Raw genomic sequence first — 72,089 nt, 5'->3', positions numbered from 1 at the left:
CTTACACATAAGCTTCATTGAACTTGAGGGTACTTGTATCTCTGAGTACCATGAACAGGCTTGGATTGTTAATCTATCTCCTTGACTTCTACTAATTAACAAGTTGGTAGTAAAGTTGCAATGGCTAAATTTTTTAATAGCTCCAGATCTAGATGTAATAGCTCTTTAATTGCTTAATTAATTAAAAACGGTCACATTCATAAGATAATCAAAGTTCATCACAGCCAGACATTAATATTACAGGGAGATTCTGGTGAAAATGTATCTATTTTCATTCTTCTCAGGGCTTTTATTCTGTCAACCAGTACTCGCCAGAACTCAGTTCCAGCACCTCTCAGCTGGATGCCATTACAGTTATAAGAGAACAAGGGAGGCGTTCATGGTGAATTCTGGCACCTCTTTTTCTAGAAAAATAGCACTTATCCTTCTTATCCCGACCCCAACGCACAAACACACACACGCACACACACAGAATCCTAAGCCTAAATAATAATAAAAGTCAAACTCATGCATTCACACCTCACAAAGCCTAATGCTCCACTTGGAAACTCTGTTGATGAAGAAATGTATCACCCAGTGAGAGGCTGGTTCAGCTCTGAGAGCAGAGTGGAGGCATGCCTCTGGTCAACCCCACCACAAACTTACCACTACCCAAGGTAAAATTATGTATTTAAATGTGTAATTTGTTAGGCCTGCCATATGTCTGGAATTTCGCAGACATAGCCGGGATCCGTCCATCAAAATGGTGTCCGGGCAGAATTTTAAAAAATAGACTAAAATGTCTGGGGAAACCAGGGTGAATGGCAGCCCATATCAGAAGTGTTGATTTTTTTTGGCGATTTTCCTTAAAAAAAAAAAAAAGCTTTAAAACTTCATGGGGTTTTTTGGGGGGGAAATTTTTCCAAACAAAGCTCAAGTATGTTGGTTTTTAGCATGGTTTGTTTTTTTAAAAATTAAAAAATGGTTGATCAGCACAGAAACAAAATGGAATGGAGTTATGGTTGAACACATATGAAATTGACACAGGTAGGGCAGGAAATATTACCATTACTATTAATTACATTTATTATATGCTTTATCTTGTCCAAGGCAACTCAAAGTCTCTTTACCAAAGCAAAGAAAAACAAACAAACAAAACCCCCATATATTCATTAAAACTGGGTGGGGACATTTAAAAAACACACACAAAAAAAATCTTCCCATCTCTACTGGAGTTTAGGCAGGAGACTGCCAAGGAATCATCACAGAGTGTGTTTGTTAAGCAAACACTCAAGGTGTTCCACCGTGAGGCTGCAATATGTCCTCTCCTCTTGAAGCAAGGCAGTGGTTGCAGCAGGGAAGGAATCTTCTCAAGACTGGTCACTGACAGCCTAATTACCTTTACTTTGTTACAGGCAGACAATGAGAGCAAATCTTTATGTGACTGACATTTCATATGAAAGGTGGTTCATACAGAGCTTATAAAAATAAATAAAAGTGTGACAGTTGTACAAACTCATTTGGAAGAAATGGTAAATATTAAGCTTGGCTCCCACAAAGCAAATAAAATGGTCGTTCAGGAGATTTATGCTTAAGAGGCCTGCAAATTAGCCTATTAATGTTAAATTGGAGTGAAAATAGAGCTCATACATAGTAATGAAGCTGAAGTCAGGGCCCTCAGAGTTAACTGGGCAGAGCCATCATTTTGTGTTAGCGAAGGCAGAACGCAGGAAGGACTAGGGGACCAGATGCAAAACGACACCATAGGCAGAGAAAGGCTGTGGTTGCTGTTCCCCAGAAACCCAAGCTCTAGCGGAGAACTCATTCCTTCGCCTTCTCGCCTTGCTCAGAGACTCGCTGTAGCTCATCCTTATGTGAGAGACGAAGGATGAACCAGCTAGATGAACCAGCAGTTTCATCTATAAAAATGAGGTAGTGGGTCCATTGAGGGGGAAAGGAGGACTCTGAGAATCCAGGAAAATTGATTCTTTCCCCATCTTTAAAGGTATGTATAGAGATGGATAGAGATATAGGACAATCTTTTCACTAGAGTTTTGGAAACTCATCACATTTCACACACACACACACACACACACACACACACAGTCTACATCACAACTGATCTGCCCTTAAAACATGTGAAAAAAGAGCTGTGTTGTTTGAAAAATGGCATGCTAAACATGGCAAAGGTTTGGCTGCATTGGCATGCTGAGACTAACATTTTGGATTTATAGTGCACTCCCGTGCAGGTGTACTCAGAAATAAGTCCAACAAGACTTATAGTGCAAGCCCCTGCACATCTGCTTAGAAATAAAGCCCCATTTGCTTGTTGTTATTGGCATCCGTCTGTCTTGAGAGACAATGGAGTGTGCCTCTGGGGGCAGGAGGTCACACTGCTGTGTGACCTTTCTGGGGCACAGGCCTGAGCAGTGTGGATTGAGGTCCTTGAGATGGACAAGACACCCATCTCTGCCTCACTGATATGGCCCAAAGGAACACAGAACAATATGTTTGGCACCAGCTTGGTTGCAGAAGTTACTGGAAGGAGGCATACAAGGTATCCTCCAACCATCCTAGGGACTAAGGGTTTGCTCCTTAGCCTATTCTTCTCCCAAAGATATCCCACAAGGCAGCAGAGTTTGAGGATGAGAGTTTTCCTTCTTCTAGATGGGCTACCTTACCAGGTTGACAAGCTGCTATGTGCCCCTCACTTTCCTCTACAGCAGCCTTTCTCAACCTGTGAGTCCCCAGATGTTGTTGAACTACAACTCCCATCACCCCTAGCTAGCAAGGCCAGAGCTCAGGGATGATGGGAGTTGTAGTCTAACAACATCTGGGGACCCACAGGTTGAGAAAGGCTGCTCTACAGCATGGGCAGAAACTGCCTTCTTGATCTTTGGACCCACTACTGGTCTTGTCCGCTCAATCTGCCTGTTATGTAGTGAAGTTCTCACCCTGGGCCAGCAGGGGGGGATACTGTAGATAGTTTTCACTCAGGTCCACATATGCAAATAAGGGAATGAAAGTGACGTTCAGTGATTGGATAGTTACAGAAAGTTGTTACTGTTGCGTTCTAGTGGAGCTCTATATAAGCAGGCTGGCTGAACCCTTCAGTTCAGTTCTGTTCTGGCCTGTGAATAAACAAGAGCTGTTTGAAGAATCGCTGTGTCGTCTGATACGTTCACCCACAACTTAACACTGCCAGACCCTTGTCTTTGCATGCAGGGGAAGTCCTTAGCTCATCAAGGGTTTGAGACCCATTGGCTACCTTCACCTGGTTTAGCCAGCCAGTTGAAACCATTTTGCATGCTGGCAGCTTCTAACAGCCGCAGGTGAGAACTGAGTGCAGGGTGGGGACCAAAGGTGGACAAATTACCCCAGAAGGAGCATGATGTGTTCCCCATACTACATCTCCCCTAACACCCCATACATACAGCAGCAGTTGGCAGGGCGGGGCTGCTTATCTGACCTCTCATCACCTTTGTTGCTCTGGCATACCAGGAAGGAAAGAAGGCAGGGCAAGGTAGCAGTGAGGTCAGCATGGTGCAGTTGCACCTCCGGAGCCAATCAGGCACTTCCACGAGTGTGTTTGCACTGTAGCATCTCTCCGCCACCTCTCTCCTCCCCCCACAACTTGGTTGTTGGGAAGTCAGGTAAGCACCCCTCCCTGCTCAAGCAATTGCTGATCGATTGCAGCCTCACTTCTAAGTAAACGTGCATAGATGTGTAGAATTGTCATGCTGCGATAACACCAAAGGGCTAACACCATGCATCTTGCTATAGCTGGCTGGGTGCTCCAAGAAACTCACAAGCAGTTGATGATGATGATGATGATCAGCTCTTATTGTTTCTCCTCTAGTATTTGTCAACCAGATGGAGGACCAATGTACAGTGGTACCTCGGGTTAAGTACTTAATTCATTCTGGAGGTCCGTTCTTAACCTGAAACTGTTCTTAACCTGAAGCACCACTTTAGCTAATGGGGCCTCCTGCTGCTGCCATGCTGCCGGAGGACGATTTCTGTTCTCATCCTGAAGGAAAGTTCTTAACCTGAGGTACTATCTCTGGGTTAGCAGAGTCTGTAACCTGAAGCGTATGTAACCTGAAGCGTATGTAACCCGAGGTGCCCCTGTATAACTATCAGACTTAACAGGCATTGATAGACCATCTATGATTTTTTGTTTTTTTTTTAAATCATTTACTGCAGTGACTATCACAAAAGCCTGCGGCAAGAAGTCCTGAGAGATCATTGTGGAGATGCAATTTGGTTAGGATTCTACCAATCTGGAAAATTGGATGTTTTTGGCAAAACTGTGCCTTTGTTGGGTCTGGTCCAATGTTCATCCATTCCAGCTTCCTGTTTTCATCAGATGCCTCCAGTGGGGTTGAAAAGCTATATCCCTTTCCTAATGCTGCTCACCGGGAACTTGTATTCACTGGCAAACAGCCTCTGAATGTGAACGTTCCATTTAGCTACCATGCCTAATAGTCACCGATAAACATCCTTCAAGGTTTTACCTCAACTCAGATACCTCAGCTTGACTTTGGTTTATTTGCAGAGAGGAAAAACAGCACACATGCGAGGCTGGTTCCAGCATAATGAGCTGGGCCAAATAAATGGTTTATTAGTGAGTGCTGCGCATGAATGATCAGATCCTGGTATCATATCGCGGTTTAAATCTGAGATTAAGTGGCAATTTCCAGTTTGAATCTAATAGGAACAAGCTTGAACAAGCCATGACAGAAGTGCTGAAGCCTTTTGTGGGAGTGAGGAGTATACTGGCATGATGCTCATTCTCAGCCTAATGAGGCATGTTTTAGTAAGCTGAAATTGTTGCATCTGAACCACCCCACTGTTTATCTCCCTTTCCCCCAAGCCATCCATTTGCTTCATATAGATCCCTATCCTCCCTGTGATGGGAGTTGTGGTTTAAAACATCAAGAGGGCATCAGGTTGGAAAGGCCGTATTAATCAGTCTATAATTGATTTCGCTCTCTTATGCCATGCTGCCTGTGGTTTCTCCCCCCCAGGACCTTTTTGGGCCTTTCAAAAATAATGATGAAGGTCCCATTCAGTCCCCTGTTGTTGTTGCTGCTGCTGCTTTCTTCCCCCTTTTAAAAAGAGACCTCTGCCATTGGTATTTGACAGGGCATCCTGATGAGGGAATGTGCCAATTTCAGTTTCTCCAAGTTTTGCATTTTCCCAGACGTCAATTCCATTCTCCACATTTGCAATCAGTTTGAGATTATTATTGTAAAAGTCATCATGGAAAGTCATTAGCATTTTAGTGCAAATTTCCCCTGGCAGGGGCATTTTTCTATGAATTTCCCCCCACTACACACGTTTTTGCAAAACAATTTCCCCCAAACGTATTGCTTCTTCTATACATTATTTTCACCAAGACGTGCATTTATATGCATTCTTTAGCCTAGTATAGGCATTTTTGTGCACATCACACCGTACTGTGCACAATTTTGAAGGTTGGCTGTGTTTCATTTTGTGTATGTTTTTCAAGAAGTGCAAATTAGGTAGATTCACCTTTCAATGTGAACTGAGTCGAATTTCTTCCCCATCCCTAGGTCCTAATGCCCATCCACATTTGGTACAGCCATTTTTCATTTTCTTCTGTTGCAAAGGAAAATGCAAATAATTAATTCAGCTTTTCTGCAGTTTCCAGCTTTACACATTTTATCATCTATTGGCCCTCCTGCCTTTCTGCATAGATTCTTGTACAACTTTAAAATGTTTACTATGAGTTTTGCATATCCTCAGCCCTTTACATTTCATGTCAAATAAATATTGCAAGCATGTCTTGCACCAGACCCTAGGCAGTGCTTAGGAATAAATGAAGAATCCTATCTCTTTTGTTGATCTCATAACTAACGACTGCAGGGTGCAATGAATTATTGTGTGCAATAAGTTACAGCAGCGATTGCTTTGCTCTACACACGAATCCAGTTTTTTCTCCACACAGGGCCACATTTTAATCACACATTTTCATTATTCTGTCAATATGAATTGTATACCTAATTGTAGCACTAAGGCTTTATTTCTTCCTTGTAAAGCAACTTAGTAAAATATAAATTATTGTTCCAGTTCTATTGATGCAGTGACATGTTTTTTGTGTCCCTGGATTATGTCTGAATGCTGAATTACCATGTCCGTGAACTTTCCAAGCTAGAAAGTAAAACTGCCACTCACTGCCCTGGCATTTCCAAAAATTGATTTTACATTGCTAATTATGGGCGCAACAGGTAATACAGTGCTGAGGTAAACATAACTGCAAACATAACTCTTTGGGGTGGAAGTTTGTTCCCAAATAAAAGTGTGGCTTCTTGTGTGCTCCTGATAATTTAGCCCAGTACAAAACAGCATTAGGTATAGTGATCCTCATGCTAATGAGTCCAGTACAAAACAACATTATGTGTACGTAGCTTTTGCCCTGTCATGAACTGGATTATTTTCTTTGTTGTCATGGCTGGGAGGAATGGGCAAAACCTCTCTTCCCCATGAGTAGCATTCCCAATCTGCTATTTTTCTAGAAAAAGAGGTGCCGGAACTCACCATGAACTCCCTTGTTCTCTTACAATGGCAATGGCACCCACCTTAGAGGTGCTGAAACTGAGTTCCATCAAGTTCCAGCTGAAAAAAAGCCCTGTTCCTAATAAAGCTAAACAAAGAATGCTTACAAGAATCCCTGATACAATTTGTAACAACATGATTCCCAATCCTATGTAGTCAGGCACTAACATTTGCACTTAAAATTTGGGTCCTTAAATACGGCAACATGGAATTTTACTTGCAAAAAGATAGAGATGCTTAAGAAGAGTTTTCTCTGTGTTAGCTTTTGTTTAATGCATCCCATGTTTATGTTTCTACGGCGACTGTATGTCACCTGGACAGGTGCTGATGCTAAGACCGAGTGCACAGATACACTGTGGAGATTTGACTTTGCTTTTTTATATATTTCCCTTCCGTTAATTTAAAATGTGTCCATCCGATTTATGGTTTTTTTGAGTGAGGAAATGGAACCAGAATTGTTTTATCAGTTCAGTCTCAAAGGACCCTGTCAGATAAGTCCACATTAAAATGAATGTGACCAATGGATTGATAAGGGCATTTGGGATGGAGAGCCTAGCTTTTGACTAAGACTCTCAGGGACAGGCTGGATGAGCAGGAGTGGTGGGAGCTGTCAGCCCAAGAGCCCCCCAGGGAGGGCTCTGAAGACGACACCTTAGAGCCTGGAGCCTGCTGGTGCGACACTGAGGAGCAGGCAGCAGAAGGGATGAGCTGGGAGCTGATAGAAACAGGAGACTTGAGTGGTCAAGAGGATCAGGAGAAGACGGGTCTTCTAGGACAGGATTAGAAACTGAGAGTCACAGTGTGCACACAGACAGTACCAGTCCTGCTGACTCTCCTCCCCCTCTGACTCCCCACTCAAGGAGGGTCCTTCCATTGCTGAGCAACGTGCCAGACAGCATAGCTGTCAACTTTTCCCTTTTCTTGCGAGGAATCCTATTCGGAATAAGGGAATTTCCCTTAAAAAAGGGAAAAGTTGACAGCTATGGCCAGACAGGCCCACCCCCTTGATGCAGCTTTTGTCTGCTGGGGGGGGGGGATTCAGAGTAAGAAGGAAATGACATACCTATTACTTAGTTTCAGCAATGCCTTCATTCTGTTAAGACAAACCAGGGACATTGCTGTATTGTGGTTTTTTCTGCTAATAAAAATCTAATTGCATTCTGTGCCTTCTGTGTGTGCCTGCTCTGTGGATGACCTGGCTCCTTGACAGCTCCTTGACAGAGAGGAAGACAGGATGTGAATGAGGAAAGCTGTTCCCTGAGGAACTCCATTGGGGCAGTGGAACACATATGAGGCTCTGGATCAAGTGCCTGATAAATTTCTGTGAGGTAGGTTAGGCTGAGAGGCAGTGAACTGACCCAAAGACACTTAGTGAGCTTCATGGCTGAGTGGGGATTTGAGCTCTGCTCTTCCAGGCACTCTAACCACTACACCACACTTGTTCTCAATTATGTAGGGCATTTGCAGGGAGCTTGGAAGAACATTTGATTATGTGATCCCCTGCTTACAGATTGTTGTGGTACCTGCCAGAAACAGGTTGACTTCAGTAAGGCCAAGAGGCAGGGGGGAAAAAGGAGAAGGAATCCCAAATATTGCATTTTAATTTTGGGGGGTTATTTATGCCAATATCACCCGCTACAAAATTTGATTTAAGGGTGTGAATTTAGGTGGTGATGAATTTTTTAATACTCCCACCCCTCAAATAATAAGCAGAGGCTGAACACTTGTGCCGGGATTATTCACCAGAACAATATTGGAGTCTGAGCAGCTGTTAAGAATAAAATCCCTCCTGTCTTCTGACGTTAGCAGCATACAACTGAATGGACAGAATGGAGATTACGATTTGGCAGCAAACTGGAGAGGGTAGATTGATTCCTAGTTGTTGCTGGGTAAATAATTAAACCACAGTTCCACTGCTTATCTTATTTGTCGGTAGTGTCTGAAGGCCATTTAGAGACATCTGAGGAAAATTAATTAATATACCTCCACCATTGCTTAAATACTGGAAATTTCTAATCCATAAAAGATGAGCAGCTCATTAGAGACCAACCCCAGCTACAGAAAATTTCTCTCTTAAGCCGCAAGTGCCTAGCAGAGCAAGTCATCATTCCCACACGCCCTGTCCTTCCTTTTGTTATCTGTAATAACTTTATAATGCCTGCAAATAGCACACATTGCCAACTTGATCAGAGTTTATGGGCTCAGTTTCCCATTCCCTGAAGATAAGACTTGCATCTTTTGCATACACACAACAATTCTGTGCTGAGGTAACTTGGCAAGTTATGCAAGCAGGGGAACAGAGCTATGCAGAGGACCAACGTTCTGCACAGCTGGCCCAGGGTACTTTGCCGCTTGACGCAAAACAGAAAATGCTGCCCCAGCTCCACCACTGCTACTGCCACCACCACCCCAGTGCCTTTGCCTGAGGAAACTAGGGTTGGCGCAGGGAAGCTGGTTGAGGAGTAAAATGGAAGCCAGATGTCAGAGACTGGCTGGACAATGAGGAGTTGTGGGAGGCGCCAGCTGGGGAATCCCCAAGGGAGATCTCAGGGGAAGAAGGCTCAGAGCCCGGGGATTGGTGGTGGGACACTGAGAGGAGGTCAGAGAGGGAAGCTTGGGAAGAGATGCTAGATACTGAAAGAACAACAGGGTTTAGTGATCAGGAGAAACCTGTGACAGGGAGCAGGTCAGGCTGAAGCAGAAGAGGGCAATCAAGAGACTGCAACAAGTTTGCCTCCTGCCTGGTCTCCAAGAACGCACAAGATAATGAGGAGTGCAGAACAGAGGCCAGAGGTGTGCAGACACAGTTTGAGACTGTTTGGGAAACATCCAGAAGAAGTTACAGAGGTGTGGAAGGCAGGGACCTTCAGTCCTGGCAACTGCTCCATAGGGCCAAGACCATCTGGGAAGTGCTACTGTGTTGTATGCTGTTTCCTTGAATGAAGAGTTAGCTTCATTGACAACCGACTCTGTCTCTTCATGCTGACCTGCATAGGACTCCAGCCTTGACACCAGAGAAGAGCAGACAGTGGTGATGTGTGTACAGCCAAAGAGGAGGGTGACAAGCGCCAGAGGTGGCTCTCTGAGGTGGGCGGATCTGCTGTCCCTGCAAGCTTGAGGCGACGGCTTCAGCAAGCCTCCGGGGTAGGCCAGTCCTGATTCCCTGTTTCCCACTGTAAACGATGCTCCGCTCTGTCTGCTGATATTTCACATATTTTCAGGCTTGCTATATATATTTTTTGTAAACAAATGAATAAATCTTATTTGGAAGAGAATTCTCCACTCCACCCTACATGATCGTGAAAATGAAGAATATGCCACATTCTATATCCCCAGGCCTTGACGTGCGGCCTAGCTGAACAAGCACATGCCAAAGGAAGCCTGATTGATTAAGAAATGAAAAACCTCTCTGCATTCAGAGAATGCCCAAACCACGTGCAGAAATAGAATATATAACACAATGCTGATCATAAAAAACCAGTATCGAAACGTAACAACCAACAAGAATTAAGAACAGTGGAAATAAAGAAGACTCATTTGGGAAAACAAGGGAGACAATAGATGTTTTCAGAACACACAGCAATGTTGGGCTTGCTTCTCTTTCAGGGGAAGAGAATTCCAGAGAACTGGTACCACCAGTTGTTGTCATCTTCCACGACCTGAAATTTTGGATCCTGTGGGTTTCTAAACTTATTTTTAGTTTGCTGTGGCTGAAGAGCATAAGAAGTGCGACTGTGCTCATGTCCTGCCTGTGGTCTTCCCATTGACATCCAGTTGGTCAGTGTGGGAAGAAGATGCTGAACCAGGTGGGCCTTTGGTCTAGTCCAGCAAGGCTCTTCTTGTGTTAAATAAACATCCACCTGCCCATCTGCTATATTCTTCTCCTTGATAGCATTGCTAAATCCACCCACTAGCAAATTAATAAATTGCACCTTGTAAAATATGTGGGGAGTTTTGCTCTCCCAGATCTGAGCCTATATTATGAAGCAGCGTGCCTACTTTGGCTAAAAGATTGGATAAAATTGGAGAACAGAGACCTACTAGATTTAGAAGGTTTCAATAATCGGTATGGGTGGCACGCATATCTCTGGTACGAGAAGGTGAAAGTCCACAGGGCTTTCTTAAACCATATTTTCAGGGGACCAATATATCAGGTCTGGGAAAGAAATAAGAACCTTCTCGAAAGAAAAACACCATGGTGGATTTCACCAGTAGAGGTCTTAACAATAAAAAAAAACAACATGGAAGGGAAGACAGCCACCTACGAAGATTTGGTAAGAAAATCAGAACAAGGGCTTAAACTTAAACCGTATGAGGAAATAAAGGATCAATTCACCGGTTGGCTACAATATCATCAGGTGAATGATATGTTAAAACAAGATAAAAGAAAAATGGGCTTTGAGGACAAGAAATCAAAATTCAATATAGAAATAATAGAAGGCAAAAACAAAACATTGTCTAAATTATATGACATATTACTGGAATGGCATACAAAAGACGAGGAAGTCAAAGAGGCAATGATTAAATGGGCAATTGACTTCGGTTATAACATCGAGTTTGAAAAGTGGTTGAAATTGTGGAATAGAGATATTAAATTTACGGCCTGTACGGGTTTGAGAGAAAATGTTTGGAAAATGCTCTATAGATGGTATCTTACGCCGGCAAAATTGGCTAAAATCTATAGATCAGAAAATAAGACATGCTGGAAATGTGGTGAAGTGGAGGGAGACCTCTACCATATGTGGTGGCAATGCAACAAGGTGAAGGTTTTTTGGGAAGCAATTTATAATGAACTTAAAAAAGTTTTTAAATATACTTTTCCCAAGAGACCTGAGGCCTTTTTGCTGGGAATAATGGGTAAGGAAATAAAAAATGAAGATAAAAAAATATTTCTCTATGCCACCACAGCCGCAAGAATTATGCTGGCACAAAACTGGAAAATAGAAACTATTCCTAACATAAGTGACTGGCAGGTCAAAATGATCAACTATGCCGAGCTAGATAGATTAACAGGCAGAATACGAGACCAAGACGACCAGAAATTTCAAAAAAATTGGAGTAAATTTTGGAATTATATTGGAACGGATATATAGGAGGAACTGGCGGTATTAGAAAAACTTTATCAGCTAATAACTATAAACTTTAATAAACTAATTACGCAATCCGAGATTTATTTGATACTTACCAAAAGGGTGAAGGGAAGTCAAAGGCTAAGGAGAGCCTAATGGTTATATTATTATTTTTTTGTATGATTGTATGTTTCCTTTTTGTATAGTATGAAAATAGGATGAATAATTTATGTTAAAATGTTTATTTTTGTATTTGTTAGTTCTTTTTTCTTTTTCTTTTTTTTTTTTTTGTACAAATTCTGAATAAAAATTTACTTGCCAAAAAAAAAAAAAATATGTGGGGAGTAAGCATCGCCGAACACTGTGGGTCTCACCAAGTAACCATGCATCAAACTGTGCTGCGTGTTAAATAATTGCAGGTCTGTTGTCTCAACTTCCAACCTGGCTCTAATCACTTAGTGCACTAAAAATAAACCAATCACCCTTTTAATACAGTGCAAAAACTGATCTGTGGTGGATACTTTATTGAAAACAAATTAGAACAAGCAGTGTTCTGGTTGGGGATTCTATAGAAAAATCAATGCAGCTGTGGTCTGGATAAATCCATGAATTAATCTCTTCACTCTAGCCTATTTGCAATATTCTTCTTTAAATATTTCATAGGCAACATCTCTCAAAGGGGTTCAGTATCCTTAAGAACGCTTCATACAAAGGAGGTCGTTCCTTGTTTTCTCCACATAGGATTGCATGGAGAAATCACAGTGCAAAGTTGGCCACGGCTATGAAGGCTGGTCACTGCAGGCTTTGCAGTCATCATGGCACTTTTGCTAGCTGGATTATGGACTGTATCCATCCTTGTACGCTCCAGTCCATGATGAGGAATGTCTGTGCAATCCCACTAATAGGGGTAGGATGGGCTGTGGGGAGGAATAAATATCCAACTTGCCTGAGCATTCATCTCCATGCTCTCGAGAAGCCAAAGTGTTCCACACATGTTTATGTGAAGGAAACCAGTTCTGTGGAATGTCATGCAAGGGATAGAAATCTAGGACAGCAGGCATTTTACCTATACAGTCAGGTTAAGTACTTAATTCGTTCTGGAGGTCCGTTCTGGACCTGAAACTGTTCTTAACCTGAAGCACCACTTTAGCTAATGGGGCCTCCTGCTGCTGCCAGAGCACAATTTCTGTTCTCATCCTGAAGCAAAGTTCTTAACCCAAGGTACTATTTCTTGGTTAGCAGAGTCTGTAACCTGAAACGTCTGTAACCTGAAGTGTATGTAACCCAAGGTACCAGTGTAATTTCAAGAGTTGTGGAAAAGCTCAGTTGTTTTGATTCACACATCGGTCTTTCCTTTTGCAGGATTTATGAAGCAGGCAGCCAATGTTACAATGTGGGAGGACTGGCTTTCCTAGCTATGCAACTCCCCCCCCCCCCAGGCCCAACACACCTGCCTCAAGCCGTGGAAGGCTTGCCCCTCTGCCCCACTGCCGCTGCCATCAGCTGAGAAGCAGTGCAGCCAGCAGCACCAGTTTCCGGCAAGATCTCACTGAAATTTTATCAGATCTCGCAGAGTGCACAAGATCTTGTGAGACTGGCTAGATCTCACCAGAAGTCAGCACTACCACACAGTGTGGGCACAGCCACACAATGCAGGGAAGAGAGGTGTGGTGGTGTGTTCCTGTTTCTTTTCAAGCAGCGAAATGGAGTACACCACCCTGCCCCCCCCATAGCTGAATACCACCCACCCAAGAGAAATCCTAGATCGTGTTCACAAATTAATCCAAGAAAACTCATAGTTTCCAAATAACATTTTTTTAAATGTACGTGGATGCTGATCGAGTTGGTTAAAAAAGCCAATGCATAAACACAAAATGGTTTTTATCCAATTCCACTTATGGTTGGACTGCGGCACAACAATAGGAGCAGCTACAAGAAAATGAATGCTAAAGCTACAGGAGCATTTATCAAAAATATATATGCGCTAGGCCTGGATAAAGGGCTTTATGTGCATATAAGATACATCCACACTGATATTTAAAATGTGAAGAATCACATTTCAGCTGAAACACTGAAATAGAATTCTAATTAGCACAGGTAGGCTGCTTTGCAACTTGAATTCCCTATGTTATGATGGTTTCCAAATTTGTATTTTGTTACAGATGATACTGAGGCAGAGTACAGCACTTTCCACCTCTCCCAGAGTGGGAAATCAAACTGGCCATTCCTCATTTGCATATGCTACTTTGTTTAACTGTATGCTAATTTAAAATTGCTCGCTGCCTAGCAATGATGCTCAGCTAAAAATAAGCGGACCCGATGAAGCTGCAAAGAGAGCGTTCCAAGATTAGTAGCAACAACTGCTGCCAAACAGTTTTAAACCTAGCTAAATATTAACCAGTAGACCAAGGGGCATCAACTCTGAGCGGTGCCTTCCATTTTTATTAACTCGGGAGGCCTGCATCTTTGTCACAGAAAAGCAGTTTTGATGCAATTTTAATGCTGTTCCTGTTAACCTGTTTCTTCTCTGCAGCTCCACAGAACTCTGGACTCTGTGAGCAAAATGTCTCCTTTTATCTGCCTATTATTCCATAGTGGGCTCTCACCTACCCCTGCTCCAACTCTGGTCCTTTCCTTTAGCTATTCTTTACTTTTTCTGCCCCATCTGCCATCCACACAGCTCCCTCTTTGTTGACCCCTCTTCTTTTCTCTGCACCAGTGGCATCTCTGACAGCTCTCCATTCATTTTCTTGCTCTGAAGGCTGACCACACGTACCCATTTGTCAATCACCACTTTTTCTTTCTTTGCTCTCTTTTCCTGACCAGTTTCTTTCCTGTGGTCACCACTCATCCTTGCTGTTTGGTGGCAACACACCAAGTTTCCTCTCTCCCGGCACATCACACACTGGATTAGACTAACAATGTGGGCCCTGCGGTGTAGCTGGCTGAAATAGGTTAAGCAGGACGGATGGCATCAAACTCCAGAATCTACCTTTGTCCAAGAAGAGGAGGAGCCACGATGACATGATGATGCAGACATTTGGTCAGGACCACATTTCAAAGGTGGGCTTCAGCTGTTTTCACAAAAAAGGTGGGAAATGTAGCAGGTAGCAGCAGGACATGCAACAAATGGTTGCAAATCCAGGGTTCCAGACAGCTATGCCAATTCCTAGAACATTCCATTTGATTCTCCCTCCCTGAAGGGCTTTCATTTTTTCCTGTCCAGAAGCAAACTACACTGAGTACAGTCAGTTATTATGAAGCTCTTTGTGGGTTCCGCCATGAGGGTTCCTCCTCCTCCTCCCATAAAGACTTTCTGTCCATCAGGAAACTTTGAAGTTTTTCTGTGCCTGCTGATACCTCCTGCTCATGAATGGATGAGGCCATTTTGGCTGGAGAATGAGCACAGATTATAGAAGTTCCGGAAAAATCAGGCTCAGCATTTAGTTCATTTGACTCAAGGTCCCCCTTCCCCCTTTACTTACAGAAGTTCGGTGCAAGTATAAAGTCAGTGGTGTGAAGCTCTTCTTCTTCTTCTTCTTCTTCTTCTTCTTCTTCTTCTTCTTCTTCTTCTTCTTCTGTGATCACTCATAGCTGGGTAAGATTATCTTCCATAAACACGGTTTTAAAAGTGAGTCCATAAGTAACTGTGGAGGACAATTCTGGATCCACACGTCCTTCCACAGTGGGGACATAGGTTTCTGGGCGGGAGTTGATCACGGTGAGGGTTTGCCAAGTGTGCCTTCCTCTTAGTGCATTTCTCCCTTTCGTCCTGAGTTTGAGCATCTTCAACGTCCATGACACCTTTGGTAACGGCTGTTCTCTGATTGGAGCGCTTGCAAGCCAATGTTTCCCAGTTGTCGGTGTTTATGCTACATTTTTTTTTAGATTTGCCTTGAGAGAGTCTTTAAACGTCTTTTGTTGACCACCAGCATTACACTTTCCATTTTTGAGTTCGGAAAAGAGAAGTTGCTTTGTAAGTGAAGTTTGCTGTGTTGTGAAGTAGAAGAGGAAGAAGAGTTTGGATTTGATATCCTGCTTTATCACTACCCGAAGGAGTCTCAAAGTGGCTAACATTCTCCTTTCCCTTCCTCCCCCACAACAAACACTCTGTGAGGTGAGTGGGGCTGAGAGACTTCAAAGAAGTGTGACTAGCCCAAGGTCACCCAGCAGCTGCATGTGGAGCAGCAGGGAATCAAACCCAGTTCACCAGATTACGAGTCCACTACTCTTAACCACTACACCACACTGGCTCACGATCGTTACGTCTGGGTAATAACTGCAGAAAGATAGGTGTCCAGCAAGTCCTGTCATAGTGCAGGGAAGATTGCATTGCTCACCTCCACACCATACAATTAAAGCACATGGCTTCCCCAAAGAATTCTGGGAACTTTAACTCCACAAGGGGTAAACTACATTTCCCAGGATTCTTCGGGGGAAGTCATGACTGATAAAGTGGTATGAATGTTATTTCAGTGTATGGTGCTGATATGGCCACTGTGAGATGCAAAGAGAAAATGATTTTTTAAGAGAGAGAGAGAGAGAGAATGGGTTAAAAGGCAGAATAAGAATAATAACAAATATACTTTTTTCCGGATAATATTGTAATGCGGACCTCCTGGGGGCAGGCTTTGTCAAGCTGGTGCCCTCCAGATGTTTTGGACTACAACATCTGGGCAACAACATAAGAAAGGCTATCTTGGGTTGTTTAAAGAAGAAGAAAAAACCCAGCTCTCAGAACAGTACCCCTGATGCAGTATCAACTCTGTATATTGTCTTTTTCTTCCATAAATCTCAAAGCAATTTGAAGAATGCGCCATTATTTGTGTTTCAGACATGGGATATAATTAGGCAGGGAGATGTGGAGAAAACTGCTCCAACATGCAGATTCAAAGCTTTGCCCAGTGGGATGTGATGCTCCATTCTGTCCTTGCTGAGTTCTTTGTCTGAGACCAGAGCAATTGCGGTGCCAGGATCAATGTCAGCTTTAATTAGATGCTCATTTATCAGTGCTTATAGCAGATAAAAGCACATTTTCTGTTACTGGCTTCGTATATACATTCTTGGAACCTTAGCAACACTCCTGTTGCCACTTGGCAAATGTCTCTTCAAAATTCCACCATAATGAGACCAGGGTTATTCCATCCAGGCCTTTTAAAAAAAACAAAAGCCTTTGCTCTCTTTGCAAAGTATAACCAGCTTAAATATGAAATGACCAAACCCCTAAGTGCATTTATAGCTTTCTGTTAGTGTTTTTGCCCTGTTATAGCAGAGGAGATTGCCAGGCATCCAAAATGCATTTAATGGAAACGGATTGCTGCTAATGCTAAATTTTCATATTTCCACTTATGCTCAAGCTTCCTCCAAATCTTCACCCTCGCATTCATTAGCTGTTGGGTAAGTTTGGGAAAGTTGTTTTATTATGAAGCAAAAGTGAAAATGAAGAGAACCCCCGCTCCTGATTCATCCCTAATAATGAGACTTAAATGTAGCTGTACATCTTTGTTCGGATGCCATTTTCTTTCTCAAAACCTTGTGTTTGCATTTTGGTGTCAAGCTCTTGCTTTCCCTCAAAGATAGCTGGATGCAGTCTTTTTTTTTGAAGCCGTGTGAATTATTCTAGCTCTTCTAGCTCAGAAATCCCTGGCCTAATTTCTCTTCCTCTGCAAGAGGTTCCTGGAGTGTAGGTGGATGCGTCAGCCTTTTGCATTTTCGGCTGCCAGTTATTGATCTTCCACCACTGAAAAGTGGGATGTGTGCAAAAAACCGGACTAGATGCCCTCCGGGTCATTTCTGTGCCTGAAGTTCCATGATCCTGCACTGGGTATGTATGAGAGCTGTGTTAGAGGCTGACTGCTGAATCTTCATGTCAGAAAAAAAGTTAACATAATGAATTTCTGCCTTGCAGGTAGCAGGAACACAGAAATCCTGCTCAAATGCACTCCCATTCTACATTTTCTTTGCCAGCCCATTGAACAGGCATTCCTGTGTACAAGGTGCAGGTTCAGACTTGACAAAATTCACAGCGTTCAACATGCCCCATAAAGATACCTGAAATAGAAACTAGGGAACAGGAAAGTGCATCCTGTTACCCCATAAAACAATTGCAAACCAGATACTCAAATTAGTGATCAAAAAAAGCATATCAGGATTTGGCTCCTCTGGTTCTGTGTGCCAGAAATGCTGCAATCCTGTAAACATGTGCTCAGAAATAGGGATGGTGAGGAAAATTGATTCAGTTCACATTTAAAGGCAAACCTACTTCTAATTCTACACATGAGTTGTCTGTGAAGTAGACTATGGTTAGGGATGTAAGGCATCAATTTCCACTGTGTTTGTCACAAGCAGAGCTGTTTCCATTCTGCTGCAGTTGGCCTTCTGACAAAAACCACATTATTTATCTCTCTGTCAGCTGTGCCAGGATTCTGCACAATTAATTGTGCTATTAAGAATATTGTCCTTACATCACACCACTCTTGCCTCTCCCTCATTGCACTCATTGCAAAGCCCATCCATTTCAGTACAAAAGAAACACAATGCAAAGTTGGTAGGGGGAGAGACTGAAAAGAAAAACTACAGCAAATACTGATCATATCTGCTGGACTGCTTTCTCCTCTGAATATAGGGCAAATAAGAAACCACCAGCAATTCCCATTCACATTGAAATTCTCCAACACTTGCAGCTATGGTTACCTACATACCACCCTACCAAACAGGAAGAAGGATTTTACCTCCCATCAGGTGCACCTGTATGGTAAAATCTGGAATAGCAAAGTGTGGAGGAGAAATGGAGTGTTTTGCCTGCTTATTTCTCTTGAGCGCTTTATTTCTTGCTTTGTCTTCAGCTTCAGAAGTATAATGCAGTCTTCACATTAGGCTGGGTATATGTTTTCTCAAAGCTCTGGAATTGCTTTTAAATTGGTTCAAGAGTATCCATTTCCAATGCTGATATAAGAAACTTGTCTCAAACACAAAGAAGACGGAAAGCAAAGGCATGGAAATCGAAACGTCGTCTTCTTTTTTGCTCAGTTTTCACATTAGGTGAAGAGTAAAGATTTTTAATCTTCACAGAAGAAAAGAGATATTGCTGGTTTATGTCATAAGTAACTCTCAGGAACTGCAAAATGTCAAATATTTAACATAGCGTATTGGCTTGGTACTACATTATCAAGCACCTATTAGAATGTTGTTCATATAGTCTTTCCATTTCATTTCCTTAAGCTATTTCAAACACTAGCATATTGTTGATAGTGCAGAAAATGAAATGTAATCTTCCCTTTTTCTCGCCATCTTTGAAAGTCTGAAGGGTATTAAGGATATAATCAAAATTACATCAGGTGGATTTTCAAACACCATAGCACATGCATACCAGCAACAACCCATGATTGATCAAGGCGATAAATTGATTTCCCCCATTAAATCTGGAGTGACAGAAGATTCAAATCTAGGATAAATTATAATACAATATTTTCACGCCATTATCTAAATGTATACAGTACAAATAGTACAAATCATTCCTTTAATTGAATTTCAGCCCTATCAAAATGTATGTAAGCTATTATAGTGATTTACATAAGAAAGATCATCAAAGATGTAGCTATACTTTTATGCCACAAAGGGTTGATTCTCACTTAATACCTTGAATGCTTTAATTATGGGTAGCAGTATCAGGAACATACCTTGGGCTTATATACTTCCTCCTCTACTTTAAGGTTAGCATCCGCTTAAGCTTACTATTACTTCAGAGATGATGAACTATGGTTTGTACTTGCATTCGGGCAGTGAGAGACACACCATTTAGGATCCACTCGCATGTTGCACTAAGGTTCTGCTTGGAGCTATCCCATATGCATCTGGTTGGTCGTGTGAGAACAGGAAGCTGTACTAGATGGGCCTTTGGTTTGATCCAGCAGCAAGGTTTTGTTAAGTATCATTGGATTAATTCACACTGAAATGGGAATGCCTGTGTATTGGTGAGAGGCTTTAACTGGAAAATTCCACTAAAGCTAAAGAACAGCAAGAAGAGCTTTCGCTGAGCTTTAACTGAGTTGATAATTAGCCGATTGCTGTTCTCTAGTAGCTAGCATGTGAGTGTTTAACCTCAGATCATGTGAGAAATATTGCAAATGGAATATGCAATAGGCTGGTGGCTAGTTCTTTGTTCCCAAGGCTCTATGGAGTGAGGCTGTAAATGAAGTTCTCCAAGTAAACAGCCTAAGGCAAGATTCCGGCTGGGATGCAGGCAATGGAGCCTGAGAGAGAGCGAGTGAGAGCCATATTTGTCAGCTCTAAGTTAAAGTTATTTCTAAGATGCTGAGCCTCTGTTTTACAGCATAAGCTATTTTGTGGATATTTTTGATGCATCTTTGAGCTTTTGTTTTGTTTTTGAAGAAAGTTCTGCAAGTAAACTTTTTAATAATATCTAATGGGTCTGGGCAATGCTTCATTTCCAAAACGGGTGATTTCCAAAAGGGGTGATTTTGTATGCATCCAGTCACTTCAAACTGTGCAATATTAATATCTGCAACAGGTTTTGCTCAATATCATATGTCAGGAGCAGCAAAATGGTAACAGGGTTCAACGGTGCCAGTCTTATGGGTAGCCAGGAACTGCGGTTTGTGAGGACCTCATTCCTAGAATACTACTTGCCTCCTCAGTACAGTGGTACCTCGGGTTACAGATGCTTCGGGTTACAGACTCTGCTAAGCCAGAAATAGTACCTCAGGTTAAGAACTTTGCTTCAGGATGAGAACAGAAATCGTGCTCTGGCGGCGCAGCGGCAGTGGGAGGCCCAATTAGCTAAAGTGGAGCTTCAGGTTAAGAACAGTTTCAGGTTAAGAACCCGAGGTACCACTGTAGTTTGGGCATCCCTTCAGAAAAGGCTGACATGATGATGCTCAAGAAGTGGATCCTTTTTGAAAGCCTGTAATCTGGTTCTTCAATGCAAGGTGAAATGACATCCCAGGTGAGAAGTCCTGACATGTAGCAATTTCTCAGAATGCGCGAAACCAAAGTAAGAATGCTGAGAGGAAGGCGACTTCTTGAAAACAGGCTGTCGCCTTCTGCTCTGCCAAGCAAAATGATAGGCTTCTTTTTCTGTGTTCTTCCATCAGTGTGAAAGGCAATTGACATCATATGTGTCTACAAAGCTGGACCTGAAAGGAATAATTTGTGCATTTTGAATTTGTGCAGAAAATGGGGAGCTGTTCGAGACTGGGGAGGCGACTGGCAAGATGCAGCTTTTGGTGTGTGTGAATGCAAGGTTGATGCTGTTGCTTTGGCAGGGACTGATGGTGCTTCAAGATGAGCACAGCCTATTTGTGTGGTCGCTCGCTTTCTGCGTACTGCATCTGTATACAAAAACTTTCACATGTTATCCCATCAGCCTCCTCCGGGATTTCCTAGCTGCAGCAAAACTGAGGGGGGGAGGGGGCTGGTTCTTAAAAAGGATGCTGGGGTCTTAGGTCACCCTGAGCAGCCTGAAGCAAGTTTTCCATCTCTTCTAAGGAGACGACCCTTTCGTTCAGATGATATCAGTGCAGATGTTTCTCCTCTCCTCCCACTCACCTACTCTCTCTGTTACTTATCTAAGTACTTCTCATGCATATTGGCGATAAGTGAGATAAATGCTGAGTGTCAGAATTCATTTGTCGGCAACAACCTTGATTTACTTGGTGCCCTTTCCAACATGCCCTGGGCTCTTGGTGCACAAGGAAATCACATTTGATGAACATTACACTGTAGACAGCCACATAGACACAATTTAAGGTTCAGCTGACATAGGAAAGCATTATTAACCTCAATGTGGAAGACAGTTCTTTGGGCGGGGGGCGACTTTCTTTTAAAAACAATTGCCGGATTTTATGGCTTATGTCAAGGAACTCTTAACTCAGGATGCGACAAAACACCAGAACAAGTTTATAGCAGTTAAGACATTCTGATTTAATGCAGTTAAGTTGAACGGGCTTGGAAACTCACCCCAATTGGAGGACAGTGGAGAGAGGAAGAGGGCAGTGGAGGGGTGTTGCAGAACTCAGTCATGCCAAGATGACAGGTCAATAGCGAGAGAGCTATGCGGATCTATAAAGAAAGCACTCCCAGGTTAGAAAATGGGTCCCAGTAGGTGCAAGTGAGAATTACAGTACACATTTTTAAAAAAGCAGCCTACATGTGATGTTAATTTTGGAAAGGACATCGGAGGGCTAAGAAAATGTCCAAAAGATGGGTGTTGATTTAGAAAGGTGCTTTATTCAAAAACAAAAAACCAGTCTTGGGAAATAGGTTGACTTATTTCCAAGGCAATCATTTGCTTTGCCTGTCATCCTAATAATACCCATTCCTCACCCAAACAACTTCCCTCCCTCCCCTCCCCATTAAATATCACTTATTGGGTGCCAGTAGCAGCAGCAGCATCCAGCCAATGGGGCAATCACAGAGAGGGAAGAGGTGAGGAGAAGACTCCCCTCATTTCTTCCTTTCATGGCTGCCAATGCCACAATTACTGTTGCTACCAGCGGCCCATTAAGTGGCATTTTAAAGGGAAGGGAAAGAGAAGATAGATGTTGCAGAAGAAGGCCTGGTGGATGGAGTCAGGAGTGGGTTGGTGGATGGGTAAGTTGCAATTTTCTGTGTTGTAAGCCACGTTGAACATGATCTGTTGTGGGAAAGCGGCATCAAAATTAAATGAATGAAATGAGCATAAAGGTAAAGGGACCCCTGACCATTAGGTCCAGTCATGACTGACTCTGGGGTTGCGGCGCTCATCTCGCTTTACTGGCCGAGGAAGCCGGCGTACAGCTCCCGGGTCATGTGGCCAGCAGGACTAAGCCGCTTCTGGCGAACCAGAGCAGCACACGGTTCTACTTGCGCTTTGACGTGCTTTCAAACTGCTAGGTTGGCAGGAGCAGGGACCGAGCAACGGGAGCTCACCCTGTCACGGGGATTCAAACCGCCAACCTTCTGATCGGCAAGTCCTAGGCTCTGTGGTTTAACCCACAGCGCCACCTGCGTCCCTGAAATGAGCATAAACATGAACAATTCAGAAGTTCGGGATCCTTTCTTCCTTGAGGTTAACACAGAATATCTAGAGTTTCTCTGGGATCATGCTTCTTCCCAGCAGCTATTTTTGCAACTTGATATTTACACAGCAGCATTCTTGAAATGCACGCTTCTGGGAATTCTAATTGATTGTTTACCCTTCTGTTTAAGGTTTTAATGACTCTGGTTGTTTTGGGGCACTTTAAAAAAATATTATGAGTTGTGGCATTGTTCTTTTCTTTTTAAAATGCCCTGGGGCCTTTGGGTGAAGGGCAGGTAATGAATATATTTATTTATTTGATTAATTAAATAACAAAGCCTTGTTTGAATGTATCCCTCTTAAGACTAAATAGATACTCCATGCATGACTCCATCACGAGCCAACTTCTTCCTACCTTCCTCCCATCTCATTTGTCATCTAGCCTGATGAAGAGTTTTTAATAACTCAGAAGCTTGTGCCCTATTTAACATCCTATTCATTGGCCAAATACAGGTATTGCCTTAATGTTGATTTTGGAATCTTCCTTATGGGTCGTGGTGGCTGCCTTTGCTTTGATTATTATGCAACATTAGCTTCTGTATTGTTTAGAAGCAGGCTAGTATCTTTGAAGTCAAATAAAGTTGTGGCAGGTCAACATAAGGGATTACATTGCTGCAGAAGATGTACACATGAATTACTACTATGTTATCCAGTACATAGATAAGATTATTTCTGTAACACACTATTAGAGAGGATTCAAGTTGAATTTTAAAACAATTTCCCCCCTGCAAGACACATTCATTGAAACTGACATCCTTCTCTCAGCCTTAATGAAGTCAAACAACTCTGGTAATAAAAGATCATCTTCATTAGAGGCTACATCCCTGATTAGTCTCTCCAGTAAAGAGGGTCACAACTGACATTTATAAGGAAATAAAGCTAGCTGGAAACCAAGGCAGATGAGGTATGTCTCCTCAAGCTTAAATGGGCCTTAAGTACAAATGTGATTAAAATCCTGACAGCTTCTTAAATTCCGAAATACCAGTCCCTTCCCCCTTGCTGTTTTGAAACTCTTTGCTACATTTGTGAAAGAATAAAATTCTCCACATCCCAGCATTTTTAGCCACTAAAGTTGTTGAAAAGGATTTCAAACCTCATCCCCCACTCAATTAGGGAAAGAAGAGTTGATATTATGGGTCACTTTGATGCCCTTAAATAAATACTTGGGGAAAGAACTGTTTTAGGGTGTGAGACCCTCCTGCCTGTCCCAGTAAAGTATTAGGGTCCCCTCATGAATTTGACCCACAGCAGTTTGTTGCCCTATTAAAACTGGGGTGGGCTTCTTTCACTAAAAGTACCGCACCATACAAAATGTTCTGCCTCTCTCTTTCCCTCCCTTTTATCAGTTTTGGAGTGGAGCCTGTAGAATATGGTAAAAATGCAAGCCCCCTATAGAATGAAGGGTAGGAAGCCTTGGTTCTGCCCAGGCTTTGCTTTGTGATGCCATCATTTAACCAGATCGGATTTTGTTATTGTGGTATTATCAAAAAGCCTGTTCAGAATACAGGCAATGCATCCAGCCTTTACTCTGATTTGGCTTTATGCTGTCATCAAATAAGGAGATCTGATGGGCTGCATGACATGGCAGCTGCACCATTGGCTGGGATCACATCAAGATGATGATGCTTTTTTGCATATCTATAAAGGGTCCCAAAGCTGAGAACAGGCAACGAAGAGCACATGAATAAGGTAAGGGGGTTCATGTAACATCCGCCCCAATCCTCCTCCCCCAGGATTTTCGTGAGAAAATCTGGCCCAGCTCTATTTGAAATGGAAGCCAATAATCACAAGGGCAGCCTTAGCATCATGGCCAATATATGTCACTGGTTCATACTATTTGTAAGGCAGTAGAAAAATACAGCTTCAAATAACCAGAAGGTCATAAATTCCAAGGAGAAGGCAGGATGATTCGTATATCAATATATCACACACACACACCCCATTCCTTTAACCTACATAATCCAACCTACAGTGCACAATATGCAGCATCTTTAAGTTTATTTTTGGTACAGTGCTAACAAGACAAATGCCTAGCATACATGAATAATTTTCTAATTTTCTTACGGCAAGAGTGAAAAATTTGCTGAGCAAACTCCCAACCCCCCACTTTTCTATAAACGATTTGCTTGTTCCATCTGTGGCCTCAGTTTGAAAGATTAAGGTCTCCTTGGTAAATCAGTTTTACTCAACTGTCCCCCGAAGGCTCACCTGTCTTCTGAAAAGTAAGTTGCGGAGAGGTGTCAGGAATTGTTTCTAATTCAACAATTTCTGGTAACAGATGCAATTGCTTATGCATGCACAGGGAATAGAGGAAGCTACTTTATTCCAAGTCCATCTGGCTCAATATTCTCTCCACTGGCTCTCAGGGTTTTCAGAATGGAAACCTCTCCCAGCACTACATGGAGAAGTTGAGGATTGAATGTGGGGCCTCCTATATGCTCAGCTCATGTAATTACACTGGTTAGTAGTAACTTGATGAAGGCGGCATAGAGCCTATGAGTATCAGCCTAAGAAGAACATGAAAGCCCTGATCAGACCATGGGTTTCTTTAATCCAGCATCCTGCTCTCGCAGTGGCCAACGAGAGGCATGTGGGAAGCCCTCAGGTGAGACCTATGTGCTACAACTCTCTACCTGTTTGTGGTTACCAGCAACCAGTATTCAGAGGCCTGCTGCCTCAGACAGTGAAGGTAGACCATCACAACCTAAACAGCCTCAACCCTGTATACCTGAAGGAGCGTCTCCACCCCTATCGTTCAGCCCGGACACTGAGGTCCAGCTCTGAGGGCCTTCTGGCAGTTCCCTCACTGCGAGAAGCCAAGTTACAGGGAACCAGGCAGAGGGACTTCTCAGTAATGGTGCCCTCCATGCCCTCCTATCAGATATGAAGGAGATAAATAACAGCACAACTTTTAGAAGACATCTGAAGGCAGCCCTGTATAGGGGAGTTTTAATGTTTGATGTTTTATGATGCTTTTATATATGTTGGGAGCTACCCAGAATGGCTGGAGCAACTGAGTCAGATGGGCGGGGTACAAATAATAAGATTATTCTTATACTTGTTCTTATTATTACAACCAGTGGTCATTATCCTCCATGAATTTAACTGATCTTCTTTTAAAGCCACCCAAGTTGGTGGCCATCACTACATATTATCATGGCAAACTCTGGACAGAACCTCCAACAGAGTGGACTGCGCAGGTGAGAAGAAAAAACATCTAGCAAAAGTGAACTCTTGGGCTTCGTACCTGCAGAAGGAAGTAAAGGAATTTATTTCAGAAATGATATTTGCTGATTTGTCGTGGAATCGATAATTTGCGGAGTAACCTCACTCGTAGATATTGCAAATGTTAAAATATTTTACGTGCAGGAATTGGCAAGTGGATAGCTGGTGGTTAAGGACAAATAAGTTGAATGGAATGTGTGTTAGGAACAACTAGGAAAATAAAGCAGGAACAAGAGGCAACTTTGGACACATCAAGGACGGAAACCAATTTTTGGAATTTTTTTAATTGAATTTGTTTTAATTTTTAGGTAAAATTGGGGGGGGGATCAATAAAAGTGTTTTGTCCTATTGTAATGGTGAGTTAACTTTTTGCTGTGTGGAGATGGATTCCTCTCTGTTGTGAATCTTCCAACAGTCAGCTTCTCTGGATGACCCTGGTCTCCAGTATTATGAAAGAGTGAGAAAAGCGTCTCTCTTCAGTTTCTCCACATCATGCAATTTTAAAAATACATGCATCCTATCCCCTCCCTTAATTTGCTCCTTCGCTAAACTAAGAAGCATAAAACATCGTAACTTTCCCTCATAGGGGAGGTGTTCCACTTATACTCACATCATAAGTTATACTTTGGGCATGGTTAAGAGGCAGACCTATGCCAGAGGTTTACACTAAGGGTGCATGTAGAGGCTGTGTGTGAACCAGCCATAATTTGATCTAAATGCGCATCAATGTCAGTTTAGATCTCTGTTACAACAGTGATGGTAAATGCCTGTAGCACTGATAAATTAATAATGCCCCAATGCTTACTACTGAGCACAGTACATACCATGATGGGATTAAAAGGAACATAAATCAATATTCTTTGGATGAATTCTCTCTCTCTCTTTTTTTTTTTTCCTCCTCAGTATCTGCTAACCCTTTGATTGGGGAGAGTTCAGAAATTGCTATTCTATGCAGTGACCCTAAACAGAACATTGGCAGCCCGGCCAACTCTGCCATTTGAGTCTGAAGACAAGGCTAATATATCTCCTTTCCTGCCTTGTAACTTGATGTTGCCTTGATCACTTTAGCCTAAAGTACTACAGCATGTCGATTCCTTCAGAATTCCTTTGGAAGTGCTGATTTGGAGTTTGTGCATAGAGTTTCAGTTTTCAGGCACTCCTAACTGAAAGATATGGATGTGAAGCAGTGTATCTCATCGCCACACTACGTGTGATACCTTTAAATCTGGGGTCAGCAGCTACCTTTTTCAGCCGTGGGCCAGTCCACTGTCCCTCAGACCATGTAGTGGGCTGGACTATATATTTTTTTTTGGGGGGGGGGGGATGAACAAATTCCTATGCCCCACAAATAACCCAGAGATGCATTTTAAATAAAAGTGCACATTCTACTCATATAAAAACACACTGATTTCTGGACGGTCTGTGGGCCGGATTTAGAAGGCAATTAGGCCGTATCCAGCCCCTGAGCCTTAGATTGCCTACCTCTGCTTTAAAATGTGGCCACAGTTGTCTTTGCTTGAGGAATTTGATCTTTGTAAATTCTGACACAAATTGATGCAGCTCACAGACTAATGGGCAGAACCGAACGCTGCAGTGCATCAAATTTCACACATCTCTGAGTGTTGCAGTATAAATTCTCACCTCCAGACAATACCAAAATGTCTTTAAAATGCTTATTTGGCAATTAAGCGAAGGGACTATGTTTAGAAATGTGTACTCTGAAAATCTTTTATCAAAATACGTGCTTAAATGTGGATTAAATGCAAATTTGTGTGGAGATTAAAAATATAAATAGACTAATGCGGAAATGTGATGAAATGGACATATGGGTGAACACATGTGGAAGTGGCACAAAGTAGAAACTAATTGATTAGTCCACCCTACAGTAGCTTTTCATAAATCGAAATGGGGAAATGACTCACCATCTGTGTGAGTCAGGTCAGGAACTAGTGATAGGCAAATGCCCTGTGGCTCCTTTTAGAACTGGCTTTGCATTTTTTCAGCTCCTCTGTTTTCCAAGACTTCTCTCCTCGCTCATACTGTTGGTGCACATGCAATGACGGTGCACATGATCCTATTGTCCCTGGGAATTTTAGTTTGGTTTCACCTGCCTGAGTCATGCAAGCGCATTTTGGGCTGAAATCAGTCTTCATAGTTGGAATTATTTTTTTGTCGAAGGGATTTGTTGTGTGTGTGTGTGGCTCATTGTTGCCACATGGGAAGCTGACAATGGGCCTGTGATGCATTATGCAAGAAAAGCCACCTTGTCCATCTCATAGTTACTCCTGAGAGGCACCTGGGCTGCCTGCCGCATACAGCTGACTTGCGATGTGCACATCCACTGAATGCAAAAAAAAACACCAGTCTTTGCAGAGGCTGAAAAGTGAACCGATATTTTTTTAATTGGCTCCATTCCCTCCTTCTCGATTTTCATACGTTGGCTGTTGCAAGAATATATTGCCCTTTTTGTTGCTTGCCTTTACAGTTGAGCTTGACATAGATAACTGTTGATTTTCAATCAGATTCAGCTACAGTAAAACACATGCCTGGCACAGATGGCTTAGGAAGGCTGACTTATTCCCTTTTTTCCCCACTGTTTCTGCCAATGCTACCAAAGCTGTGTGTGACAGATGCAGCTGCAGCTGACATGGTTTTTCTCCCAGCGGTTACTACATTTTCATTGTTAGCCTCAGTCTCTGCTAGGCTACTGCATATAACTCATCAGTAGATTTCACTTCACACTATAAAATTCTTCAAGTACGACTCATGTAGTGATGAACCGAACAGTGAATACCGTCTGCACTACATCTGTTTTTTGCTTCTGGGATGACCACTGATGGCCACTCCTTTACAGACTTTTGGAGGTGGCATTAGTGTAATAGCCTTGCAAAAATTATGAATCAGCTTGGGGCATGTAAGGGTAGAGATGGAAATTGGACTGGGCCAACTTTAGTGATAGATTTGAATCGTACTTCAACACTAGCCAGTTTTAGGGGGTGCATGGCAGGGTGTGTGGAACACACAGTTCTGATCTGCAACAGAGGAGAACAACCACAGAGCTCAGGGTGAACGGACAGGGGGGCTCCTGCATGAGGACAGCAACATCAAGCAGAGCTTTTGCCCTCCACAAGATAGTTTATGGGCTCTCACCCCATTTGAGCTTCTGCTTTGGTTCAGTCGCAGCTGCAACACCCAAAAGCCAAGTCATTCAGCGACGGGAGATGCAGCAGCCTCTCCCACTAGCTGAGAAACTTCCAATTTGGTCTGTGTCATGGACTGACCGACTGGATGCGGGAGGAGTGTTGGGAGGCACCAGCTGGGGAACCCCAGAGGGAATTCCCCAGGGGAAGGAGGTTCAGAGACAGGGGGTTGGTGGTAGGATGGCGATGGATGGTCAGAGGGAGAAGAGGGAGCAGTCTGGAAGTGTCTGAAGATGAAGAGTTAACAGCGTTTAGGGAGCAGACAGAGGCTGGGGCAGAGGGCAGTCCAGATTCAAATGCAGGAGAGGAGAGGGGCCAGGAGACAGAGATGAGGCAGGCTGCTGAAGAATCCCCTCCTATTGCAACCAGTCCCCTCCCCCCCCCCAGTCTCCCAGAACAAGCAGAGTAATGAAGAGAGCAGAGCAATGAAAGACAAGATAACAGAGCCTTAGGCTGCTGGGGAAGGAACCAGGGCAGGAGCCTTAGAGAGTGGTGGGAAGACAGGCCTTCAGTCCTCACAAGTAGAGCAAGACCTACTGGGAAGGGTTGCTGTGACCACTAGGAATGAGCTGTTTTGTTTCTTTGAATAAAGAGTTAACGTCACTGACATTGGGTTTTTATTTAGGGCTGCCCTAAACCCAGAATTTCCTGGACATAGCTGGGATTCATTCATTAAATTGGCTTCCGGGCAACAGAATACAATTTTTTTGGGGGGGGGTGGGGGGGTGGGAGGCCCATAGCACTCCTCCTAAGGTGAATTGAGCAGGGTAGTGCCCATTTGATGTACAGTGGTACCTTGGGTTACATACGCTTCATGTTACATACGCTTCAGGTTACAGACTCCACTAACCCAGAAATATTGCTTCAGGTTAAGAACTTTGCTTCAGGATGAGAACAGAAATTGTGCTCCGGCGGCGCGGCGGCAGCAGGAGGCCCCATTAGCTAAAGTGGTGCTTCAGGTTAAGAACAGTTCCAGGTTAAGAATGGACCTCTGGAACGAATTAAGTACTTAACCCGAGGTACCACTGTATGCCATAGGACTCTGCCACCATTGGCTTGACCTCTCAGTGAATTAACCAGCAGGCATACTGGTTGATACAGGTGATGCACAATAGCTAAGGCAAAGTCCCTGACATCTGTAATCGATAAAGTTGTGGCCTAATTTGAACCAGATATAATGTCGTGAGTAGTCATTCGCTCTCACACACGGTGCTGGGTAACTGGGCACGCAAAATAAGTGCATACCCAAACATGGGACACAACTGCATTGCAGCACATTCACCTCTGCTAAAGTCACATCTGAAATGCATTTTAAAGGCATACCATTTCATCAGTCATGTGAGAGCTCAGACACTCACAAAATACAGGTGATATTTGCTAACAGGACAGCCTGATTTTCTAATGACACAGTTATTACATTTACTCAATAGAGCATTCATACAGCATCAATGTCACCTGCATTTTGTCTTCTGACTTATTAGGTTTTCTTGGCACTTTCTTGCCCCCTGTTAACTTGAGCTCCTGCCACTTTTAATTATCCAGATCATTTTTCAAATGATTTTTTTTTAAAGCAGCAAGGCTGTTCATTGTCCTCACCCAAAGGCAGTGTTATTTTCAAAAGAAGAAAACATGCCTTCATTTCGGTTAAACACCCTCTGTGCAGTTCTGTTCTTCCAAGAAGCCTGCCTTGATAATAGAGCATCTTGGTTTTTTCCTAGTGTTGTAAATCAACATCAATATTATCAAAAAACACCTGCATTATAGTGGAAATCAGCTGGGGATTGGGTACCACTTCACATCGTTTTTTATTTCAATAGAAAGTTTGGATTTTCTGTCTCCCCAAGCTTTGCATGAATGCAATAAAACGGCAAGAAGAGGACCATATTTCAAATGTGCAGCAGCTGATAGAAAATCAATGCCGGCTAAAATCCTATAAGGTACTTGTAACAGGCCCATCTTGACCCCTACAGTTCTGCCTTCAGACTTCAATTCTTTCCCTCTAAAGATTCAAGGAGCAATCATCTTCTCTTCTTGCACAGCTTGCTTAGTTCCAATGCAACTGCCTCAAATCAATGCAGTCTTCTTAAATACTTTCCCAGAGTTCTCACTGTAGTTTGTAGACTGGGACTGCATTTTTCTGACCAACAAAACCACCAGCGCTACCAGGTATGTATTGTAGCCTCTCAGGAGGAGGAATCTCATCCACCTCACCTGTTTCCTAGTTATTCATCAAATTTGAACTAGCAAACTGTGGTTTGGTCTGACCTTAAAAGCCAGAAATGGAAACCCATCTTAACATGTGGTTCCCAATTATGGTTTGAACAGTAAATGCAAACTATAGCTTGATGATTCAGATGTACAGTAATAGCAAATTATGGCTTGCTCAAACTAGGAAGCCAAGTATGGAATGAATTGAAGGAGCTATGATCTCTCATCTCGTTCTTTTTTTTTTTTTTAAGAATAATTTTTTATTAACCGACCAATCACATCAAATCAAACCAAATTACATAAATTCCAAATTACACAGCCGAATTTTAAATTTTTGTTGGGGGTACCCATATTTCAAGTTCCGAAGGGATCCAATCAACTTCTTGCTTCTTACTGCTGTTTTAATGTCCACAAATCTAACCTTATGATGTTCACAGTACTATCCAGTCCTTTCTTATTATTTTTCCACATCTCTTGTTGTTATTTTCATATATTTTTCCTTTCTCTTTGTGACCTCTGATAGTCTCCGCAAGCTCGTTAGAACAGTTTGTAATCCTGCGTGGATATTTTTTTTTAAATCCAGTAGCCATATCCAGACGTTTTCCATATAACATCACTTCCATACATCAAAACAGTCTTAGCGTCATTAATCTTCACCAATCTGCCTCCTTTCTCAAAACCTCTGAGGAGATTCACTAGGAATGCAGTCTGAAACCAAGTCTGTTCTTCCTTCCGGCTATAAATCCTTTGGCAAGATGGCGACTCCGAATTAATTGCTGCACCATTCCCAAAAGCTCTTATTGCTTCTCTGTCTCCATAAAGCATACTTTTGGTTAAAGTTTATCTCCACACAGACCTTAATCATCCTGCTTGGGTCAGTTCAACCGACGGTTCTAATGAGGAGGGGTTCTTGTAAATCACATAGAAGGAAAGTAAAAAAGGTCCCCCCCCCATTCAGCCCCGTTGTCAACATACCCCGCCTTTGGTGTATCTTCATCGTAAAATATTCCTGTTTCTCCAGCCCGCCGTCTTCTTTCACAGAGGTCACTTAAATTAGCAGACTTCACTCCCCTTCTTCACTTGAAATATGTGCATTTGCTTCTTTTGTAATTAATTATTCCAAATTGCTGCAACTAGTGCGCGATCAGAGACAGCGTCCAGGAGAGCCGATGTCCGCACGGGGGCATTCTTCCTAGGGCCCTCACCCCCTTCTTTTGAATTAGGGGGTGATTTATGGGCACAGCAGGCAAGGGCAGTGTTCCCCATTTCCTTGGGGCAACAAGGGAGGCTGCCTACTCCCATAACAGCCTCTTAATTACCCCGTGTGGGTCGGAGAGATGGTATTGTCGGCCATCTTCCAATGCACCCCCTAGTGGGCCCCCCCGATCTCTCATCTCGTTCTTGAGCTCAAGAAGCTTTTCTTGGACTTGTAAGATTTTAGTAAGTATAGACTGTTATTTTATTTATTTTTTGAAAAATATTTTTATTTGATTTTACAATACAAAGTGAGACACACACACACACACACACACACACACGCATATCCATTTACAGAGATTCCTCCAAATATCAGGATTTTCCCCATCCCCTCCCTGGAGTCCCATTTAAAACGTTTAAAACTGCATTTTCTACAAACTCTAACTGTTATATCAATCCATATTTTCCATGGTAATTATTACACTACAAGTGAAGTCAAAATCCTGCCAATGTTTCCATCTGCTTACTTTGGTCTCTTAAGTTATAAATTTGTCCCATTCTTTTGTAAAAATTTTGTCCTCTTGATTCCTGAGTTTTCCAGTCAGCTTTGCCATTTCGGCATAGTCCATCAGTTTGGTTTGCCATTCTTCTCTGGTTGGGACTTTGTCTTCTTTCCATCTCTGTCCTCTTCTTGTGGTCAAATACATAGTTGCTGATCAAATCTATACATTCTTGAAAGGAACTGATTCTGTAAGATCCATTCCAATTGGAGTTCAGGTTTTTGTTCTGGTCGTGCCTTGGTCACCTTTTGGGATGACCTAAGCATGAAAAGAGAGAGGAGGAAGTGTTGATTCTTCTGGATAACTTGGTGGCTTTTCATATCATTGACTTCAGTATCATTTTAGACACCAAAGAGCCATTTTGAAGGAAGAGAACTAGCTGAGGACAAAATCACAGAAACCAAGGGAACTGAGCAAAAGAGATAGAACAGTTGTATGAGAGATCTGAGAAAGTAAGGACCGATTTGATACTTTTGGATTTGGCAATAAGGAAGTCATTACTGAATTTCATAAGGTCAGTTTTAGTGGAGTGCAAGGGGCAGAATGAAGGTTTCATATAAGGTACCATAACAGTGGCAAATTATGTAATGTTTCAGAGACACCTACTAATGTGATTTATTTAAGAGAAATGAACACCAGCCTTTCTTTACAAGCTCAGAATGCATGTATATGACTGAATCCAGGTCATTTATATACAAGCTGCTTCTAAGTGTTTCTTTTTCAGTAGACACAATGCACATTATAAAACTGGAGGTGTAAAAATTAAGCATTCTTTTGAGTAGGGTTTTTATGTCTCTTCTTTGAAAGCTGTGTAAAATGTGCCCTTCAGATATCATTTCTTCCCTGGTAATTTCTTCAGTGATCGCATTTCAAGCTGTTCTGACAGTTTTTAGAAACAAAAGCTTCCAATATTTTTTTTTTTAGATCTTTTACAAAATGTTCTCCATGTTTTTAAGAAGATCTGGAAATGTACCAAGAAAAACCCAGAAGTTCGTTGCTTTGTGCTGCCTCCTTCCTGACAGCTATCTGAATTTACAATGCATTTAGCATTTTATATGAAGATGGTTTAAAAATGATCCTTTCTGAAATATTAATTTGTTAAATAAGCAGGATCTTGATAGGATGAAGTACTGAATACTCCTGGAGTTGAAAATGTAAATATATTATTTTCAAAAATTAAAATTGTGCTCTCATATCCTCAGTCCAGATGTTCTTTTATGAAAACGATTGTGTTGGGCTGCATTGCTTGGTGACACAAGGGCCTTTAGCCCCAGTGTGTTGGAACGAATTCACGACAGACGAGTGGCAGGTGTCATATGAGGTGTCTGCCGGGGCAAGCCCCGGGAACTCTCTTTTATTGAATATTACAAACATTGCCACAGGTGTGCTTGTGGCTGATTGGTTGATACAAACACAAAGCAACTTGTTGCTGATTGGTTAACATAGGTACAAGGTGGGAATTACATATGAGCATTAATCACCAATAGATTAAAGGCTGGGAAACGGAGCTGGAACTAGACAGGCATGAAACCTCCTAATTAAATTATAACTAAAGATTGATATAGCATGACTTGAAAGAACATAACATGAAAGAATACAACAATCACGTTCCGTAGATGTGGTCAGCAATGCATTAAGAACAGGTCAGGGTACACTGTTTCATGAACTCAATGGGAACTGTTCAGAACATTCTCAGACTCATGTGCAGAGGCAAAAACTTCCCAGCACCAGTGAAATGTACTTCTATGTTTAAGACTAATCTATGTTTAAGGCTACATTTTCCAGTAGCAAGTTGTACAATGGAACTCTGGTCTCAGGTATGACAACCTCAGAAGAGCCTGCTGGATCAGGCCAATGGCCCAGCCAGTCCAGCATCCTACTTGCACAACGGCCAACCAGATGTCTGTGGGAGCCCAGGAAGCAGGATCAAAGCACAATAACATCTCCTCCTCCTGTAGCTTCCAGCAACTCGTATTCAGAAGCATTACTGCCTCGGGCCATGGAGTCAGAGCATAGCCATCATGGCTAAGAGTGATGAATAGCCTTTAAATACAGTGGTACCTTGGGTTAAGAACTTAATTCGTTCTGGAGGTCCGTTCTTAACCTGAAACTGTTCTTAACCTGAGGCACCACTTTGGCTAATGGAGCCTTGCGCCACCAACCGTGCGATTTCTGTTCTCATCCTGAAGCAAAGTTCTGAACCCAAGGTACTATTTCTTCGTTAGAGGAGTCTGTAACCTGAAGCATCTGTAACCCAAGGTCCCACTGTAGTATGTTTAAAATAGTTAAGTGGGGAACCTGAGGTCCTTCATGTGTTGCTGGACTGCAAGTCCCACCATCCCTGACTGTTCACCATGCTGGCTGGGGTTGATGGGATATGGAGTCAAACAAGCCACAGTTGCCCCACGACTTTGCTGAATACTGGATTGCTCTATGAGATACACATGTCCTGAAGATAGGAGCAATCATCGATCAGTAACTGATCCATCTTTTTTCCCTGGTTTCCCTTTTTCCAATCCTTCAACAGATTGAAACCTGTTCTTTGAGATGTAAATTGCTAGAACAAACAGTAATTGAGGCAGAAAAGACGTCAGGAGCACTGAATCTTTGGAGAGCATTCCAGAAAACAGAATTACACTCCCGATTACCCAGCACTCATTGCTATTAATTATCACTGGGCTTAAAATGGATCCCTGAGTGATGTCCCAATTAAATGACTTTACTGATTAAGCACATTCCAATTAAGTGGTGTGTACTTGGCAGTACTTGAAAAATTGCACCATTTACACAAAAATATCATGCAAATAGAGCAGTTGACACATCCCTATTTAGGAGCTACTGCTGCTGAAACCAAAGTGTTCTGCTATTGCCAATTTGTTCCCATTGTACAGAATGTAATTGCCTCCTTACAAAAATAAAGAATGGTATAGGGACTTTTTCTGTTGGAGCTCCTGCCCCTTGTTTATGGCCGGGGTTGCATGGCAGAAAGACCTATTAATTCTGTGTTCTTATAGACGACAGATTGCAATTGATGTAGTAACTGAGGAAAAAGAGAGATAATAAGCAGCCATAGTGCAGAGGGCCATGGACAGATTTTTTAAAAATAATAATATAATGCTTAGATGAATGCACAGCTCATCACCCAAGCCATTTGGACAAAAGTTGCGCAAAAGATGCTGAGAAGCTCCTGGAGAGGGGGAGCTGCATTTCTCTTGCACAAAAACTTCTTACATCAGGTCATAATATTTATTCGTCTAGCCCAGGAGCGTCTAGCCCAGCCTGAGAGCTACATTCCTTCATGGGAGAAGCTTCCAGGGCCCACATACAAACGTGGGGGGATGTGACTCTTACCTTTATATGGCAGTTTACATTCCAGCCACGCACAAACCAGAGATTTCTTCACACTCACAGCCTTTTCCATCTTCCATCCATGCAAGGAAGAAGCATTGCCACATCTCAGGGACAACGAAAAGGCATATAAGGAGACAGCATATGTTGGGTTTGGAACTTAACTGGTTAAGTTGTTCCCATGATGCCTCAGCATTCTGACGTCAGCTTTAGAAGCTGGGAGGAGTCTGGGAGGAGTTTCGTTTCTGTTCCTCTCTCGGTCTCTGTGAGAGAAGGTGGCAGTTTGTCATGGCTGCGGTGAGCCCAGGAGATTCCTGGGGAAAGTCGGAATAAAGAACTGTAAATAGACAAACCTGGTCTCTGTGTGCGTTTGTCTGAAGCTACGTGAAGCTACGTGACAGTTTTCGCTGCTGTGTTCAACTCTGCTGAGGCGTGACTGGAGAGCTACTGGAGACGGAGCTGAGTGGCGCAGCTCGGAGGAAGCGCGCCGGGCATAAAGAGCTAATTGTGGATCGTAAATCAATTAGCGGGGGTCACGCCAAACCAATAAATCAATTCCACAGGTTATGGACCCTTAATCACCGATCGTAAAAACTGTCACAGGAACGCTTTGAAGTGCCGGAATGCGTTTGAAGTCTGCGGTCTGAAGCAGAGACGCTGGCAGGAGTTTTTGCCTGGTGTTAAGAGGCAAAGGAGAGCTGCGGAGCTAAGAGAGCAGCTGAAAGACACAAAGTGGTTTGCCTGTGCTGAGAGCTGAGTGCTGGGAGCTGAAGAGCAGCTGGAAAATCGTTTCCCGACGGATGGGTGCCGGAGGAGCTTGTAATCTGTGAGTACAGCTTGGGGCCCCTTGGGAGAACGGAAGACAATGGCAGGCAGCCAGGTCTTGGAGGACATTGCGTTTGAAATGCAGGAGGCCAGAGCCCTGGAGAAAGCATTGAGAAAAGCCTGGAGATGGCTGGTGCCCCTGTTCCTGATGTTTTAGCCTCAAGGAGTGCTAGTGAGCAGATCGGGGGGGCGAAGGATTCCAAAGGCAAGTGTAAAGGCTTGTCCACTGTGCGTGCTGGAGTGGAATGTCAACAAAGCAGGTTCCCAGAAAGCCGCAGTGGGAGCCAGGCCAGAGGGGGCGGAGCTGGCAAGGAGTGCTTTTCCGGGAGAAGGAGGGCCAAGCCAGCTGGGAGGAGCCCCGGGCAGTGTTTTTCCACTGGAGTTCGTCATTGCTGCCCATGGAGAGCGGAGACAGCTGGGCAGGAAGGTCCCAAGGTCAACCAGCTGAGTTCCCATGGGAACCAGTCTCTGAGAGGAGGCCAGCGTGGGAACGCAAGGGAAGGACGTGGTTCAGACGCTGGGGAGGGTTGTTTTCTTATCACTGCTTCTATGGCAACTGTGAAGAACAACTCCAGCCAGGACACGGTGACGCGCTGGGTTTTGAATACTACTATTGGTCGTCACCTGCTAAGCGAGCCTGCTGGCGAAATGCGGAACTGCAGGGCTGTTTCAACAGGACACAACTGTGATGTTAGCAGACGGAATGAGAAAGTCGGTTTCTGCTGTGGCTAACATGTTTTTTTCTCCTTTACAGGAGGAGCTAGAGGTCTACGTTGTGCCGGGACTGAATTGTTGTTTGTTATCTGTATCAGCTCTAATGAAGCAGGGATACATTTGCTTTGAAAATGACACCTGATCCATTTTCAGAGGGGGGAAACAAGTGGCCAACGTGAAAAGGGGGCAGAACAATCTCTTTGTTCTGGAGTCACCTCTGGAGGGTGGTGGGAATGCTGGAAAAGCACAGGCGCAGTGTGCTAAGGTTCCCAGTCATGTGCAAAAGCTGCACAGGTGCACAAAAGGGTACAAACTCCGGAAATGTGGGAGGTCCCTAGGGTGCAGGGCATGCAAGGGTGCACAGGTACATGGTTTTCCCGGGTTTGGGAGGGTAGCCAAAGAGCCCTTTGAGCTCTTTGAGGCAGGTGGTCCAAAGGTTCAGGAAATGATCTTCTGTGGATATGATCCTGCAACCAATGGGTGGAAGTTTGCATACCCAGAGGGTGATCAAACCAAGCTGCTGGTCAGTAAGCAGGCTGAGTTCTGTGAACAGGGTGGGTGTTCAAGGCTCAGGGATGGTCCTGTTTTTCTCTCAGAATGTCTGTCTGATTCTGAGGAGGAAAGGGAGCCAGAGGCTGATCCCGGTGATAGGGACCAGGTCCAGGATCAGGGTTCAGAACCCGGTGATGGGGACCAGGTCCAAGATCAGGGTTCAGGGCAGGTCTGGGCATCTCCAAAGGTTGTGAAAGGAGTGTCCAGGTGTGAGGCTTCATCTCCGGTTAGCGTAATGGAGAAAGCTCACAAACAGGGTGTCAAGTCAGAGGGGGAAGAGTCTGACGGAGAAGACACAACTGCTGGCCCAAATGGGTCAGTAGGGTATCAGGTCACAAGTGCGTGGAAAAGTGTCGCACAGTGTGATTCTGGGAATGTTGAAGGGGTTCAACAGGTGCCTGGGAAAGATGCCGGGAAGTGGCATAAGGCAAAGGGGAAGGTGTTGAACTCAAAAAGGTCTTGTCAGAATGGTTCGGCAAGAGGGGGTGTTGGGTTTGGAACTTAACTGGTTAAGTTGTTCCCATGATGCCTCAGCATTCTGACGTCAGCTTTAGAAGCTGGGAGGAGTCTGGGAGGAGTTTCGTTTCTGTTCCTCTCTGGTTCTCTGAGAGAGAAGGTGGCAGTTTGTCATGGCTGCGGTGAGCCCAGGAGATTCCTGGGGAAAGTCGGAATAAAGAACTGTAAATAGACAAACCTGGTCTCTGTGTGCGTTTGTCTGAAGCTACGTGAAGCTACGTGACAGTTTTCGCTGCTGTGTTCAACTCTGCTGAGGCGTGACTGGAGAGCTACTGGAGACGGAGCTGAGTGGCGCAGCTCGGAGGAAGCGCGCCGGGCATAAAGAGCTAATTGTGGATCGTAAATCAATTAGCGGGGGTCACGCCAAACCAATAAATCAATTCCACAGCATAGTAGGGCTAGTGTGGAACGCGGCCTGGGAAGAGGGCATAGCCTAGAGAGAGTTCTGAGGGCCACATAGAGAGGCCTGGGGAGGGCAACAATCTGCTCCAGCCCTGAGGTCCCCCAGCCCTGAGCTAGCCCTACTCTGAGTGGCAACGGTTCCTCAGAAGCTCAAGCAGAAGTCTATTTCAACCTTGCTGTTTTAGGTGGAGATGCGAGGGGTTGAATGTGGGATCATCTGCACACAAAGCAGGTGCTCTACCACGGGACTAAGAGGTCCTCGCCAACCACAGAAGACACAGCAAAAATAGCTGTTTTGCATGCAGAGGTGACCTTCCAGATCTCCAAGAAGAAGCACGCATTGATGATGGAATGACACATGATTCATGAAGTGGGTTCACCACTGAAAGTCACCTTTTCCCTTCTCCTCCATACAGTGGTTCCTTGGGTAACAGATGCTTCAGGTTACAGACTCCACTAACCCAGAAATATTACCTCAGGTTAAGAACTTTGCTTCAGGATGAGAACAGAAATCCTGCGGCAGCTGTGCAGCGGCAGCGGGAGGCCCCATTAGCTAAAGTGGTGCCTCAGGTTAAGAACAGTTTCAGGTTAAGAACGGACCTCCAGAACAAATTAAGTTCTTAACCTGAGGTACCACTGTAACATGTAGAACCAGCTCGTTCCCCTTGCCCATGGTGCAATTCCATCACACTGTGCATTTCCTCACCACCCAAAGTAGCAGTGAGAATCAGGGCAGGGGAGCCGCACACTGTGACGATGCCGCGCGACACAGGGAAAGTGATCCTTAACATAACCTGGGGGTGAGGGCAGAAGCCTCATGTCAGCCATAACGTTTAGTTCCACCTTTACGTAAGACAACGTTGCAAGAATGCAAGAGCTTTGCAGCAGGCCAGGAATTGCTTCAGAAGTCAGTACTTTTTCATATTCTTTGCACTTACGGCACATCAGTTTTCATTACATCAGGCTTCCATTATTTCTGAGATATACTAATTTCCTTTTCAATATAGCTGCTGCAATAACTGATACCTATTGTGGCTTCCCTGCTTGTGGAAACTTATGAAGAGCTTATATGAGGGAGGAAAAAGATAACCCTGATGCTACCCAGATGTTACAGACTCCCCCAAAAAATGCCAACTCTTTACAAGGCAGGCCCTATGTTGGCAGCATTAATGCTTCTTCTATTCTTGCACCTATGACTAATTATTGCAATGATGACGTAATAAAACCGCACAGCTTATTAGGGCTTGGTTATATATTGGTACAGGTCATACATTAGTGTCCCTGCCTGGCCACTGATGGTGTGTGCACATGTCTCATGGTTTTCTCTTTTTCCTTGGGAAACCACATCATAAGCATTTCTTTAAAGTTGCTTTGTATGTGGGCCACAATTCTAGAAAAAAGAATGTTGTTAAATGGCTTCATATGAAAGGATTGCATTAAGTCTTTTGAATAATTGCTTTTAAAAAAATAAAATATAATATAATGCCTGGACTTTATGTGAATTCTAATAAGATTGTCTTTTGGAAGAGGTTATTGGAAACATTCTATGGATACAACATTTCTAAGCCGTTCATATTTGGAGGCCTGAGAAGGATCAAATGGTAACATGAAGTACAGTAAGTGACAGTAAGAAAAGAAGGTGTTGAAGGCTGGTACCCCATTTCTTCAAATCCTAGAGAATAGGCCTTCAGATAAATGAGACAATGTACAATGTTATGTACAACGTTGCCCAGAAATTTCCATTGATCCAGGGCAAGGGTAAAACTAATCTACAGGTCCAGAGACAAAACGTAACTGCATGTTGTAAGAACATACGAGGGGCCTAATGGGTCATGTCAATGGCCGGCTTTGCCCAGGATCCCACAGTGGCCCCTCAGATGCCTGCTGGAAACCATCGTGTGCTGTAGTGGTTAAGAGCAGTGGACTCATAATCTGGTGAACCAGGTTCGATTCCCCACTCCTCCACATGCAGCTGCTGGGTGACCTTGGGCTAGTCACACTTCTTTGAAGTCTCTCAGCCCCACTCACCTCACAGAGTGTTTGTTGTGGGGGAGGAAGGGAAAGGAGAATGTTAGCCGCTTTGAGACTCCTTAGGGTAGTGATAAAGCGGGATATCAAATCCAAAACTCCAACTCCAACTCCTCCCTCATGCAGGACCCAAGCAGAAGGCCACTCTTCCCTCCTGCGGTTTCCAGCAACTGGTATTCAACCAGGGAGGCAGAACATAAACGTGGATTTAAAGGATTTCATTTTCGATATATATTTCCTACAGGTCATACTTGTATTTTGATGCCGATGAAAAGTGTAGCACCATACAACAGAAAACGAGCGAACCAAGTGACTTTAAAACAGCAGAATTTGGGAAAACGACCTTGAACAGTTTGAGACTGGCTCAGAAAATGAACCAATTCTTCTGTAGAGGGAAACTGGAAATAGGCTCATTTCTTGAACCAATCCCCCTGCATACAATTTCCCCTCCGAAATACTCTCCCCTTTTACCTTTTTTTTAAAGAGAGAGAGAGAGAGAATTCCATGCTGACAAGGGAGCTGAGGAGGGAGAAAGGATGTAGGATTGTCTTTCTCCTGCCCTCGCTATTCTTCTGAAGTGTTCCTTCTGAGGTGTTTGGGGGAATGTCAGGAAGATGGAGATAGAGGGAGTTGAAAGAGAAAATTCTTCTTCTGTCCTCAGTGCCACTGCTCCATCCAAGCTGAAATGTAAATAAGAGAATCTTTTAAGGATGGGGTAGAGAGGGTCCCTTTTCAGCCTGAAAATTGATGAGGTCAGTATGGTTGAGGTGGGTCTTGAACGCCTGCCTCTCCTTTGAGGTGGGGTTTTAAAAGCCCCTGGAATGTTGCACCGATGCAACACTATGACTTGTATCTCACCACAGGAACACATTAAACTGTCTTAAACTGAGTCAGACCATTGCTTCATTCAGTTCAGTACGGTCTACACTGACTTGTGGCAGCCCTCAAGAATTGGCTAGCTCACTACACACTCTACAAGAGTATCTCTTCCACCTGTGAAATGTTGGGAAGTATGTTACATATTTGGACTGAATGCTTTTCTAAGGAAGGGGCAGTTGTGTTGTGGTAATATTATTGTTCGGCAGCTGGGAATATGCTGATGTGCTAAAGGTTCTAAAAGAATTTGCTGATACGTATACTCTCAGAATCTCTGTCCACCATATGTAAGAAATCCTGGAGAATATCTGAGGTGCAACAGGAGAAGAAGAAGAAGAAGAAGAAGAAGAAGAAGAAGAAGAAGAAGAATTTGGATTTGATATCCCGCTTTATCACTACCCGAAGGAGTCTCAAAGCAGCTAACATTCTCCTTTCCCTTCCTTCCCCACAACAAATACTCTGTGAGGTGAGTGGGGCTGAGAGACTTCAGAGAAGTGTGACTAGCCCAAGGTCACCCAGTAGCTGCATGTGGAGGAGCGGAGACGCGAACCCGGTTCACCAGATTACGAGACTACCGCTCTTAACCACTACACCACACTGGCTCTCAGGAGATAGGCAAATGTCCCATTCTTCAAAGGGGTGGAAATGAAGATCTGAGAAAATGCAGTCTGACTTCAGTACTGGAAAAATAACAATAAAAGAGATCATAAAGGAGTCAAATTGCAAGTATCTCGATAATAATGCAGTGATAAGTAGGAGCCTGCGTGGCATTGTCCTGTCATTATCTTTTTTTCTTAATTGGGTTCCTAACATAGTAGATTGTAGGAATGCTGTGGACATAATTTATCTTGATTTCAGTAAATCATGTGGCAAAGTCCCCTATGATAGTTTGGTTAGCAAGCTGGTTAAATGAGGGTTAGATGATAGTGGATTCGGAGGAGGCTAGAAAACCATAATTGAATAATGCTAATACATGGTGCCTCATCAAACTGGAGGGAAGCTGCAGTGGGGTGCCATTGGACTGTGTCCTGGTCTGGTACTCTTCAACTTTTTTTTTACTGATGGCTTAAGAGCAGAGGTGGAGGGAAACTGTATCCAATTTGAGATGACACAAAACTTTAGAATTAATCAGTACTTGGAGTGAGGCTCATAAAGAGCAGGGGAGTCCTGGGTCCTAAGTTAAACCTGGACTGGAAATGCTCCAGATACTGGTTTGCTAGAACTTTTGGAAAAACCCAGAGTGGGCTTTTGCACATTACACAATGTACTAAGATAGTTAAATATTTTTGTAGGAGAGAAACCAAAACTGAACTAATGACAGATTACTCTCAGAGAAAAGTTTTCTAAATATTTTGAAGACAGTGTTCTGGCAAAAGCCTAACTGTGCCATAAGTTATTCATAATTTTTAAAAATAGCAGTATGTATTTTAATTATATTCTTAAATTTTTAATTGGAAACCGGCAGCGTTTATTTCTTTTTAAGCTTATGATACCCAAAGGAGGCTCTCTTTCCTTTTTCGTTGTTATTAATAACATCCTGGTAATAATTATTTGACATATTGAAAAATAAAAAGAGCTGAACTAATGAGCCTCCTCCTTTGCCAATGTCAGTCTGGAACAGAAGTACTAAAATCAAAGCTCCCATCAAGACTCTTTAAGTAATGAGGCTTCTTTGTCTGAATCACCTCCCATGCTTGCCTTGATCCTTTAAAAGGGTGACTGCCTTATTTGCCGATGATGATAAGTCATACAATTGTCCAACACAGAGCCAAAGGTATATTGTGAGACAATTAAAGACATATTATCAATAGGTCACAACAGAAGACAGCAAAGCGGCCTGGTAGTAGGAAGAGCTAGCTGTTATTGCAGGAATGGGAAACAGGAACCCCCAAACTTACCAGAAAACAGTATGTGGTAGCAAGGGGAGTCTCATTCTCCCCCCACCTTTTTTTGAAAAACATTTTTATTTGATGGTCCATCAGCTTAGTTTGCCATTCTTCTCTGGTTGGGACTTTGTCTTGTTTCCCTCTCTGGGCTAATAACACCTGGGCAGCTGTTGTTCCATATATAAAGAGTCTTTTCTGGTCTTTTCCCAGTACGCTTCTGAGCACAATTCAAAGTGTTGGTGCTGACCTTTAAAGCCCTAAACAGCCACGGTCCAGTATACCTGAAGGAGCGTCTCCACCCCCATCGTTCTGCCCAGACACTGAGGTCCAGCGCCAAGGGCCTTCTGGAGGTTCCCTCACTGCGAGAAGCCAAGTTACAGTAGTGGCACCCGCCCTGTGGAACGCCCTCCCACCAGATGTCAAAGAGAAAAACAACTACCAGACTTTTAGAAGACATCTGAAGGCAGTCCTGTTTAGGGAAGCTTTTAATGTTTAATAGATTATTGTATTTTAATATTCTGTTGGAAGCCACCCAGAGTGGCTGGTGAAGCCCAGCCAGATGGGTGGGGTATAAACAATAAATTATTATTATTATTATTATTATTATTATTATTATTATTATGGGATGTCAGTACCTGTAATTCCTAATAAAACTGCTTCTGGTTTTTTAACAAAAGTTATTTTAAACATTTTTTTCAATTCTTTGTATATCATCTCTCAGAAAGCTTTTACCACCTTACACGTCCACCACATATGATAAAAGGTACCTTCTTTTTCTTTACATTTCCAGCAGGTATTTGTACTTGTCTTATACATTTTTGCCAGGGGAGTCTCATTCAGCATGCTGCAAGTGTGTTTTCTGACTGGCTGGCTGTGGCTCACAGGGGACTGGCTTCAGAACTGGCAGCTAGCCATGTACTTGTAGCATCCTTTGTCAGTATCTCAGCCCACAGGCAGAGGTACCTGGCCTCCCCCGAGGCAATTGAGCGAGATACTGTTGTTTACCGTCCGTCTGCGACTGCCGGCAGGCTAGGTAAACAAACCGGCGATCCTCCTCAATCGTGAGCAGGACACACCCTCCTCCTTCTCTCCCTCCCTGCACTCCCCCAGGGAGGGGAAATGAGACAGACAGGAGTCCTCTCTACATGTTTTATTCCTGTCATTCAACAGTACATAGAAATGTGACTGTTCCCTTCAGACTCCATCAGAAGAGTCTCACACTCCTCCCCTGTACTTCCAGTACAGGTCATATGACACACTGAGCTAACATCCGGTGCTCAGTACAGAGAATAGGCTCCACCTTTTCTCCAACAGTACATCTGCAAAACCACAACATCCTGTTTTGCATTCCAGCCATCTGGAGCTGGCTTTTGCCTTGGTGCTTTTTCCTGACATCCTCCCCCAAAAGCATCAATTGGCAAAACATGATCCAGAGAAGAGAACAAACAGTTGTTATACATATAACAGTCCCCTGTTGTTTCAGTTCCACCCTTGGAACTTCCCATCACTGGTTTCACCAGTGTACCTCTCTGGTTGTCTGGCTTCCAAGGAATGAGTGCTTCTGCATTACCTTGGCTTGCTACCCTCTGTTGTGTCTTTGTCTCTGACTTAGACACTGCTTCAACCTGCTTTGAGTTGTTAACAATAGCAACACATGCAACAGCTAAGTTAGCAAACTCTTTTGAGTACCTCTTTGGTGGTACACCCTTTGTGACTCTCTCAGACCTGCGTATGAGGTGCTGATCCTCTCTGCTCACTGGTTCAACCTCTGGACTCTGTTGAGAACCAGTAGCTATCAGTGGTTCTTCCTTCACCTGTGAAGGTCTATCCATTGTGTGAGATTTCCTCTCAATGACTGTTACAACTGAACTCTCTGAGCTATCACTGTCATCGTCAGTACCACTGTAATCTGTGACATCAGAAAAATCATCAACATCATCTGAATTGCCACCTGTGGGAAATGTTTGTTCTACAACCCGCTCTTGCTCTGGAGCACTCTCTAGGAACTTTGTGAGAATCACCTGACCAGATTCAGACAAAATTACCCTGTAGAGACCTTTTTCATAACCCACAAAAATGCCTCTGGCATTCTTTACTCCACCTGGAGCTTCTGTTCTCACATGAGACCCGAAAACCTTAAAATAGGCAACAGAAGGTTTTCTATTGAACAGCTTCTCAAAAGGAGAACATCCCAACTCTGTTGAGACTTTTCTCAACCACACATGAAGATAGGACGCTAGCGATTCGGCCCAATATTCATGTGGCAAATGTGAACTCAGCAATTGCGCATTCATCCCCTTTTGCAATTCTTTGTTCACTCTCACACAGACCCCCCTGTTCCACGCTTCTTGCGAAACTGCCACTTTGTGGTCTATCCCTTTTCCATCCAGGAACTTCTGAAACTTCTGTAACAGAAAAACTTGTTTGTCATCTGTGAAAAGACAATCAATGTTAGCATCATGCATACTTTTAACCTTGTCACAAAACTCCTGAAACTTTTCTAAAGTTTCTTGCGGTTTCTCCATCATATAAACCCAAGAATAATTAGTGAAACAATCCACACACACAAGGTAAAATCGTGCACCGCCTCTAGATGGTTCTAGAGGACCAATCACATCAGCATACACCCGCTGAAATGCTCTGTCGACCTTTTTCGTCACCTTCCTGGTGCTCACACTGGTCACACCTGCAAGAGAGATTTCGTTGGAAACAGAAGAATTACATTTCATGTAATCACTTTGATCAAAAGTCAACAAATACAGTCCATCTTTCTCTTTGGCAGTAAGAAACAGTTCTCCATCTTTGTAGATCTTGCAGCTTTTAGCATCATAGGACAGTTTCAGTCCTTTCTTTGCAATCTGCGACACATTCAGCAGATTAAATCTCAGTTCTGGAACCAGGTAAACATCACTTATAGTCAAGTTCAGACTCTCAAGATACACAGTTCCAATTCCGGTCGCTTCCAACTCCTGACCGTTGGCCTGTTTCACAGCGAAGCTTTGCTTCTTCAACGTCGTAAACAGTCCTCTGTGCGGGCACATATGAACCGTGGTGCCCGTGTCTATTATGAACGAGTTCCCAACATCTGGCGTGGTTCCTTTCGCCATCATAGCCTTTGCAGGTTTCACCTGGCACTTGCAGCGGCTTTTGCCTGACGCCTCAGGCTTCGTAGAGCTGCTCTTTGCTCCTCTTGACTGGCGCGGCTTCTTACAGTTTCGCTGTAGATGCCCAGTCTGTCCACAATTGTAGCATCGGACAGCACTCAATGCTACACCATGCTCCCTAGTAGCATCATCAGTGGGGAAATTAGAACTCCGTTCCTTCCTCCCCCTGTCAGCAACACCCATTGCACCTTGTTCAGGAACACCAACAGTTCCAACAGCCACAGTTCCTGCACTCTCCCCTCTGGGGTCAAAGCTCTCCTCAGCTTTCGTTGAGCTCTTAGGAACTTGGCCAGCATCATCTTGGCTCACCCCTTCTGGGGTAGTTATCCATCCAGACCCTGATGAATAACTGTCTCTGGTCAGGGGAGATGAGTTAGGCAAGTCTCCCCCCTTCTTGGCATCCATTTTGAATCCAAGCCTCTCGCTTTCCAGCCCACACTCTCAAACAAACTGTAAAATCCAACAGTTGTTTTTTCCTTTTCTCACGCAGCAAACTGCAAGTTGTTTACGGTCTTTTGCACCTGGCAGCTGAACTCAGGCTGCTATTGAAAGTCCCTTCCAAGAGCACGTAAACTTTGTAGCCAAAACATTCTCTGGTTTTGTTTCGCTTTCCCAGGCTCACTGTCCAGCCCCTTTGCCAGTAACTTTCCAACTTTCCGTTACCTAGCAACAATGCATTTCAATAGGACTTCTTATCTACCACAAGAATTTGTGGAATGCAGGCCTCTTCTCCCGGAGCTGTATTTTTCCAAGACGCAGCTCCCCGTGAACCAGTGAATTTATCAGACTGCGTTCACACTTTTAGCCCGAAATGCAGCATACCTTGAGCTCCGTTGCTTGGAACACACCTCTTCTTTCCACCAGCTGTCTGTTGAGCCTCTGGCTTCTGTCAGACGCTTGCCTTCTCCCTTGGAGCAGAGGAGGACAATCCACCAGCCTCTCATGCAGATGTCCGATGAATCGCAACCATCCGAAGGCTGCCATATGTCAGTATCTTCATCAGCCCACAGGCAGAGGTACCTGGCCTCCCCCGAGGCAATTGAGCGAGATACTGTTGTTTACCGTCCGTCTGCGACTGCCGGCAGGCTAGGTAAACAAACCGGCGATCCTCCTCAATCGTGAGCAGGACACACCCTCCTCCTTCTCTCCCTCCCTGCACTCCCCCAGGGAGGGGAAATGAGACAGACAGGAGTCCTCTCTACATGTTTTATTCCTGTCATTCAACAGTACATAGAAATGTGACTGTTCCCTTCAGACTCCATCAGAAGAGTCTCACACTCCTCCCCTGTACTTCCAGTACAGGTCATATGACACACTGAGCTAACATCCGGTGCTCAGTACAGAGAATAGGCTCCACCTTTTCTCCAACAGTACATCTGCAAAACCACAACATCCTGTTTTGCATTCCAGCCATCTGGAGCTGGCTTTTGCCTTGGTGCTTTTTCCTGACATCCTTGTGGGAAATTAAATTATATGAATCCCCGTTCACCTACGTGTGGACCCAAAATGATTAGGTGGGTGCCTGGATTCAAAATGAGGGGCTTGTGCACAGAGAGCCCCAGAGTATTAAACTCATAAAAGTGCAGCCTAGCACTAGGAATATAGGCTGCTAGACCACCGGTCTTCAGTCTTCCATGATTTCCTTACACGTGAATATATTACAATTAATCACGCAGATCACCAACTGATGCTCCCGTCGTCAAAGAATCAACATGCATGTGTGAACAAGTCCAGCATTTGAATCAAAGTGCAGAAACTAGCTGGAAAGTCACGCCAATGCTCCCTTTAGTCTCAGCACAAGCCCATTAATTGAAATGGCACATTCAAAGTACCAATAAACATCAGTGTGCAAAGCAAGCAGAAGTGATTGATTGAACAATTTGGCATCAGAGCAGTTGCTTAGAACAAAGAGTCTTATTATCTGATCATTGACATAAACATTTGAAAGGAGGGGATTAATTCCTCTGCATGAAAGATGCTTTAATTCTCAAGCTGGGTCTTTTCTCCTGTGTTTATGTGTGTGTAGTTTACTTTTTCCTTTCCCCCCTTCTTTTTTATTTATTAAAAAACCCCACAGTTTTACAAGTTATTTGGCAGGGCTCCCACTGCACTTTGGAGAATGTGTCCATTAGCTGATTAGCAGTGTATTCCGATATGAAACGTCAGACTGCTGAGCTAAAGGGAACTGGGGATTAGCCCTCTCCAATCCACATATAAATTGTGTTCGTGGCACAGCATAGACCAAGGACGCCACACTGACTCAGAAGTAATCAAAAGATTTCTTATTGGTTCCTTTTTGAATGAGTCCAGGATTCATCGGTTGTTTCAAACTCACCATTTTGAAGACTTCTGACTGATATGATTTATTGAAGTCATGAGCCAGAATTGATGAGCACAATAAAAAGACCAGGTATCTGAGTCTTTATTCCTCCCATGAAGAACAGCAATGCATTTTCTCAACAGGCAAGTAGGCAAGATACATACATCAGTAAATGATACTGTTTTCCTGCCTGTATTGGTTGCAAACCACACAGGAAGCTTTTCCCTTTAATAACGTAGTTATAATAACACTTAAAAGCAGCACAAAATGTGACAAAACAATACAGAGCAGTTGTACAATCCATATCAATATCAGTTACAGATTTCATTGGTCCAAACGTGTAGAAGAATAGAAATAAAAGTGCCACTTGTGATATAAATAAGATAGTTCCAGTGGTACCTCGGGTTAAGTACTTAATTCGTTCCTGAGGTCCGTTCTTAACCTGAAACTGTTCTTAACCTGAAGCACCACTTTAGCTAATGGGGCCTCCTGCTGCCATGCGCCGCCAGAGCACGATTTCTGTTCTCATCCTGAAGCAAAGTTATTAATCTGAAGCACTATTTCTGGGTTAGCGGAGTCTGTAACCCGAAGCGTCTGTAACCCGAGGTACCACTGTATAGGTTCACAATGGCATGCATAGAAAGTTTTCCGACTGGTGGTCCTTAAACCTAGGTTCCTGCTTAGCCCTGAAGGAAAACACTCTCTTGTCAAGTGACTGATACCTTGCCACCCATCTCCAACCCATCTCAGAGAGAAAAGTTAGTTGAGCCAGGCCAAAGTTTTTTGTGGAGCTAGGAAACACAGGCGTTTGAACAGCCAGCTTCCTCTTTCTCTTCCTCCAATAACTGAAGCCACAATTTTTAAAAAATAATTTCATTTTTCATTTTCTCGTTTTACAAATATTTTAACAAAAAACCAAAATCTTTACATAATCCCCTTCCCTCCCCTCCTTTCTGCGGTTATTTATTTAATATATTTTGCTACTGTATATCCAGTTCAAACCTATTTACTAATTTCCCCTTTATATTCCCTTTTAGTTATTTCTTACTGCACGTGTTTATGTCAATCTTTCTAATGTTATAAGTTGTTTACATCTTCAAATAATCAATAAATTTTCCCCATTCTGTTTTAAAAAGTCTCTCTCCTTGGTTTCTTATTTTTCCGGTACGTTTCAGCATTTCTGCATACTCCTTCAGTTTTAATTGCCAGTCCTTCTTCGTTGGAACTGCTTCTTCTTTCCATCTCTAGACATAAATCACTTCGGCAGCCTTAGTAGTGTACATAAATATTCCCCCCACCCTGTTCTTTGGGTATCTCTCTACCAATTATACCTCAAAGAAAAACTTATGGTTTCGTTTTTTTAAACAAAGGTTCTCTTCAGCATTTTTTCCAAATCATTATAAATCATTTTCCAGAAAGCTTTTGCTACCTTGCATGAACACCACATATGGGGAAGGGTACCTTCCTTTTATTTCCCAACAGGTATCCGATTCCGAGTTATGCATGTTTGCTCATTTACTAGGAGTCAGATGCCACCTATACATCATTTTCATGTAATTTTCTTCTATTGCATAGCACGCCATAAATTTCAAATTCACATTCCACAATCTTTCCCATGCTGCCATTTCAATATTATGTCCTATATTCATTGTCCAGTGTATCACTGACGATCTCACCTGTTCGTTTTTTGTTTGCCTTCTAATAGCATTTGAGACATTACTTTTTCTAGTTGAGAGGTTTGATTTGTAAAGCTATTATTTTTATCCAACTCATGAAGTTGATAATATTGTAACCAACTCGTTACTATTTCTGCTATTTCTTCAAACATCTTTAATCTGAACTCACCTTCCACCTCTGTTAGCAAATCTCTATATGTTACCCATTCATCACTTATATGTTGTGGCTTCTGTGGGTGAAAGCCATAATGGTCTTTTCCTTTCCAGCTAGTTTTTGTATTTATCCTACACTTTATGTAAGTTTTTCCTAATAACTGCAGTGGTACCTCGGGTTAAGAACTTAATTCGTTCTGGAGGTCCGTTCTTAACCTGAAACTGTTCTTAACCTGAGGTACCACTTTAGCTAATGGGTCCTCCCACTACTGCGGCACCACCGGCGCGTGATTTCTGTTCTCATCCTGAGGTAAAGTTCTTAACCCAAGGTACTATTTCTGGGTTAAAGATAAAGGTAAAGGGACCCCTGACCATTAGGTCCAGTCGTGACCGACTCTGGGGTTGCGGCGCTCAACTCACTTTATTGGCTGAGGGAGCCGGCGTACAGCTTCCAGGTCATGTGGCCAGCATGACTAAGCCGCTTCTGGTGAACCAGAGCAGCGCACGGAAACGCCGTTTACCTTCCCGCCGGAGCGGTACCTATTTATCTACTTGCACTTTGACGTGCTTTCGAACTGCTAGGTTGGCAGGAGCAGGGACCGAACAATGAGAGCTCACCCCACCGCGGGGATTCAAACTGCCAACCTTCTGATCGGCAAGTCCTAGGCTCTGTGGTTTAACCCACAGCGCCATCTGCGTCCCTATTTCTGGCTTAGCAGAGTCTTTAACCTGAAGCGTCTGTAACCTGAAGCGTCTGTAACCTGAAGTGTCTGTAACCTGAGGTACCACTGTATTAGACCTTGGAGGGAACAGAAACTGTTTATCTGAGTGCCTGCCTGTATCTCCAAGATCCAAAACCAGCCCTTCTGCACAGAAATAGCGCAGATGGAAAATGGAACACACAAGCTAAACTGAATCTGATGTAATTTGAGACAAAGCTATCCCAATTCTTCCCCCTCCCCAATCCCTCACCCCACACTGTGAGCACTGCACTGGACCAAAGTGTCTCTCCACTGGCCCACTTCCAAGAGCAGGATTTTGACAATGGATAAGAGTAGGAAGCTATTAATGCAGTGCATGATGAGTTGAAATTATATCTGCGGAAGCTCAGGCTCTTGCAGCGAAACTAGGAGAGTGATTTTTCACATAGTATTTGTTTTAATGTCCATCGCATGATTCTTCTCTGATGGGAAATATACCACCAATTGAATAAACTGGCCTTGGGAGGTAGTTAGGAAGTCTTTCCACTGCCAGGGCATTTAGACTCAAGACAACACAGACTGATGAGAAGCCATTACCTTCCGAAGGTAGCACTGTATATCCCAAGGCTGCGGCCGAGCATCCAAGTCTTTAATTTCTCCCAACTTTGACAACTACAGTAATGAGGAGAAACTTAGAGCAGCTTGTGACAGGAAGAGCTATTGTTATTGTTTTTTCCTGACTAAGCTTCCAAGCCTGCAGCTCTTGGTCTGTTACCAAGGTCCTCATTTCAGCTGGTACTCTGTGCATGACCTAAAACTCCTTGGCTCATTTAATTTCACTCAGTGGGTAACTGCCCAATGAGAGAAGACTCTTACAAGTACACTGAGGAAGCAGACCTTGGCATAGGTTGGTTGCCCTCACTGACAGTAGATAAGCCTGCCCTCATTGGACAAACCCCCCAGATGTTTGCTTCTGCCTAATTTTGTACCTGATCCATTTGCTAAATGCTAACATGGGCATGAACCTCTATTTAGCAACTAATTAGCTTTTATTAGAACAAAAACCTCGTTCTCACTGGCACTACCTTACCAAGTAACCTAAACAATGCTTATGTCTATCTCCACCTCTGTTCTGAATGTGGGACATCCTTGTCACTCAAGTCCAAATATGGCACCAACTAAAGACATTCCATCTCTGTTGGGTCATGACACTCACCTTTGTCCCTTAAACCTGGTGGGAAATTTGCATCTCATCAATTAGCGTACCACCTTTTGCTACCTTTCCCCCCACTAGTCTCATTCTCAATCTAATCAACTTTCATCTCAGAAAGTCATGTCTCCTGAGAGAGACCACATTGCTCAAAATTGCCCAGATTCCCATGAGTTCATTTTGCTTGGCCCTGCATCGGACAAACTAGGGTGAGCTACTCCAACTCCAGTTAGCTCCCGGCCTTGGCCTCTCTAGCCATTTCCCTTGCCCATCTCCATGTTTGCAATCTTCCTTGGGTTAGTCAGGAGCACTTAAAACAGTAGCAGCAAGTATTTTTGTCATCCAGATGTTACTGGGCTCCAACTCCCATCAGCCCCGATCAGCGTGGCTAATGGTCAGGGACAATGGGCATTGGAGTCCACAACATCGGACGTAAAGGGACTCATGCTTTGTGGTCTCCCATAGGGAATATTTCTGGTTTTGATCCACAGGAGAATCTAGATTTTTCATTATGATATTTGTATTGGTGAAATAATGGATGAAGTCAGCCACAGTTTGCAAGCATGTGTTATCCATGTGTTAGTGTGGGTCAGGCATAGGCAAACTCCGGCCCTCCAGATGTATGGAACTACAATTCCCATCATCCCAGACCACTGGTCCTGTTAGGTAGGGATGATGGGAATTGTAGTCCCAAACATCTGGATGGCTGGAGTTTGCCTATGCCTGGTGTGAATGCTGCATTACGGAAGGCCACTTTGGAAAACTGCTTCTGGAAGTAAGCTAAAAAACATCGCTTGCTAGTGGAGCCTAATTGAGGACATTCTCAGTCAGCCTGTACAGCTGAAATCTCCTCCTCCTCCTTTGCATTAGTGTTCCTCGGCCCTTACTGAGGCATAATATTAATCAATTGGTTGATTTCTACCTGAAAAAATAAAATTCACTGTAGGTGTATCACACATACATGTACATGAAACACATACACACACACACACCCCACACTCTTTCTGCAGCAAAATTGCTATTGTTAGAACAGCTGGGGGGAGGAGCAGCAAATTTCACTGAACTAGAGCAAGAATGAGAATGAGATTTACATGTTCTTAATTAGGTCCCTTAAGAACAGCAAAGTTGTCAGGCATTCTTTAAGTTGCGGCCCTTTAAGCCCTAATCTGCAATCATTGGGTCGTTTCACATCCTTTTAAGACATCTTCAAACAATTTTTGGAGACACTAGGACAGATTTAAAGCAAAAGCCCAGCCTGTGAAACCCAGGGTGCAATGTCAATATATTGCTAATATTTCAGGGCTGGGCGGAAGCAGGGTGCATCTCACTTCAGTTAAGATAAAGCAGTTCCTGGGAAAGGCATACCAAAATAAGCGTTGAAAAAGCCACATCTTCTGAAAGTTAAATGGTGTCGTTCGATTATTCTCACTGGACTGGCCTTGCTCTTTTAATGTTGTCAGTTCCGATGAGTTGTTCCTTTATGGTTTCAGCAAACGAGCACTCACTCCCGCACATCTCTTATGAGGTAAACAAGACTGAGAGGTGTGTCCTTCCTTAAATTCAATAAGCAGCTACTGTTGCCACTTTTTGGTCCCAAGCCAGAGGACACTTCTAGCTCCACCTACTGTTGGTCTCCCTGAATTCTAGCTCCACCTACTGTTGGTCTCCCTGCATTCTCTGCCAATCCCAATGGGCTTCAGCCACCACCCTCTAGACTGCCGGTGAGACTAGTCCTGAGTTGCCACAACACTTAGACAACTTGGAGCGGTTTAACAATCTCCAGTTCCCAGGGAAGTCTAGGACTGGTACCTCTATGAGGGAACTAGGGGTCTCCTAACAACTCACGGCACCGTTATCAAACTACATCTCTCAGGATTCTTTGGGAGGAACCCATGACTGTTAACAAAGTGGTGCTTTCAGTGTGTACTGCTGAAGTGACCATAGTAACATTGTATGTATGTCTTCTGGAGGAGCATGATGCACACTTAAGTGTTGGAGGCAAGGCTAGCAGGAATAGTTCTTCCCTTTCTTTCTTTCTTTCTTTCTTTCTTTCTTTCTTTCTTTCTGCTTAACAACCCTAGAGAGTCTGCATATAAAAAGGTTGTAGACATCTAACACACTTTTGAACAATGGAATTATTCCCAATGATTTCCTTTTCGGTTTCATGAAGCGGCAGCTTTACTTTTATCACTGTTTCAATTCATCATTTAGATAGCCTTTTTATATTTTTTTTAAAAAACCGTACAGTTTGCGAAGGGCCATTTCAAGAAGGGAGCCAAAAAGAGGCAGGGATTTTTTTTTTAAGGGGGGGGGGTTAGAGAGGAAGGGGAAAGCAGCGTTCAGTTTCATCCCAGCTCTTATTTATCCTCAGAAAAGCTTGCCGAGGAAAGCTGGAGTGAGTAAGAGTGATTTGTCCAAGGTCACCTTAGTGAGCTCCATACTTGAGAAACAGTTTTAATCCATGTCTCCTCTATCCACATCTAACACAACCGCTGTCCCTAAGGATCCCCTTACAGTCAATGAAAGTTTGGGAAGCCTCCCTTTATTTTCAGAGGGAGAGAGGAATTCTTCTGATGGCTTTCCAAGTTAAAAAGAAAGAAAAAGCCACCTCTGTAAGCCACTTCTTTTCATGTAGCAGAAGAGAGATTGTTTGTTCAATATTATGGAGCAAACCTCTTCCCCTGAGGTAGGTCTGATAAGCTGTCGAACAGGCCATTATTCAGCTTTCTTCAGGTTCTCTCTCTCTCTCTCTCTCTCTCTCTCTCTCTCTCTCTCTCCCCCTTCACCATGTGCAACGTTATTTATCATGCAGATTAAAATAAAGCGTTAAGTCTAGGCATCAAGTTCTTTTGACAGGTAAAACATTGCGCCATTAGCCAGCATCTAAATAAATAATGCAAGTTCCAGAAACAATATTGCTTGCGACGGCTGGAGACATCACAAATTGGGCAACCAGGGGAGAAGAGGAAGAACACAAAGGAAGAAAGGAGGGTGGGAGGGGAAGGAAAGAGAGAGAACAGTGAAAATCACTAAAAATAAACATGCAGTTGCTACAGTACCAAAGGCAGATCTGTATTAGCTGACAGCCTCCACTTTTTAGGGAGACCGTGATGCTACATATTTATTTATTTTCATTAGGCATCTCATCTGCTGGGTTTTCTTTTTTATAGTAAAAGCAAAGATTCCTATTTCAGAACGTTCACATAACATGTGTGTGTGTGTTTGTGTGTTTAAAAAATAATTTGCTAAACTGCAAAGATCAGTTAAATTTGCCAGTCCAATTAGCCCTTTACAGGCCTGGTGTAGAATTTGTGGCATTACAGATGTTACTAAAAATCAACTCTAAACATCCCTGACTGTTGACTGTGCTTAACTATTCTATGTTTGAAATAGCCAACTTGAGGCAGAGTTCTGTGCAACTTAAAGACTCACTTGCCACATTCAGATTGGCTTTAACAAAGTTATCCTTTTACTGTCCCTGTGGATTCACTTCCCCTTGACTGACTTTGCACTCGACATTCAAAATTGGAATGACATTTTGGAGGGCGGTACAAGGAATGAATGAACTTTCACCCACGTCTGTAATGTCTGAATCATGAATTATGCCCCCAGTGGTCCTTAATAACATTTCCCATTTCTTCTGCTCTGTTTTTGCTAGCAAAAAGGATACAAGGATTCCCTTGATGCAGCTTCTCCAGTAGCCAAAAAGAAGATAGCAAGCTGTCTATTGGCACAACAAGCAACTAAATTGCATCTTGCACTTGGAGGTCAGGACTGAGATCACCGCTGGGTTAGCCAAAAGGAAGTTCAAGTTATAATACTAGAATGAATTGACTTGGGGAATAAATCGATTCTTCTCATTTTGGGAGCTATCAGGCTATTAACTGTTGTATATGTACCAACAAAGTGACACCGAAAAAATGAGAAAGGGAGAGAAAGTTGTTAGGAGGAAATTGCATTCATAAATGTTTCACAGATTACCTTTAATTAAGTTGTTCTGTGAATTATAATCACAGCATCCCCAGCTGAACGGAGTCGTGGAATGCCCTACTTAGATGAAAATGTCTTGTCAACAACTGAACTGTTTCTTCTTAAAGAATGCACCACACACAATTATATTTGGTGTTCAAATAAGCACTGCACAGTTAATCCTGGGCCATCACATTCCCCCTCTGGCAGTGTTTAGTTATCAGCTAGAACAGGAGGACTGAATTGTTATCTCATTGGGGTCTCATAGAGAGCTGGTGCCGACATTATTTTTCAGAGTTTACCCGTGTAAATAAGCACTTGGTTCACATAGTCTACTTATACAAACAGTGTATCATTAGAGAAATAGACCACTGCAGCAGTTTTGTGTGGGCGAAAGCTGCTTGCTGAACATTATCTGCTTACCAAAGCAGCTGCCGCAATCTTCCATGAACCCCTTTGATGTCACATGAGTCGATCACTACCCCTAGTGAGTCAGCACAGATGTTATTCTGAGTTGCTTAGTTAGCACAAATAACATCTGCATTGGCATCACTCGGGGGGCTCACATGTTGCATTCAATGAGTGTATAATCTACGTACTTGTGTACCCAACTACTGTAGCTTGTATACTCCTACAGCAATTCACGTGTATTCTTCAGTGAATGTACAATCGGTGAACTGCCTGTGCACACAACAGGTGAACTCTGCAAAATAAGGAGTGTACACTTTTTCACACAACACCGGGAGGTGCATAGATACAGCTTGTAGATGTGTTCAGTGTAGTGTGCAAACAACAGCAGTTTTAAAAATAGAGGAAAGTCAATGGCACCCAAAGATCCATGGAGGAAGTCAAACTGTAGATGTATGAATTGACATGGAAGTAATTTTTATGTTATACAATAGTAGAGTATCTATTATCTTAACTTGGTAGCTGCTTATTGACCCAAGACAGATATATGTTTGGAGAAAATGAGAGTTCACATTGGTGAACAAGCTTCTTCATCGGTACTCATTTTTTAAAAAAAACAACCATTTGATTTGCAAATTTTAATTTAGAGACTATCAAAATGAATTTTGAGAAATTATCTGAAGAATTTTGTTGATTTTATAGGGGTTGGGAGGTAAGGGTTGCAAACATTTTAAGCAGTGTTGAATATGTCCCATGTTCAGTGATTTCTCAATACTCATTGTGAAAATATCCATAACAAGGGATTAATTTGTGTCAAGTTGTAGATAAAATAGTTATATTGGGACAACACTGAATACTCTCCAGTTTTGATTTTCAGGTCAAAAATAGTGAATTAGCAGGAGAACTATTTCCTGGGTAAATAAGGAAGAGCCATCTCAGAGCCTTTCCTTTGAAAACATTCTTCCCCACATTCTCTATATTTGTAACATAAAGTGTACCTTGCATTAGGATTGTTTTTCACCTACGCAGTGTCATTCCAAGGAGAACTAATGTTCCTAATTGTCTTATCACTTGCTTAATGCCCTCAAAATGGATTATTATTATGCAGTACAGAATCTCCTAACAGCAGCAAGAATACTGGTTGTTAACAAATGGTGTTAAGGAATTGGTGTTCACTTGAATAGTTGCATAAAATGTTGCTGACAGGGTGAATAAGGGAGCATAGGAAATATTCACAATATCCCGAAAGGTCACAGTCTCCCTCTGTTAGCATTTCAAATTTCTACTTTATATATTTTGGAAAGCTTATTGTTCACCATCCATTTGGAACATCCTTAAGGTATCATACCACATTTTGCATGATGGTTCCTGAGATCAGGGATCAGGTTTTCATCTATTTTTGGATACAGATGGTGGACTGAACGTTTCAAATATGTACTGATTTTAACTGCTAATTTGAAAACTGCGCTGATTTTTTTATTTTTATTTTTTAAAGCATTTAAGGATTCCCAAGCAATGCTGTCAGTAAGCTATACTGTGGATAAAAAACATATGAATTAAGTTTTCTGATCAATAATTGTTCGTAATACTTTAATGATGATATAGCTGTGATACAGCTGTACTGTGAGTGCAGCATTGTCAAAGTGAAGCAGTTGTAACTGATACTTACTTCAGTGGGACACACTTAAACGTGGTCCTGATAAAAAATGAGTCAAAGGTGCCTAAGTGGTTGTAGCGCAAATTTACAGTTTAAATGAATTGTTGTGGGAAATGTTCCTGTAATCGCAAATGTGCAAATGACTGTACAAATGAGGCATAATTTGGAGTGTTCTAAAAGGTCACAGCTTCAATTTATTAACATTTCAAAATCGTGCCCTTTCTAGATATATACATATATGATTTTTGTGTGTGGAGGGGGGTTAATATAACAAATGCTTATAAATCATAGAATCGTGGTGTGAGAACCAACTAAGTCATGCACAAAGAAAGCCCTTGAAATCAATGGACTAAAGATACTAACAACCATTGGTTTCAGTGGGTCTATTTTCTGAGTATGGCTGTTTTCCATGGAGCTCTAGTGCAATCCTTTGCTGATACAGAACACCCAGAGCTAGAGCATCTTCAACCCATGGCTGCCCAGCCTCTGAATAAGACCTCCAGGGAGGGAGATTCTACTCCCTAGATTGTTGGATCCATTGTCAAACTGCCCTGATCATCACAAAGTTTCATCTAACCTCCAATGAAAAAATACCTTCCTGTGACTTAAGTTCTACCTCTGCCCTCTGGTTCAGCAGTGAACTAGTCCCTGCCTTTTTCTGTGACAGCACTTGAAGAGTACTATTCCCCCTGAGTTTTCCCTTCTTGAGGGTAAACATACCCACTTCCATTGTCCTTTCCCCACATGACTTATCCTCCAGACTGTCACCTTCATTGCCCTTCTCTTCACCTGTTGCATTTATGTCTCATTCTTACATTGTGGCGCCTGGAGCTACTCCAGAAAAAGGCACGCTGGTGCAAGGCCTGGTGTAAAACCTCTTCTTGCATCCTTCTCTGAGTACTTTCTCTTTCCCCCTTCCATTCCCTTGGCCCGAGATTGTAAGCCTGATGCCTGATCAGAGGTGCCAACTGGAATAGGGAGGGACAGGTAAGCTCGCCCCCCACAATCAATCCCAAGACACACACCATTTGAATGGCATTGCCCATCAACTTGGTGGGGGCTACCTTTGAAAGTGACCCGGAAACTACAACTAATCCAGAATGCAGCAGCTAGACTGGTGACTGGGAGCGGCCGCCGGGACCATAAAAAACCGGTCCTGAAAGACCTACATTGGCTCCCAGTACATTTCCAAGCACAATTCACAGTGTTGGTGCTGACCTTCAAAGCCCTAAACAGCCTCGGCTCAGTATACATAAAGGTGGGTCTCCACCCCCATCATTCAGCCCGGACACTGAGGTCCAGCTCCAAGGGCCTTCTGGCGGTTCCCTCACTGCAAGAAGTGAGGTTACAGGGAACCAGGCAGAGGGCCTTCTCGGTAGTGGCGCCCACCTTGTGGAATGCCCTCCCATCAGATGTCAAGGAAATAAACTACTATCTGACTTTTAGAAGACATCTGAAGACAGCCCTTTTAGAGAAGTTTTTGATGTTTGATGTTTTATAGTGTTTTTAATATTCTGTTGGGAGCCGCCCAGAGTGGCTAGGGAAACCAAGCCAGATGGGCGGTGTAAAAATAACAAATTATTATTATTATTACTCAAATATTTTATTGGGGATGGGGGGGCGAAGGAACCTCAGTCTCAAGGAGTTGGCTCTTAAGTCCTGGCCCCGTGTCTTTATTTTGTTTCATGCAGGGCCTAGTTTATGTGGGCACTGTTGAAATAAAGAATGTATAAAATACTTTTAAAAATGAATATCTAATGTCTAAGTTCCATCGTGACCCAATTAGATACTACCTCAAGCTGTACAGCTGTTCCAACATAGGAAATAAATCACCATCTGTCAGTGTGGAGCATTTGAGTGAATTAAAGTCTTCAGGCCCAGTCTGACAAGCCCCGCAACACACATCTAGTTCTTAATTAACACAAGTGGGTACACAGGTTCCATACCAGCAGCAACCAGGAAGCTTTTTCATAAGTGACTCCAACAGACTCCACCGTGCTTTGTGTGTCAAGTACGAATGCTGCTAATGTTGGAAAACGTAATTGAATTACAGCCCAGCCTGAATTTTTATACATGCTTTCGGAACAAAGATGATTTATGCCCCGTGTGTGTGAAAACAGCTTTACCTATGTGCAAGGGGCTTGGTGATGGCATAAAAATGCAACCGCAACAAACTGTTGTGGCTCTGAACAACATCTCACGACAAGGGAGCAAAAAAATTATTTAAAAAAATTCAGACATCTCTCTGGACTTTGGTGAACCTTTATTCTGAAAGCTCTCGTCCTGCTTAATAACTTTCTCCACTTTTTCCAAGATTGCTGTCGTCAGCAATATCACACATTTCTGAAAGAATAGGAAGCAAGGCGAAGCTAGTGAGATGACTAGTAATTTATCTGTGGCCCTGCTATAATGTGGCAGTTCTTACCCAGGTCATTGCTTTATTTCACTTGTGGGAATTTAGCTAGGCACAGTTCCTGCAAATTGGAACTGGTATGGTGTCCATTAAATATTCTTCTTTGCATAAGGAATCTATTACTGATTCAAAAACCAAAAATTTTCTTTGCTCGAGCTGCTGTACTATTAGTAGAGCCCTGAGCATGTCTACTCGGGAGTAAGTCTCATTGACCGCAACAGGGCCCTTACTCCCAAGCAAGTGGGCATATGATGGTAGACTACATGTTTAGTTTATGCCAGTGACATTTAGGTGCTAGACAGAGAACAAAGAAATGAAAGATTCCACTCAAAATGCTGACATTTTAACTTTGATAGACAAGATTAGGAAGGACTAAGGTTGCAGGTCACAGTAATAAGAAAATGTTTTCTCGAGGCTTATTTTCCCCACTGGCTCAACTTTCCCTTCCCACCTGCTGTGGGGGGGAAATGTCGGTTTTCTTTATTCCAGAAGGCAAGAGTGAAGAATTAGCACTGGAAGAACAAAGCTGGCCCTACCATTAGACATTCTGGTATTGGCTATGTTTTCCTTAGACACTTATGAAAGCATGATTTAGGAGATGAGATTCCTGCTGGTGAATGGGAAGAAATCTATCATTTTGCATCATTTAAAACAATCTTCCCCAGAGCAGCTTCCAGAAAGTTTTCCATCTCTGGTATAACGACCCCATGCCTGGTGTGTAAAATTACTACTATATCTGTTGATAATAAGTATTGGTGAACGTGCAGTTCGGTGTGGGATCCTGTTTCCATCCATGGTGGTTATCTCCTAAAGTTTATTCTTTTTGGGTAAAGATTTTCAGAGAAAGTGGGTAATTATAAGTCAGGAGATTGCCCCTGCTCCTAAATTATCTCTGCTAACAGTTTATTCTGATTTAACACGGTCACAAATGGAGAAGGATTTAATTTCATTTTTACGAACAGCCGCAAAATTGATTATTGCTAAAAAGTTGGAGCTCTATGGATGTGGATTTGATGAAAGACTGGCATGAGCAAGTGTGGCATCTTGCCCTCTTCGAGAAACTGACATGGCAATTAAGGGACAGAAGGATTCAACATATGTCTGTAAAATTTTATGGAACAGCTTGTTTTCATACAACATGCAGCTGTTCTGGAACACGGATTTCACCCTGCTTTGACTCATAGCCATCTCTGGAAGGCTTCTTTTGGTTGACAGCCCATAATTTGTGATATATTTCTGGAACAATCTTGACCTCTCTCTCCTTGGTTCTTGGTAATTTTCTTATCATTGTTCATTGCTGTTGTCATTGGTTTAAAAAAACCAATACATTTTTTTTAAGGCGTGTTGTAGGAAGTTTTTCAGCAGACACCAAAGAGGCAAGAGAAATCGTACCTGTCTATTATTTTTACTCTTATTATTAATTAAATTTGTTAGTCGCTTTCTCTTGCCCAAGTCAACTCAAAATGACTTTCAACCAAACAGTAGTTTGGGATTTCCTCCCATTAACTGTTATACAAAGGGTAGGTATCACACAACTAATGACTCAATTTCTATTTTATGCAGTACAGACTTCCTGATAAGATGGAAGCTGCAGTAGGCCCTCTCTTTCAGTAATTGATTGGATATATAAGGGATGAGATTATGTTTCAGGTGTCCTGGTCCCAAACCAGAACCAAAAGACAAATCAGTTTCTCTCTGGTTTTTCCCCAATCTCAGATTCACTAATCCACATTTTTGCAGCAATTTACAAAGAAAAAAAATCAGTGCAAATTTCTCCTAACACACACATTTTTGCATGCAGTTTTGACTACTGAACAGTTTTGCAATTGATTTTCCCTGCTATAATGCATTCTTATAGGTTTTTTTTTTTACTAATGTGTTCAACTTTATGCATGCTATTCTTAATATATGCATTTTTGTTAAAACTGGTTGGTTAGAGAACTGCATTGCAAAATTCAGATGAGTGCAAATTTCAGAGAATAGCTGTGCTTCTTTTCTCATATTGTTTTGGAAAGTGTGGATTTGATGGAATCATTTTTAAATGCCAACTGAATCAAATTCCCTCCCTAATCCTACTTCCTGGCAGTGTTTTTTTCCATTATCCTGGAAACACTTGTCCTCTCTCAGAGAACAGACAGATAAGCCTCCTTTTCTTCCATCCTGTTCCCTGATATTTCCCCTATTCTGTTTGCTCCAGACAAAAACATATTATATCATCATTATACGCTTCAACAGTACACATGGACCCCTGTTCCCCCATGTATCTGTCCATGTATCTGTACATACGTATCATAATGTATTTCCTGCTGAAACCTGTGCATTATCTTCCTGTTTAAAAATCTTGCCCTAGCTCCTGTGTCAATAGTCACCTTTCAGGTGTGATTCTGGGTTCAAACTTTGCTTTCACGCTTGCTACCTAATAACAATAACAATAGCAATAATAATAATCTCTACCTTATTATTATTATTATTACTATTAATATGCTGCCCATCTGACTGGGTTACCCCAGCCACTCTGGGCAGCTTCCAGCAAATTAAAACACAATAAAACATAAAACATAAAATTGAAGTATTATCTACCAGTGGTTTACATATGTGTATGTTAGTCCAGACCTACAGAAGTTAAAAATGAAAAGAGAAATGACAGAAAGAACAATAATGTACAGTTAGTGTCAAACTGTGGATTAAAAGAAGCTGTATCCAATTTTTCTGGGCTAGTTGATTCCAGTACATGGTAACTGAAGAACCTCCACAGAATTTTCTTCTAAATTAACAGACTATTTATTTCTGACTTGCCAAGGTGGGGGGAAAGTAGCAACTGTGCCTATAATTAGACCAGCTAGTCTTTTAAAGCTTTCAAACTAAAAGTTATTCAGTGCAGGCTGAATCAACGTGAATAGGGATTGCTTCCAGGAGAAGCTTTGAAGCATAAACTGAGAGGTGTCAATGATTCTTCTCCACCATGACAGGTCCTTTGTGTCTGGCTGGATTTGACTACTTTGAGCACTGGTCTGCCCGCACACATCAGAATTCATTGTATGGGGGACAATTCTGTTGAATTGTGTAAATATGCAGGATATAATACTTCTTACATAAAATAAATAATGTAAAAATTAGGTGATACTCGGTAAATATGCATAATGGGAAAACTTCTGTACTCAAATATTACTTTAGTGGAATGAATTGTGGAAAACAAATAATTGACTGAAGAGTCAAAACACGACCATGACTCTCCTCTCAAAATTCTTTGGGTTTTCCTGTCATTTGAATGCAATACAACATTTGGTGTTGCAAGAACACAGATGGTTTTTGCTTTTTTCACTCTACAAATGGATCTCTTTCCCCCAACTATATACATGGTCTTTTTGTGTATTGAAATCAAGTTTCTTTCTTTGTTTTATTAGATGCCTGAAGTACAGACTCTTTACCAGAAAGTCCCATTGCGAGTTACAAAACAATATATCAATTCAGTCCAATAAACAATAACAGTTAAACTCACTTCACCGTTAACTGGTATAAAACCGCTAATAACAGGGTGAGCAAACAACCAAACTTTCCCAAAAGCTTGGGTGAAAAGGTGCACTTTGTCATGCATTTGAAGTAAGTGGTGGCTGGCGACCCCTTGACTTGGTGGGGCAGCTAGGTCAGGTCGCATAGGTGGGACAGCCTAGGAGGTCAGGTTTTCTCCCCAGTCTCCTTCCTTGCAAATTGTCAGGGCTGGTTCAGAGGTGGGTTGGCACTCAAGATGCAGAGACGAGCAGCAGAGTTAGCTCTTTATTCAAGGAAACAGTATACAAGGCCTACAAACAGGACTGGCCCCTATCAAACAGTTGCCAGGACTGATTATCTGTGCCTCCTACTCCCCACTAAGTGTTCCCCTCAGCTGGATAACAACAACAACAACAACAATTTTATTATGTACCCTACCCATCTGTCTGGGACACAGGTGGCGTTGTGGGTTAAACCACAGAGCCTAAGTCTTGCCAATCAGAAGGTCGTGGTTCAAATCCCCGCGACGGGGTGAGCTCCCGTTGCTCGGTCCCTGCTCCTGCCAACCTAGCAGTTTGAAAGCACATCAAAGTGCAAGTAGATAAATAGGTACCGCTCTGGCGGGAAGGTAAATGGCATTTCCATGCGCTGCTCTGGTTTGCCAGAAGCAGCTTAGTCATGCTGGCCACATGACCCGGAAGCTGTATGCCGTCTCCCTCGGCCAATAAAGCAAGATGAGTGCCGCAACCCCAGAGTCGTCTGTGACTGGATCTAATGGTCAGGGGTCCCTTTACCTTTACCTTTTACCCCAGCTACTCTGGGTGACTTCCTGTGACTTAAGTTCTAGCTCTTCCTCCTCTGGGACTTCTCTAGGGGATTCTCCGGCTGTGCCTCCCACCACTCCTTGTCATCTAGCCAGTCCCTGACACAAATACACATAAATGCAAACACCAAGGTAAAGTGTGCCTAAATGCATATATTGCTGTAAATAACATGCAAATAACATGGTACGAGTAAACAAAGCTGGTTTGTAAGATTACAGGAGTTGGTGAAAGGATTTTAAATAGCACAGGAAAGGATTTTAAATAGCACAGGAATGAAGAGACTAATATATTGGAAGCATTAATATATGGAGATATGCTCTAAAATAATGGACACTTTCTGTTTTGACGTGAAGATGCTATGGCTGCGACAACTTTGTGTTCAGGATTCCAAGGTTGCTCTACTAGAAGCTTTCCAGCAACAGTATAGCCCAAGGTTTCATGCTAGCTAGAAACAGCACTGTTGATGGTGGCAACAATCATTTTTTGCAGCTCCCAGGAAGAAAAATCTGTGTGAATGTGTGGTGTGTAGTTGGCAGCAACATGAATCCATGACACCTTCTTTTCCAGTTTTCCCCCTCTCTATCTTATGATTCATCTTCTTATTCTACTAGGCAGTAAATAAGAAAAATAATGTTAGCACTGTGCAATCTATGTTGTGAAGATTTCTCTTCTACGTACAGTCAGGCTGAGAGGATGCAAGATAGCACTGGATTTTGATGTCCTTGGGCATGGAGATAAGATGCCGACATTTGACTGTATGATAAATCCTACTTGATCGCCTCCAACTTAGTGATTTGCCATACTATCTGCCACTACAAGCCAGAACTACAAGTCAGCCTGCCTCTGCATAAATCTGTAAGATTGCTTAGTTCATGTGGGGGAATTCTACTCATGGCACCACACCCAACAGAGTATCATAAGGCAGTGATCCAAAAACAGGCATTCACTGCTATACACGTGAAGTAGCAACCATCAGTTGCTTCAGACAGCTTGTGATGATTTACCTTTTTGCCCAGGCTCTCCCTGACCTATAACACTGGACTCTGCTTTACAGGTTTGAATCCTCTGAATCTCACTTTTATATGCTCTTTTTTATTTTTTAATAATACATTTTTATTAGTTGTTTACACAAAATTTAACATTTTTCATTTCACTTATAATCATTTCTTACATCTTGATTTCCCATTCTTGCGTCCATGATGTTCCTGTTGTATTCCTTTATCTGCTGCCATAACTACCATTTCTTTTCAATTATATTATAACTTAAATTACATTTATTTATTCTCCTTCCCTTGCCTATTATTCAGATCTTTCTCAGGATTTCATTTGACTATTTATTTTTATAGTCCGAAAAGAAACTCCACTCTTCAACAAAGTTTTCATCTTTTTGATCTCTTATTTTTGCTGTCAGCTTCGCCATTTCTGCATAGGAAAATAAATTTAAAATCCATTCTTCTTTCATTGGGACTTCTCCTTCTTTCCGCTTCTGCACATACAGGATTCTAGCTACAGTAGTAGCTGAACCAACGTTTCCCCTTTATACACTCTGAAGGGTTTTTATATTGCTGCTTCATTGGATTTAGGCTGTGTTTTTGCTTTACTATTTTAACGATATATTGTTTGTTTCCAGACTGTACGCCGCTTAGAGATTTTTTTGAAATATTAAGCAGTTTATGAATGCTTTTAGATAAATAAATAATCTCTGCACATCAAACCACAACTGCTATAAAGGTTAAAAGAACACACCTTATGGATAAGTCATTGTGAACAAGTCATTTACAATGGGCTTGCAAGCCAGCTGAAAGGTAAGTCTCTAGCGTTGCCTTTTACTGTGGGCGCCATGATGGCTGTGCTGGCGCCAGACATGGTTGTATGTTGTTCAAATTAATTCAGCCAGAAGAGGCTCACCAGGTGGGGCGGATTGGATATGCTAGCTTCCTGACAGGCAGGCTGCTGTTGCTTGCTGGGAGAGAGGGAGGAGCAAGGCAGTGAGGGGTGTGTGGAGATCTTGGCACTGTGCAACCGCACCAGCAGACATCCAAACTGGCTTGCCAGTGTGTTCGCACCACACCAACCTTCCCACAGGAGTCTGTCTAACATTATCATAGTATTTATAGATTCTGCCATATACCACATCTTGTGCTAACGCCTGATCGTCTTCCGAAGCAACTACTCTATTCCAAACTTTAATATAGAAAGCGTAATGCTGGTGGTCAACAAAAGAGGTTTAAAGACTCTCTCAAGGCAAATCTTTAAAAATGTAGTATAAAGACTGACAACTGAGAAACACTTGCCTGTGAGGGCTCCAATCGGAGTACAGCCTTTACCAAAGGTATCATGGGCTTTGAAGACACTCGAACTCAGGACGCAAGGGAGAAACGCGCTAAAAGAGGAAGGCCCGCTTGGCAAGCCCTCACCATGATCAACTGCTGCCCAGAAACCTATGTCCCCACTGTGGAGGGACTCCACAGTCACTTACAGACTCACTGTTAAAACCATGTTCATGAAAGACAATCTTACTTGGCTACGAGTGATCGCCAAAGAAGAAGAATACATCTTTTCTCTGGGCTTTGAAAACATAGATAGATAGTACCCACTTTATTGTTCTGATTGCAAATTATTTTAACTGATTTAAAATCATTTCAGATTTTAGATTGCTGTTACTGACCCTGGAAGAATTATTATTATTATTATTATTATTATTATTATTATTATCTCATTTACATATGATGTGTAAGGAAATGTTGCATTCAAATCACAGTTTCACTTAGAAAACAACCCAGAATTCCAGTAAGTTCAGTCTGGAAACCTAGACCCACAGTTCAGTGGCTGAACAGAAAGCAGCCACTCAGCTCTTAGTTGCAAATGGAACATAGGCAATTGAGTGAGAATACAGCGAGTATATTTTTAGTTCTGCTTTACAGAGTACATTTGCACTTTAAAGCAACATGCTTACTGATAGTAAGAATGCAGACAACTGTTCCCTTTATTTATTCATGAAGTTCCTACCGATTATGAATGTAGGGTCAACGTCTCCAGAAGACCTTCACTACTGACTGTCTGCAACTTGTGTGGAGAAACATACAACACAGAGCAGCTGCTTCTGTCCACACTGACCTGCCAAGTGAACCCTCAGACACAAGATTGGTCATAGCAGCTGAGTAGAGAAATAAAGTTATGCTGGAACAAGACGAAACAACACTCCCCACGCCCCTACAAAGTCCTCTTAGGTCTTACAAGCTAGTGTCATAATTTTAGCTCCCCTCAAGAAGACCTATGTAAACCACTCACAAACTGATAAGGAAGTATGGTTGTGCCCAGTCCTTTGCCAATTATTAGTATCAGTATTAGCATTAGCATTACTCTGTTTGTATCCTGCCTGGAATATACTCAAAATCAAGAGTGGATTTCATGCTCTTTATTCAGCTCATAGTGGTGAGGAGGAATGGAAGTTGCCCCAGAATGTCTGCTTTATATACATTATTTACACAATGGGCCCCACGTGATTGGCTAATTCCGGGATTCTCCTGTAGGCTAATCAGATTGCGGATTCACTTCCACCTGGAGCTGGATTGGGTGGCTCCTGTGGACCAATCAGACTGCTGCATTCTGGGTCCTATTGCTCTAGGACCAATCAGACTGCTGCATTCTGAATCCTATTGTTCTAGGTTATAACTACATTTATACTTTTAGTTATCACTAAAAACATCCTAAAACAGGTTAAAAACATTATCTCAGGGTTGTCAGGAGCAGCAGTTGTTGTTGTTGTTATACCCCACCCATCTGGTTGGGTTTCCCCAGTCACTCTAGGCAGCTTTCAGCACATATAAAAGCACAGTAAAACATCAAATATTAAAACCTTCCCAATACAGGGCTACCTTCAGATGTCTTCTAAGAGTTGTGTAGTTCTATATCTCCTTGACATCTGATGGGAGGGTGATCCACAGGGAGGGGGGTGCCACTGCCGAGAAGGCCCTCTGCCTGGTTCCCTGTAACTTCACTTCTTGCAGTGAGGGAACTGCCAGAAGGCCCTCCATGCCGGATCTCGGTGTCCAGGCTGAGTGCTGGGGGTATCTTTCAGCCATCAGATTCCTGAGTAAACAGGAATGTTTTCAGACTCCCCCTGAATGTGAATAATGAGGGAAACAGCCACACCTCACAAGGGAAGGCATTCAATAAATGTGGAACTGCCCCTGAAAAGGCCCTGTCATGGTCAGTTCTCTGTGGCAGCCCCATCAACCCCATCAAGACCTCATCTGCCAATCAAAGAGTGCGAGATCAGGAGTGGACTTTGTTAATCTTTGGTAATACGGAATCCTGAGCAAGGCCAACATTTGGTACCCCCAATTATGGGTATTCTCAAATTTGTGCCACCTCGGCTTGGTGTCCTGTTGCCCACACTGCCCAAAAACTGGTGCTGCAAAGATGGTTGATACTGGAGAAAGTGTTCTCATGGGTACTTGGGTCTCAAGCTGTTTAATAACAACAACAATTTATATGCCACCCATCTGATTGGGTTGCCCCAGCCATTCAGGCCTTCATACTAACACTTGATTTGGACCTGACAGATCACTAGGAGCCAGCCCAGGACTTTTAGGACATGTGCTCCTCTCCTTACCAGATTGGCCAATTTGTGAAGCAGCCATGTGCATATACCATTCAATTATACATGCAGAATGAGAGCCTATGAATGCAGAATGTGAGGGAGAGCTGGTATATGCATAGAGCCACTTCAGGCGCAAGCAGTGAGGGCTGCGGGGCTAGTGCATTTCTGCTGTCAAGTGGAGCACATACCTGACAATTGCCCTGGGGAAAAAATGGGATATCCCATATTTTCCACATGAGGTCTTGAAGGCCATTTTGGGTGCTGCAATCTCGCTCGCTCTCAGGCCACCCTCTAGCCCTGAAAATTTGCTTTTGGGAGAGCTAGAGTGTAGCGCAGGTCACATGGCATGCCTGAGACGACACACATCCTGGTTTCAGATCCGAAAATCTTGGACTGTATGGGGGCACCACTACACTTTCCTGGTCACAGGCATCCCATGAAAGGCGGGAGGAGGACAACTTGTCTAGTGCTGGCCCCAAACACATTATTAAGATGTACTTCCTCACAGTATGCATGGATGGTATTGCAGACTTAGCTCATGGAAGAGACTGCAAAATTCGCAAGGGAATCCTTGACAATACTCTGATCTCTTGACCAGCTTTCAGTCAACATGACCTGTGGCTTCTTGTCTTGAAGCACAATCCCTGCTACAATTTACAGCACCTGTAGTGCAGACATCCTGAAACACATTCCTGTCACCTCTGGTTCCTCACCTGTTATTATTTCACAGGTGCATCAATGGGTGAAGAATTTAAATTCATCATTACTGAATTTGGTCATGATGGCTGCATCCGGTACTTAGGAGAGCATTAAGCTCCTACTTTAGACTCAATGACGGCCATTTAACTGGTAGCATCTCTGCTATTCCTTCCCTTCTTTGGGAGCGGGGAAAGTTCTTCTGATGCAACTGCGCCAAAGAGTAATTCTGGGGACTTTAGGAGCAAAGGCTGAGAGCTGACATTCTGAACATTCGAAATGATCATTCTCCGCTCACCCCTTTAAGCTACGAAAGCCGCGAGCAAATATTTAGAGATGTTCAGAGTTTGCTTACCGACTGGGAAATCTATCCTTTAATATGCCATTATATAGACTTGTCAGCAAGAAGTTGCTTATTTTTCTATTATGCTGCTGCAGGGCACTTTCTGTTCCTATTTGCATAAGTCCAAATTGGGAAGTGCTCCAGTAAAGCCAGTGGAATTATCCCAGCTTTATAATCATGCAAATGAAGGAGTGGGGGGATTTGCCCACAGTTTCC

General features: G+C 42.9%; 1 long non-coding RNA gene across 2 annotated transcripts; it reads left to right on the top strand.

The window, feature by feature from the left end:
- The first annotated feature begins 24,352 nt into the window (after positions 1-24,352).
- On the top strand, positions 24,353-57,264 carry LOC308475960. 2 transcript variants are annotated; one of them, XR_013985584.1, is made up of 4 exons: positions 24,353-24,396; positions 25,788-25,907; positions 33,443-33,549; positions 57,127-57,264. It is a non-coding gene; the product is annotated as an uncharacterized lncRNA (long non-coding RNA). The 2 variants fall into 2 exon arrangements; XR_013985585.1 differs by lacking the exon at positions 57,127-57,264 and adding an exon at positions 35,625-35,921.
- The last annotated feature ends 14,825 nt before the right edge of the window (positions 57,265-72,089 follow it).

Source organism: Podarcis pityusensis (genome assembly GCF_964106645.2).
Source record: "Podarcis pityusensis genome assembly, chromosome: 4".
NCBI classification, from domain to species: Eukaryota; Metazoa; Chordata; class Lepidosauria; order Squamata; family Lacertidae; genus Podarcis; species Podarcis pityusensis.
Note: the sequence above shows the minus strand (reverse complement) of the source record. Positions and strands in the feature narration are given on the sequence as shown.